Source organism: Phaenicophaeus curvirostris, chromosome 15 (genome assembly GCF_032191515.1).
Source record: "Phaenicophaeus curvirostris isolate KB17595 chromosome 15, BPBGC_Pcur_1.0, whole genome shotgun sequence".
Classification (NCBI taxonomy): Eukaryota; Metazoa; Chordata; class Aves; order Cuculiformes; family Cuculidae; genus Phaenicophaeus; species Phaenicophaeus curvirostris.
The window spans coordinates 5,985,424-6,044,612 of record NC_091406.1 but is presented as its reverse complement, the minus strand read 5'-3'; the positions used below and the strand labels follow the sequence as shown (position 1 = coordinate 6,044,612).

At 52.2% G+C, this 59,189-nt stretch overlaps 3 protein-coding genes across 9 annotated transcripts; 2 read left to right on the top strand and 1 right to left on the bottom strand.

The window, feature by feature from the left end:
* Positions 1 to 16,297: 16,297 nt before the first annotated feature.
* On the top strand, positions 16,298 to 20,434 carry RPS14 (ribosomal protein S14). Its single transcript, XM_069869251.1, has 5 exons — positions 16,298 to 16,434; positions 17,934 to 18,084; positions 18,394 to 18,555; positions 18,926 to 19,002; positions 20,322 to 20,434. The coding sequence occupies exons 2-5, from the start codon at positions 17,936 to 17,938 to the stop codon at positions 20,387 to 20,389; spliced, it is 456 nt and encodes a 151-aa protein (XP_069725352.1). The 5' UTR covers positions 16,298 to 16,434; positions 17,934 to 17,935; the 3' UTR covers positions 20,390 to 20,434.
* Positions 20,435 to 24,980: 4,546 nt separating this feature from the next.
* On the top strand, positions 24,981 to 29,274 carry CD74 (CD74 molecule). 3 transcript variants are annotated; one of them, XM_069869017.1, is made up of 9 exons: positions 24,981 to 25,120; positions 26,119 to 26,294; positions 26,406 to 26,494; positions 26,577 to 26,630; positions 26,816 to 26,911; positions 27,128 to 27,239; positions 27,878 to 28,066; positions 28,399 to 28,485; positions 28,653 to 29,274. In XM_069869017.1, exons 1-9 carry the CDS (start codon positions 25,050 to 25,052, stop codon positions 28,658 to 28,660), a joined length of 882 nt encoding a protein of 293 aa, XP_069725118.1. In that variant the 5' UTR covers positions 24,981 to 25,049; the 3' UTR covers positions 28,661 to 29,274. The 3 variants fall into 3 exon arrangements, with proteins under 3 accessions (XP_069725118.1, XP_069725117.1, XP_069725119.1); XM_069869016.1 differs by having other exon boundaries at positions 28,650 to 29,274; XM_069869018.1 differs by lacking the exon at positions 27,878 to 28,066 and having other exon boundaries at positions 28,650 to 29,274.
* Positions 29,275 to 29,833: 559 nt separating this feature from the next.
* Positions 29,834 to 49,247, bottom strand: TCOF1 (treacle ribosome biogenesis factor 1). 5 transcript variants are annotated; one of them, XM_069868996.1, is made up of 18 exons: positions 49,109 to 49,247; positions 48,440 to 48,495; positions 46,682 to 46,824; positions 45,906 to 46,012; positions 45,314 to 45,662; positions 44,468 to 44,565; positions 43,770 to 43,994; positions 42,879 to 43,148; positions 38,739 to 38,928; positions 38,431 to 38,573; positions 36,340 to 36,510; positions 35,606 to 35,852; positions 35,294 to 35,376; positions 34,384 to 34,612; positions 33,352 to 33,921; positions 31,625 to 31,722; positions 30,864 to 30,898; positions 29,834 to 30,411 (listed from the first exon to the last, which is right to left on the bottom strand). In XM_069868996.1, exons 1-17 carry the CDS (start codon positions 49,223 to 49,225, stop codon positions 30,866 to 30,868), a joined length of 3,129 nt encoding a protein of 1,042 aa, XP_069725097.1. In that variant the 5' UTR covers positions 49,226 to 49,247; the 3' UTR covers positions 29,834 to 30,411; positions 30,864 to 30,865. The 5 variants fall into 5 exon arrangements, with proteins under 5 accessions (XP_069725097.1, XP_069725100.1, XP_069725099.1 ...); XM_069868999.1 differs by having other exon boundaries at positions 30,864 to 30,895; XM_069868998.1 differs by having other exon boundaries at positions 35,294 to 35,373.
* Between the last annotated feature and the right edge of the window lie 9,942 nt (positions 49,248 to 59,189).

Here is a 59,189-nt window from a genome sequence, read left to right as displayed (position 1 = left end):
CGACTGAAGCCCTGAGCTGGAGGGGACAATGCCACAACCCAGCATAGAAGCTTAAACTGCTGGAAAACTGAGGATTTTCCTGGCACTCCCCACTTACTGACAGACCAGGCGAGCCTTTAGGATGGGCCCAAAGAGACACCGACGGAGGGATGAGCTTTATGGGCATCCAGTTGCTTCCTGCCAGGCTGCAAACCCAGGGTGTCTGCGCAGCGGAGAGAGACGCAGAGCAGATGGAGTGGGGAAAACATGCAGAAGGGCAGAAATGAGCAGAAACGAGCTTGTCCTGGCCGCCTGCTCTCAATGAGGCTGCCCGGACACCACCAGTGTGGTTTTATAATGCCAGATAAGGAGCGTCTTAGTGGTAGATTACAAGGGCTGCTTAAGCGCTTTACAAACAGTAGTTACAACACGCCGGGGAGAAAAACACCTTGCTACTGGCAGGTGGGCAGCCCCAGCACCACTTTCCTAAGGACACCAGTGTTTCCCTATTGCCCAAAAGGTGCAGAATTCAAGGAGCAGGCAGGAGCAGCCACCAGTCCTGCTCCCACTCCAAACCCACCCATCTTGGCTTCTCCTCACCATACACAGGGGCTGGATAGAAGCAAACATATTTGGAAAACATACCCCTGATTTATTTGGAAAACATACCCCTGATTTATTTGGAAAACATACCCCTGATTTATTCAGGGTTTGGAGCATTTGCAGCTCACGGGGGACTTCAGCAAGAAAATCATCAATTTTTCTCAGCACTTTGATTAAAATCTGATTTTAAAGCCTGGTCAGAAACGAGCAGTAGGAGCATCCACCTGAATTGCTGCTGCCCGACCAAGTTTACCCTCTGGAAATAAAATTCCAGCTCCAGCTGTCCACCACCTGTCTGCTCCTGAGGGAAAGAAACCAAGATGAGCAATTCACCCAGCAAAAGCAGTCAAACATTTTCACATAATAAAAGTTATTTTTGGCCAAAGGACCTAGCTCTTGAAGAGCTGTTTTTCACCCAGAAAGCCCTGTTAGTGCTTTAGTTTTACTGGGAAAGATAAAAGCAACACTTTCCCCAAGTTTTCTTCAAAAAAACAATTGTGAAAATGTTTCTTTCCCTGCAGAGGGATGAAAAGAGAAGGTTCAGCGTGAGGTGAATTGCTGTGAATATTTGCTGAATTTTTAGGGGAGGAAAAACCAAAACATATGAAAAAAATATCCAAGCCCCTAAACAACTGAGTGAGGTTTCTGGTGGCTGGAAGGTGGCACCGGTGGCTGCCACCCCCTTTGTCCCCAGCACTCTGATCTGGAAAAGCACCTCTCCATGCTCCTCTCCATCTCCCAACATCCACATGAAATCAGCCTCCTCCATAAACTAGGCCAGCAATTAACAGCAATCATTAGCTTTCCTACGCCCCAGGGATCCCGGGCTGGGCAGCTGACACCCCCCAGCACTAGATGTTCCTTGACACTATCCCAATCAACCCCCTCAAACACGCCATGGCCAGGTTATGGTTTGGTTCACATCACTCCTCTCTCTGAAAAAGCCCAAACCCTTCGAACATTGCTCCTCCTCATAGGTATTTTTTGCCCTTGAAGCCTTGGGAACAGCCCGAGGAAGCGGAGCTGGGGGAATTCTCCCAAACCTTAATTGAAAGAGGCGCTTAATGAGGAGAGTTTCTTTTGTCTGTTAATTGAAACAGGTTCTTACTGACAAAACTCTCCATGAATTTTAAGTGGGTTCGCAGAGGGGGAAAAAATCCACTCAATGAATTGGGTTTTCCTGCTTTGAAATGTGCCGTGGCAGTCCTGTGGCTCTCCAAGCGCCCAAGAGCCTTTCTGGATAAGCAGGGCTTGAATCCCAAGTGTTTTAAAAAGGAAAAAAGGACAAGGGGAAATAATCTTGTGCGAATTTTTATATTTCCCTGGAACGGCAGCCTGCATTCTCACCACGGGTTGCATGGGGCTCCAAGCAAAAAAACACCAACTGAACCACTTTCTGCTGCCTCCAACGCTTTGCTTGGCCAGATCTTCCCTGTGGAGACGCTGCTGCCATGAGTGCAAAGGTGATGCTTGATCACGGAGAGACGCGGGCAGCAGCGATTCCCCCCTCAGCCATGCAGCGCTGCGAGCCCCACAACACAGGGCAGCTGCTTAATTTTCTTAACAGCTTCCCATCACAGGGAATTTGAAGTTGGTAGGAAAGCAGCCCCATGCAACCACAGAACCACCGCCTGCTATGCCGGGGAGCACAGACTGCCCTGCCAAATGCTAACCCAGCCCCAAAATGACACTATGGCAAAGCAGCATCCATAAAACCACAGCGTGAACCAGCTCAGGGACAGCAACCAGCCCCTCAGCGCCTGTATTTGAGAGAAATCCCTGCAGGCATGGAGCTGCACCCTCCTCCCAGGGGCTCCCCAGGATGCTCCCGCTGGACCACATCCATCCTGCCTGATGCCCTGAAGCTTCACTGAGCTGCAGTGACCTCTGCTTTGCCCACAGTCGGCTGGGAGAGCCCCTTCCAGGAGCCCCAAGCACTTGTGGGGCTGGGTGGTCGCAGTCAATATTGAATTAGGAGGCAGGTAAGTGCCTGTTGCGAGTACAGGCGTGCTCCGGTGATGGCTCGCAGGCTGGCAGGTCCTCTGAGGGAAGCCAGGCAGCACACACCGACGCACGGCTGGGATGCTCCCAAGGCCAGTATGCTCCAAGGTTGCAGCCGGGCCAGGCAGAGGTCAGATCTTTTATTAGATCAGCAGACACAGCCGGAAAAAAACGATACGTTTTGGGTGTGCAGGCTTTCCTCAGGCCCAAGAGCACATCTGTTTTTTCCTAAAGGTATTAAGTTAGGCTAATAAAAGACATTATCTCCGCACACAAACTTTGCTACCCCTCTAAAAATACTGGAGGCTGCAATGCTCACCAGCCTGGGAGAAATGCAGAGAGTAGGAACCAGCATTTGCAAGATCTGTTTTGTTTTCACCCTATAAGACACCCTCAGTGAAGACCATGTTTGCCCTCTACAAGTGCAGCATCAGGGCTGCCTCTGGCCTCTCCTGTCTCCACATCCGTGTCTGAGGTTGTACAAACTGAGCGGCATTTCCCTGGGAAGCCTTATTGCTTTCATTTGCCTGCTCCCAGGCTACAGCATCAGCCCCATCCCCTCCTCCTCTGCAGAGGCTCAAGGCTCAAAGATCCAACCTCCGATGCCTCAGCTGCCTCTGATGGCGCCGCACTGCCTGTCCCACACACGCCAGCTCGTGGTTTCAGCTGGCAGGAGCTAATAAACCACCGGTAACATGTGCTGCTTCCCATCCAAGTGGCCAGCTGGGCCAGCGGACCAACTACCGCACGTCACCCCTGGCTTCTCTGCCTAGGGATATTCCCTGCTTGCATGGGCTCCCACGTCTCCCCCCAACCACCAAGCAGAGCATCCCCATCCCATGTGGGCACCATGCACAGCCTCCCTCCCACCCAGCCTCAAATCCCTTCTCCCACGTCAACCCCCAAGGCCATCGGTGCACCCGCACAGCCAAGGCATGAGCCGAGGCTGCTGGAGGAGGTATAAAATGGCCTGAGCCATAGGTTTAGCCTTCAGGCATCGATAGCATTTTGCAGCTGCATATCAGGACCGTGCCGTTAATGTTTTTTAAGGCATCCTTTTTTTTCTAAGCTGGTACCACCACTTCAGGCTCTAAGCCCTGGGGCTGCAAAGCTGAATAAGGCTGTGAAGAAGCAGACGGTGGTTGGGAAGGAAGAGGAATGCTCAGCAAGATGCTCACACATAGCCAGAAAAGTTTTACTGAGGCCAAGGCACAGGAGACAGAGCCAAGAGAGCAGCAGGCTGCCCCGAGGAGCGGGGACACCCTGGGAGCCCTTCCAGACCACACGCAGAGCTGTCGGGTGAGAGGGAACCCCTCGCTGTACACCCAACCCTCAACACAACCAAGCCAAGAGAGGCAGAAAACACTTGTTCCTTCTTCCCTGCTTTTCATCAGTGATGAGATTTCCAAGACATTTTGGATCCCCTGTCAATAAGAAGGCAAAGCCTCTAAGAGAGAGACTCATTCTCTCCAAGACAACCTGCATTTCCACAATCTTGGACCAGATCAGCAGCAGGACTGAACTCTGGGCATGCCCCTCGTACAAATACCAGGGCAGCTCCTTCCAGCACACCCCAAATCCAGGAATCTCTTGACCTTCCTAAACCCCTCCAGGAAGGCTCAGACCCCCCAAAGATAGCACTGAGGATCTCAGCCACTCCTCCAGGCTGCAGCAAGGTCCTCCTGCTTTTGGGGAGGACGGGGCAACTGAGGCTCTCCCAACTCCAGCCCCCTCACCGCCTGGCCAGCAGTCACATGTGGGATTTATAGCTTGATATTGATTTGTCTTCTGCAAGCTCTGCCATTACAGCCGGTGGCTTTTGCAGGAAAACAACATGAATCATAAGCTACAGGCCGCCCTCTCCCTGCATCCACGCTGTGTGACTCACCGAGCACTTCCAGGGGTCCCAGCACAAGGGCTGCCCTGCTCCTCCACACCTGGGGATGGGCGCAGAGATGAAGCGCAGGGGACACCACCTCCTGTAGGCACCTGGGGACCGCACTGCCACAGCCCCCAAGGCTTGTGAGGTGGTCTCCAAGAAAGCAGCATCACACTTTCACTCCACCCTAGTCCCCTCCCTGTCTCAGGCTCCAAAGCCACCAGCTCACACGTGATGATGGCACATTGTTAAAATGTACAAAGCAATGCCACCACATGGCCAAAAATACACAATAAAGCCCAGGGCTGGAAAAATCGGCAAGATGGGCTGGGAACGCCAGCCCTCCATGGCCATGAAGCAATCACAAGACAGAGGAGTCTTATATCTTGCTTCTCTCTCTACCGTAAATCCTAACTTCACTCTACAGGCACCACCTCAACAGCCAAAACCAAAAAACCCCAACTCTATAAGGTACATCCATGAGATAAAATTCCATAAAATTCCTTTTAACCAAAGCCCTCTGTGACCCTGCCCCGGAGCATGAACAGCCAAGAGAGCGGCTCCATCTCCAGTGCCCAGACAGAAGCCTTCAAGACAGGATGCTCAGTAGGACCACATCCTTCTGTCCCAATCCAAGCATCCAGAGATGCTCCCAAAATCAAACCTGGTGATAAAAGCCAGAGCCTGCAGGCAGAGAAGGGCAGGCGGTGCCAGTAACACTGCAGCAGGGACACGCTCAGCAGTATCATACTTCACCATGACATGCTACTGAAAAAAATATTAATCATTCCTCCTTCGCCCCAGCCTAGTTTTTGACTTGCGAGGCATCTTTTTCCTTCTGTTTAAGTTACCACCAACAGCAGCATGAAATATGTCCTGATCTAGAACCCTGACAGCACCGCACAGAAGGAAAGAAAGGGGGGGAAAAACTAAAACAACCTATAATAAAAAGTCTGTTTGGCTGGAATGGGCTTTCCATCCCCACCCAAACACAAACAGACCAGACCCGTGAGCTTCCCAAAGGCGCAGGAAGCAGGAAAGGCTTCATGTGTGTGAGTTTTCTATCAGCATCCACGCCAGTGGCTCCGGGCAGGAAGAGGAGGAATCTGGGGGCTGCGACTGTCGGGGTGGCATGGCACGCACCAGGGCCAAGTGAGGTGACCCTGCAAGGTGGCTTGGGGACTGGCAGGACGGCAGTGCAGGAGGTCCCGACCTCCCCACACCAATACACCAATGACCCAGACACAGAGGGGTGTGGGGAAACAGGAGCACTGCCACCTCCTTCATCACCCCTGTCCAACAGGAGTGCTGACACGGGCAAAGGGAAGATGCTTCACCATCCCACCAGAGGCCAGCGAGGTTGAGTTTATTTTTCCAACTGTATAAAGCCCCACACATTTTTTTCTATTGTTGAATTTCCTTCTTCTCCACCCACGGCAAGTTCACTCAGAAGCAAGGAACTTATTTCCTATTGAATTCATCCTGGTTGTTTTATTTGGAAAAGGATGACTTCCTCGGCCGCAGTCCCCGTGCACAACCGAGAGGAGCAGGCACGGGGCTGCTCACCTCCTCATCCGTGCCAGCCCAGCCCTAGTGAAAAACACTCTTGAGATTCAAGTAATAAAGATGCTGATTTGCTGCAAGAAAAGCTGCTCTTCCAAGACTGTTGGTGACAAAGCAGCATTGCAAAGCGAAGTCTTCTCAACCCTGCAAGCATCGCTAGCAGGAAGACCAGGCCCAGGTGTGCTGAGACCACGGAAAGGGAGAGCCTGAGCGTTGGGATGTGATGGCAATTCCCAGAGCAAGCACCAGCCTCCAAGCAAAGTAAAGCCTTCCAGGTGATGGTGAAAGGTCGCCAGGGATGCTGCACCAAGGCACCATCAGCAGGAGACAAAAACCAGCGTAGAGGCAAAAACCAACAGACTTGGGAGAAATATGAATACAGCCAGGTGTGAAAGGCCCAGGGGCCCACCGGCAGCTGGGTAAATCATAGAATGGTTTGGGTTGGAAGGGACCTTTAAACCCATCCAGTCCAACCCCTCCAAGGTCAGCAGGGACATCTTCAACTCGGATGCTCCGAGCCCCCTCCAACCCAACCTTGAATGTTCCCAGGGATGGGGCAGCCACCAGCTCTCTGGGCAACCTGGGACAGTGTTTCACCATCCTCAGCAGGAAAGATTTCTTCCTACTATCCAGTCTATACTTCTCTTTTAGTCTGAAACCATTCCCCCTTGTCCTATTGCTACAGGCCCTGCTGAAAAGTTTTTCCCCGTCTTTCTTACGAGCATCCTTTAAGCGTTGTTCCACGTCTACAGCAAACAGAATGTAAATTTGTAGTTTTACGTTAAGGTAATCCAGCAAGTGATTGCTTTCTGGTTCTGAGTGATGTAAAGAGGGCTCAGGGGAGTAAAGATGGGAAAAGTCAAAGACCTTTGGAAAAAAGACAGATTGGACCTGACCTTATAGTGCTTACACAGAATCATTAAGGTTGGAAAGGACCTCTAAGATCAAGCCTTATGAGGAGCGGCTGAAGGAACTGGGGTTGTTCAGCCTGCAGAAAAGAAGGCTAAGGGGAGACCTTATCACTGTCTAAAACTGCCTGAAAGGAGGTTGTAGCAAGGTGGGTGTTGGTCTGTCCTCCCAAGTGACGGGCGATAGGACGAGAGGGAATGGCCTCAGGTTGCACCAGGGCAGGTTTAGATTAGACATTGGGAAAAACTTCTTCACCAAAAGCATTCTCAGACACTGGAAACGGGTAGATGAGGTGCTCAGGGATATGGTTTAGAAGTGGACAGGTACAGTTGGCCTTGATGATCTTAGACTTAAAAGTCTTTTCCAACCTAGCAATTCTATGTTTAATTTCAACCATCATTACAATACCCCTTGTCCTATCGCTAGAGGCCCTGCTAGAAGTTTTCCCTGATCTTTCTTACAAGCCTCCTTTAAGTACTGAAAGGCCACAGTGCCAGGAGCCTTCCCAGCAGGGGTGACAAGGGGTCTATGGGGAGCCCAGCCAGGCTGGACATGCTGTGTTGGGTGGATGGTGAGCAGCACCAAACCTGCGGGACACATCACGCGGATGGTGAGCAGCACCAAAGTGGCCGAACACACTGTGCTGACGGCAAGCACCAAGTAGGCTGGACACGCTGGGGGATGGCGAGTAGCACCGAACCCACTGGACGTGCCGTGCAGATGGCCAGCAGCACCGAACTGGCCGGACACGCTGTGCTGTGCGGATAGCGAGCGGCACCGAAATGGCTGGACACACCAGGGGATGGCGAGCAGCATGGAACCCACTGGACATGTGGTGCTGTGCAGATAGCGAGCTGCACTGAAGTGGCTGCAAATGCCATGCTGATGCATGGAACCAGCCAGTGCACAGAACAGGCTGGGACAGTGAGTGGCACTGAGCCTGCTGGGACAGCGAGTGTCACTGAGCTCGCCAGGATGGTGAGTGGCACCGAGCCCACTGGACTCACCATGCTGATGGCGAGCAGCACCAAATCCCCTGCACACACCAGGAAATGGTGAGCAGCACTGAACCCACTGGACACACCAGGGGATGGTGAGCAGCACTGAACCCACTGGACACACCAGGGGATGGTGAGCAGCACTGAGCCCACTGGACACACCAGGGGATGGTGAGCAGCACTGAGCCCACTGGACACACCAGGGGATGGTGAGCAGCACTGAGCCCACTGGACACACCAGGGGATGGTGAGCAGCACTGAGCCCACTGGACACACCAGGGGATGGTGAGCAGCACTGAGCCCACTGGACACACCAGGGGATGGTGAGCAGCACTGAGCCCACTGGACACACCAGGGGATGGTGAGCAGCACTGAGCCCACTGGACACACCGTGCTGACGCCGAGTGGCACCAAACCTGCTGGACACACCGTGCCTATGGCAAGCAGCACCGAACCCACCGGACACACCATGCAGATGGTGAGCAGCACCAAACCCACCGGACACATCGTGCTGATGGCAAATGGCACTGAACCAACTAGACACAGTGTGCAGATGGTGAGTGGCACCAAACCTGCTGGACACATTATGCCAATGGCGAGCAGCACCGATCCCACTGGACACACCATGCTGGTGGCGAGCAGCACCGATCCCACTGGACACACTGTGCCGATGGTGAGCAGCACCGAACCCACTGGACACTTAGTGCTGATGGCAAGTGGCACCAAACCTGCTGGACACATTATGCCAATGGCGAGCAGCACCGAACCCACTGGACACAGTGTGCAGATGGTGAGCAGCACCAAACCCACTGGACACACTGTACTGATGACGAGCAGCACCAAACCCACTGGACACACCGTGCTGATGGCAAGTGGCACTGAACCAACTAGACACAGTGTGCTGATGGTGAGTGGCACCAAACCCACTGGACTCGCCGTGCTGATGGCGAGTGGCACCAAACCCACTGGACTCACCGTGCTGGTGGCAAGTGGCACCAAACCCACTGGACTCACCGTGCTGATGGCAAGTGGCACTGAACCAACTAGACACAGTGTGCTGATGGTGAGCAACACCAAACCCACTGGACACACCGTGCTGGTGACAAGTGGCACCAAACCTGCTGGACACACTGTGCTGGTGGCGAGCAGCACCGAACCCACTGGACACAGTGTGCAGATGGTGAGCAGCACCAAACCCCCTGGACTCACCGTGCAGATGGCGAGTGGCACCAAACCCACTGGACACACCGTGCTGGTGGCGAGCAGCACCGAGCCCACCGAGCCCGCTGGACACGCCGAGGGATGGCGAGCAGCCCCGAACCCACCGGACACACGGTGCCGGCGGCGAGCAGCCCCGCTCCGCCGCACACGCCGCCCCGGCCGCCGCCGCCGCTCGGTCCCGGGGTCTCGCTCCGCCTCGTCCCGCCCCGCGCAGGCAGCGGCGGCTCCGCGGGGACCGCGCCCGCCCTTTGTCCGCGCCTCCCGCCCCGCTCGGCCCCGTTCGGCCCCGCTCGGCCCCGTACCTGCCCGCCCGGCCCGACCCGCGCCGCTCCGGCCCCGCTCCGCACGGCTCCGCCCGGCCCCGCGCCGCCCCGCCCCGCCCGCAGCGCCGCCCCGGGGCCACGGGAGAGGGGGCGGGGTACGGGGAACGGGAGGGGAGGGGATGGGGATGGGATGGGATGGGATGGGATGGGGATGGGGATGGGGATGGGGATGGGGATGGGGATGGGGATGGGGATGGGGATGGGGATGGGGATGGGACGGTGTTGAAGATGGAACGAGGATGGGAATGAAGATGGGATGGGGAAGGGGATGAAGATGACTATGGGATGGGGAAGGGGATGGAGATGAAGATGGAATGGGGATGGAGATGAAGATGGAATGAGGATGGGAATGAAGATGGGATGGGGAAGGGGACGGAGATGATGATGGGATGGGGAAGGGGATGGAGATGACTATGGGATGGGGAAGGGGATGGAGATGAAGATGGAATGAGGATGGGAATGAAGATGGGATGGGGAAGGGGACAGAGATGATGATGGGATGGCGAAGGGGATGGAGATGAAGATGGGATGGGGAAGGGGATGGAGATGAAGATGAAGATGGGATGGCTATGCAGTGGGGATGAATCATAGAATCATAGAATCATAGAGTCATAGAGTCATAGAATAGTTTGGGTTGGAAGGGACCTTCAAAATTACCTAGTTCCAACCCCCTGCCATGGGTAGGGACATCCCACTAGATGTCCTTGAATGCCTCCAGGGATGGGGCAGCCACAGCTTCCCTGGGCAACCTGTGCCAGTGCCTGTTCTCATGAAGATGGGGATGAAGATGGCATTGAAGATGAAATGTCGATGAAGATGAGATGGGGATGGTGAGGGGCAGCACAGGGCTCAGGGATGGGGAGGGCAGTGCTGGGCAAGGGGATGGGGATGTGGAGGGCAGGGAACAGCGCAGGGCAACAGCGCCCTGCACCTGGCAGGGCTGGTCCCCCAGGGCAGCCCTTTCACTGCTCCGTTTGTCCCCACCTGGGACAGCCCTGGGATGAGAGGAGCCCCTGCGCCACCAGCCATGTGATATCTCCCAAGAGGAGCACTGCTTTCACCCACCAGCCTAGGGCATGTGGGATGCTCTTCTTAGTGGGGCTCCCACCGTGTCCTGGTTCTCGGCACTGTTCCCCATCACCAGCAGGACAGGTTACCCTGAATTGAACAGCCCAGGCAGCACCTTTGGTGTAACTGGAGTGACAGGCTGATGTCTCCTACAGAGCCCTTTTACCTTTCTCTCACTGTGTGTGTGCCCTGCATGTCAGATTTCTGAAGCCGGTTAAGCCTGAGGTCATCCCCATCCTCCTCAGGCGTGATTTCTGAGCACCATTTCATCATTTCAGCTTGAGTCCAAGACCAGAACAAGGTACGCATCCAAGTCAAGGGCTGGATTCCCTCTGACCTGCAAGTGCACACACAGAATTCCCTTCATTCCTCAGAGAGGGGAAAAATGAACTTAACATGGCTCAGCCACTCTGCTCCTGTCCCTGCCCTCAGCACAGAGGCTGCCGGGGTTTCTGCTGGCACACGGAGACATGCTCCAGTCCAGAGGAAGGGAAACTGCGTTAATCACCAGCCAAGAGCTGCTCGGGTCCATCTCACCGCCTGCATGAGAAGGGATGTAGTGCATGACAATGACCCCACCAGGTTTCATGTCCAGCCCATGGGGACAAGATGCGTCAGGAGGTCGTCTGAGTTTGGCTTTGGCAGCAAGCGCTGGGAGCTTCTGATGTAACAAGAGGCGAGGAAGAAATTTCAATCAAATGAAACAGGCAGATAAACAAACAAAAATAAAAGAAGAAAGGAAATCATAGGGAAGGAGTCACAAAGAATTGAAGACAATTATGGCTGCAGATTTTCTAACATGCTCTGAAGCTTTCATTGAAGTCAAAGACTTCTTAGCCTTAAACATCTCACTTCCCTCACAAGCCTTTTCTCTGAAGATCTCTGAATGTCTTGCTGAAGCCAAAGTTACTTGAAAGCTCAGAAAACAAAAAGGGACAAATGGGAAGTTTTTCAGCTGCTATAAAGTGTATTAAAGGGATTTTTTTTTTTTCAGCCTCAAATGATTTGCAAACTGAGCCTGACGGCGTATCTGCACTGGGAATGGCTTCCTGAGGCCACACTAACCTCTGTCAAGGGTTTTAACAGGGAGATTCATGCACAAATCATGGAGCAAAAAGCCAGCAATGAGTAATCAAAGGCACACACCAAACTCCGAGGACAATCTGCAGAATTTGCAGTCTCCAGCAGTAAAGTTTTCCACAGAATAATTACTTCTGAGAAAAAGGAATTTGTTGAATGCTCGGTCTGGCATTTGCTAATACATGTATTTTTTTTCAAAAGAATGACCTACTCCCTGGAAACAGAGCCTGCTCAGAAAAGCACTGGTGTTTATTAATACCAGCTCTACTATTTTACAGGCTGGTGGGGGTCCAGAGAAGGGCCACTAAGATGATCAGGGCACTAGAAAACCTGCCATATGAAGTAAGGCTGAGAGAACTGGGTTTGTTCAGCCTTGAGAGGAGAAGGCTGAGGGGAGACCTTATTAACATGTAAGAATACATAAAGGGTGTCAAGCAAGAGAACCGAGACTCCCTTCCTACAAGGAGTCGCATGGAAAAGACAAAGGGTAATGAGCATAAGTTGCTCCTGTGATTCCAGAATCCAGATTGGATTCCAGAAGAAAATTTTTCACCATGAGAACAGTTAAACATCGGAAAAATCTCCCCAGGGAAGTGGTAGATTCCTCTACACAGGGTTCTGGGCCACCTCACTTAAACCGTATATCACCTAAAAAGGTTGGACCAGATGATCCGTGAAGTCCCTTCCAGCATGGCATTCTATGATTCTATGATTTTACATGAGTATCAGGTAGCTTTGTGTTTTGGCCTCTCTTCTGTTTGCAAACACAAAGGGAACCAGTCCCTCTCCTGCATGCTTTAACTTATAGGCTCTTCTTCAGCACATCTGTCAGAAAGAAGTTCTGTGGCTTTCCTCCACATTGTCTCCAATTTATTAATCAACACTTCCAGCTCCCTACCGAGTTACATCAAATTATGGTCTCCTTGAAGTCCATAGCAGCACTTCCACCAATTTCATTAGGACCAGAAACCAGCTCTTGAAGTCCCTGCCAGTTTCTTAAGTGCCTTAACATTAGCATTGGGGATTTCTTCTTTAATCTTCTTATGCCCGTTTCTGACACACCATTTAACATGTGTGCATGCACAAACTGCCTTTCTGAAATGGAGACGGTCTTAAAAGCAAATGGAAAAGCCTGCTTTTTTTTACCTGCAAATGGCTGCATTCTCTCAATTTCTCTTTGCCAGGGTTATTAGAGGAAAGATCCTATTTTGAGGAGCCAAGAGCTGCTGCCCACCAGCCCCATGAGAGCCCCAGCCACAGCCCCTGCTCTGTACCAAGCAGACAGCTAGAGTTCAGCCTCTGGAGAAAGCTTTGGCCTCTTCCAGCTCCAGCCTCTGTTTCAAGGCCACCAGTAAGGCCACCAGACTGGTGGCTCGTGGGAATGAGACACAGACACGGAAACAATGACATCCGAGCACCAAAAATTCCCTCTTGGAAGCCAGAACCTTCACAGGTCAGGCCAGTCGCTTTCCGCTGACCCCTCTCAGCCAGGACCGGTTTACAGCAAGGCCAAAGCTCGGACAAGAGAAAAGGTCAAGAGCAGTGTTTCCATTTGCCTTGGCGCTCGGGCTCTCTTTTTGTTTAGTCACCAGCTGAGTTATGAAATCCGCCTGCAGCGTCACCGTGTCTGTGGGTTTCCCATGGGCTGGAGAGGCTATTACCAAGGAGCAGCTGGAATGTTAATCACCCATAAAGGAACTAAATCTGGGGGATTTCTCAAAGCAAATATACATCTTCTCTGGCACTGACCCCATCCCAGCCTGAGTATCCTCCCCAGCCAGGCTGAAGGATGCAATCCTTGCAGCCCCTGTCGAGTGCCTCCCTTCTCGCTCATCCCAGCCTGGGAAGGTCCTTAGCACTGTCCTCGGCATCTAGGACAGCCTGGCTAGGGCTGGCATTTGAGCCCCAGGAACATTTTGCAGGACAGGCAGTTCCCCTGCAGACACACCAGGACTAATGCAAGGCAAAGAGAAAGGAAAAAATTCGTGACAGAGAGTGGAGAATGCCTAATCCCAGAGAGAGCCCAGAGGGACTGGGAGCAACCTGCCTCTCAGCTGCTCTGGGGCTGAGGGCAGTGCTGGAGTTTGAACCACTAGTTGGTTTTTTTAGAAGCTCATCTGGTTATTTCAGCCTGTGAGGCTGAAAAAATTCCAGAAGTGGAGGCTTGCCCATTTCCTTGCCTCTGGCTTGCATCTGTTCCAAGGGAACATCTGTAGGCTGGTGCAAGCCTTGCAGAGGATCATTGCAGCCTGCCCTGTTCTCAGGGTGAGGAGAAACCCACCCTGCCTGGCTCAGGCTGCACCGCGCACCCTTCACTGTGCCCACGGCCACTTCTTGGACAGGTCACCTGCTGCCACCACAGCACACGTGGCTGACACAGGCTGACCTCTGCAGCGCTCCCCTGCTGCTACCATCTTCCTTCAAATCAGGCCACGGCCAGTGTCACTGGAGTCCCCGGCTGGAATTACAGCAGTGTTGCCAATGTATATTTTAAAGCTTCTCCTTCAATATTTAAACAGGAAGATCCTTGATACAGCCAGAAGCTGCTGACAAAGAGAAGAGAGGGCGAGGGTGGCCCATGGGACCAAGGTAGACATTATGGTGGCATCCGTGAGCACTTAAAGACCAAACCTCTTCTCCCTGGTGGCAGCTGACAGGTTTGCACACTGGAGGGACCTGGGATGCTTCTACAACAAAAGGGAAAGAGAACCTGATATACCCTTTCTGGGCGCATGGATGCTGCCCTCAACATAGTATCATAGAATCATAGAATCACCAGGTTGGAAAAGACCCACCGGATCATCGAGTCCAACCATTCCTATCAAACACTAAACCATGTCCCTCAGCGCCTCGTCCACCCATCCCTTAAACACCTCCAGGGAAGGTGAACCAACCACCTCCCTGGGCAGCCCGTTCCAGTGCCCAACATGCAGCACCTCAGGGCTGAGGGGTGAGAAGGGGGTCTGAAGTTTCCCACAGGTCAGCAGCAAAGGCTGTCAGTGGAGTAGAAGTGCTGCACACTCCCTGAGGATGTGTCTTCAAGCCTTTGGACTGTGCAATCCCACTAGTGGAGCCATTCTAAGGAGCCTCCCCTGCCCATCTGCTGCTGTCTGCTTCTCCTCCGTCTGGATCAGCTCAGAATGCAGTTCCCATGTGCAGATCTGAACACTCTGCCCCAGCTAGGCACCCACGGGTGGGCTCCCGTCCTGCCACTCATGACCCAGCCCAGTATGGGATCTAAACAGGTTGGATCGATGAGCTGAGGCTAATGCGATGAGGCTTAACAAGGCCAAGTGCAGAGCCCTGCACTTCGGACACAAAAACCCCAGGCAGTGCTACAGGCTTGGGGAAGAGTGTCTGGAAAGCTGCCTGGCAGAAAAAGACCTGGGAGTCTCGGTCAACATCCAACTGAACATGAGCCAGCAGTGTGCTCAGGTGGCCAAGAAGGCCAACAGCCTTTTGGCTAAAAGGAGGTTGTAGAGAGGAGGGTGTTGGTCTCTTCACCCAAGTGACAGGTGATAAGGACAAGAGGGAATGGCCTCAAGCTGTCCTAGAGGAAGTTTAGATTGGACATTAGGAAAAATTTCTTCACAGAAAGGGTTATCAAGCACTGGAACAGGTTGCCCAGGGAGGTGGTTGAGTTGCCATCCCTGGAGGTGCTTAAAAGGCAGATAGATGAGGTGCTAAGGGACATGATTTAGTAGTAGACAGGTACTGTTGGAGTCGATCTCTAAGGTTTTTTCCAACCTAATCAATCTATAGCTCTGCGTTTTCTGCTTCCCAAAGGGCTCCGCGCTGGAGGCAGCCCCACACTGGATGTGCCAGGGTGGAGGCACCTGGAAGCAGGGCAGGATCAGGCCCAGGATGTATATTGTAGCGATAGCTGGACTTGATGACCTTAGAGGTCTTTTCCAACCTTGATGATTCTGTGTAAGCACTATAAAGTCAGGTCCAATCTGCCTTTTTTCCAAAGGCCTTTAAAGTTTTCCGTCTTTACCCCTCTGAACCTTCTTTACATCACTCAGAACCAGAAAGCAGTCACTTGCTGGATTACCTTAACACAAAACTTTGCAAATTCACATTCTGTTTGGTGTAGAGGTTGAAAAACACTTAGAGGATGCTCATAAGAAAGACGGGGGGAAAAAAATTTAGCAGGGCCTGTAGCAATAGGAAAAGGGAGAACGGTTTCAAACTAAAAGAGGAGAAGTTTAGACTGGATAGTAGGAAGAAATCTTTCCTGCTGAGGATGGTGAAACATTGTCCCGGGTTGCCCAGAGGGCTGGTGGCTGCCCCTGGTCCATCCCCTTATGGGCGGGTTCCCATCCGCCTCCTCACAGCCAGGTCTCCTGCCCCTCGCCGTGCTCAGCCGCGCAGCAGAGGAGCTGCCATGACCCTGTTTTTCCTCCAGTTGTTTCCAAAGCGCTCCTGCCCCGGCTCTGGGGGGACCAGGGATGCCCAATTAACCACACGCTCCAGCCGCCATCTTGAGGAGGGATCTCAGGGAGCAGGACGCCGCCATCTTGGGAGGGACTTGGGGGGGGTAGGAGGGCGCCACCATCTTGGCGAGGTCAGCCCGGTTTGCCCTCGGCAGCGCCGTTCGCTGTCACGGCGGCGACCGGCGCTGCGCGATCGGGATCTGGATCAGGATCGGCATCGAAGCAGAGCCCTGGGTCTGCGACAGGCGAAGCGCCGCTTCCCCCGCGCGCTCGGCCTCCGCCTCCCGCCATCACTTCCGGGTGAGCGGCGGCCACTTCCGCCCGCGACCCCCGGCACTTCCTTTCCCGCGGCGGCCGCCGGAGCAGACGCGCAGGTGAGGGCGGCGCCGTTTGTATCCGCCGCCATCCGCCTCCCCCGCGCCTCCCCGCCGCCTCCCCGCCCGCCGACCGCCTCCGGGGGCCCGCGGCTTCCCCGGGCAGCGCGGGCGGCAGAGCGGGGCGCTGGGCCGGGGGGGCTGGTGGGGCGGAGAGGCCAGGCCGCGGCCCGGCCCCGCCGTGAGAGCCTCGGAGCGGCTGCGGCCGCCACGTACAAGGTTCTGTACCGGGGACGGGGCAACCCGCGGCCTCAGTCCAGGCTGGGGGGTGAAGGGTTTGAGGGCAGCCCTGAGGAGAAGGGCCTGGGGTGCTGGTGGGTGAGGAGCTTGCAGCCCAGAAACCAACCATGTCCTGGGCTGCAGCCAAAGCAGCGCGGGCATTAGGGCGAGGGAGGGGATTCTGCCCCTCTGCTCCGCTCTGGTGAGACCTCACCTGGAGTACTGTGTCCGGTTCTGGAATCCCCAACATAAAAAAGCAGATGGAACTGTTAGGATGTGAGGCAACAAAGATGATCAGAGAGAGAGCTGGAGCACCTCTGCTATGCGGGCAAGCTGAGGGGGTTGGTGTTGTTCAGCCTGGAGTGAAGTGAAGGCTTTGGGAGACCTTCTAGTGGCCTTCCAATATCTGAAGGGGCTGCAGGAAAGCTGGGGAGGGACTTTCTGTAAGGGTAGTGATAGAATGAGGGGAATGGCTTTAAATTGAAAGGGGGTGATTTAGATTAGACACTGGGAAGAAATTTGACACAATGAGGGTGCAAGGCTCTGGCCCAGGTTGCCCGGAGAAGTGGTGGCTGCCCCATTCCTGGAGGTGTTCAAGGCTAAGTTGGATGGGCCTTGAGCAGCTTGGTCCAGTGGGAGGTGTTCCTGCCATGGCAGGAGGTGGAACTGGATGGGCTTTAAGGGCCCTTGCAACCCAAACCATTCTGTGGAGACTGGCATTACAGCACCTGTGGCCTGGCTGTTGCTCTATTGGAGCCAGGACTGGGTATTGCAGTTGATGCTCAGTGTTTGGTTCAAGGGTAGGAGCCTTGCCTGGGCCGGTCCCGGGGAGGAGACTATTAAAAGTTGGAGAACCCCAGTTTGAAAAGCTCTGGAGAGAGAGTTTTTGACAGTACCCAGATCTTTGATAGGTTTGGAGAGGTGTTCTGTAACATAAGGTCACATAAACAAGCAGGGGGAAGTTCTCAGTGTTCCTGGTTATCAAGGAGAGGGACTCCACGTGTGCTCTGCTGCAGTGGTGCCTGGGGGCGTCCACTGAGATCAAGCACAGCTGGAGACCCTGCTAAACGGTTGTGGGTGGTGGCCTGTCTGCCAGCATCCAGCAAGGCTGGCAGTGTTGGGGATTCTTAACAGGTCCAGTTGAACCCCAGGATTACTCCTTGTGTTTTACTGTTGGTAACTCATTTATGTTGCTTAGTAAAAGGTTGCAGTAGCAGGAAGGTTCATAAAATCCTGTATGAGAATGTTGAGAAGCCCACCATCACTCTTTGTTTTCTCAGAAATGGCACCTCGTAAGGGCAAGGAGAAGAAGGAAGAACAGGTCATCAGCTTGGGACCTCAGGTCGCTGAAGGAGAAAATGTGTTCGGTGTCTGCCATATCTTTGCTTCCTTCAATGACACTTTTGTCCATGTGACTGATCTCTCTGGCAAGTGAGTACCGAACACTGGTCACCTCCCTGCAGTACCTGGATTCTTTGGTTTGGAAAACGGGAATTAGATTTGGAAGGAGGCTCCATCACAATCCCTGAGCTTCTGCTGAGCTGTAAGATAAGATGCTGTGTGTGTGTGAATGTAGACTCAGTGGCGTGGTGTGCCTCCCTGAGTATAGTGCTCAGGGTACTGGATGGCAGTTTATTCATTCAATACCATTCAAAGTAACAGATTCTGTCTCAGAAGCTGCTTTGTGGGAAGGAGAGGGGGGAAGAGCTTTCTTCTGAACATCATTTTTCCCTTTTGTAGGGAAACCATCTGCCGTGTGACTGGTGGCATGAAGGTGAAGGCAGACAGAGACGAGTCTTCTCCCTACGCAGCTATGCTGGCAGCCCAGGATGTCGCCCAGCGGTGCAAGGAGCTGGGCATCACTGCCCTGCACATCAAGCTGCGTGCCACCGGTGGCAATAGGTACATTGGAGGGGTTGGGTCCTGCTGTTCCCGGAGGATGTGTCCAGTCTTAGAGCTGCCAGATTGCTCTATGTCCCTTCTTTGTGCTGTCTCAACTGCTAAGGCAGTTGTATCCTAGGAATTAGTTGACTTTAAACTTGACCCGCATGGTGTCTGTCACAAGGTATGGTGTCTGGAGTCTGTTCTGAACAGGCAGGAGCTGGGGCATGCAGTTATTTTTCTGAAGGTGATATCAAACTTGGATGTGTTACGAGTTCTGATACCTGTTTTGGGGCAGGGAAACTGTGATTTTAACATTGTCAGTAGCTTGAGAACTATGTTCAATTTCTGAATTGTTTAAGGAATTAAGGGTTCTGGTTATCTCCTCCAGGACCAAGACTCCTGGACCTGGTGCCCAGTCAGCCCTGAGAGCTCTCGCCCGATCTGGAATGAAGATTGGCCGCATTGGTGAGTCGCGGAGACTGTATGCGTGTGTTACTGTGTCAGTGCAGAGCCTCACTGCCTAGAAAGTTGGATTTATGGGGTTATCCATTAAAAGGTGCTCTGCAGGCATACGTGCCCCTGAGTGTGATGCTTTGGGATGCTGCACTTGGCCTGTCAGCCAGCCCTGTACGAGGTCCAACACAAAAAACCCCTGATACTGTGCCTGTAATTCTTTATTTAACAAACTAAGAAAATCAGCTATGATCACCCTCAAAATGGTTTCCATCTGAGCTGACACCTGGCTGTGTACGATACTTCCAGTGTTCAGAGCAATTCTGCCGGTCATTTCCTGAAGAGCCATTGAGGATCTCAGTTTTGCTTTCATATCTTCTGCTGACAAATAGTGGGTTCCTTTGAGCACTAATTGGATCTTGTGGAAGAGGAAGCCAGGTCTGGCGAGCAGGGTGGCTGCTCAAGCACAGTGATATTGTTCTGAGCTAAAAACTGCTTCACAGACAAAGTGTTCTGGGCTGGTGTGGTGTCTTGGTCTGAACTTTTGCACACTGGCACTTTCTAACCAAGGGTAAGAAAATATCTCTGTTTGAAACATGCATCTACTCATACTGAGGTGAAGCAATGGAGCTGGGCCCTGTCTCGCTGTGGCAGGTCAGAACATGTTCTATAACCATCTCTTTGTCTCTCCCCTTGCACTCTTGGTTCCTGAGCTGTTAGGGGTTTTTGTGTTGGACTTCACAGGTATGATTTAATTTAAAAGAGATTCTTAAATGGAAGGTTCACCAGGAGGTGGCGTGAGCTGACTGCAGAAACCAAGTTTCTGTCTGCATGATAAGTCCCAGCTGCGCAGCAGGACACTGATGCCTCTTGACATCACTGCATTTGTGCCAGAGCCGCTCAGCCACCTAGAAATGCTGTGCTGGTCTCAGCTTCAGGCTGTGACTGAGTAATATCGGTATTTTCTCCAACTGTTTGAGGGAAACCCCTAAACTTCATAGGGGAGACAAAAGGAGCAGTGGTGCTGGCTGCTCTGAAAGTTGCATCACGCACCCTCGATTTCTTTGCAAGCACTGTGGCTGCTTTGTTTAAGTGGGGTGGAAAATGGGGATTTTTTTCTTCCAAAACACTAAGAGCCCTGGGTGCCCAGTGCTTGGCGAGTTCACAGATGCTTTAAACTCCTGTGAAGCGTTGGTTCTGCCTGTGTGTGGATCCTGCAGTGGCTGCTGCCGAGGTGCAACTGTGGGATGTCGAGGTGACTGTTGGGGTTGGGTTGGTTTCCTGGGGTCCCTCTGGAAGGTAACAGTGTTTGGGTTTTCTTCTCCCTGCAGAGGATGTCACTCCCATCCCCTCTGACAGTACACGCAGAAAGGGTGGTCGCCGTGGACGTCGTCTGTAAACCATCTTGCACCTTTCGTTATTAAAGCTCTCTTTTAAACCTCTCCTCAGCTGTGTGTTTTCTTACTGAGGTGCACTCAGAAGCTGAGCGGCTTCAGTTTAGTTACATCTGCAAATGGCGTATCCCCTAAGCTGGGCATTGGGTTGGGGTTGTTAGTGCTGCTGCAGCTGAGGTGCTTCTGAATTTACACAGGAAAAGCTTCTAAAAGCACCGGAACTAGAGCTGCTTCAGCCACTCTGTTTATATATTTAAACTTCCAGAGGTGTTTAAGAAAAATGATGGGTTCTGAATGCTTCTGACTGTTCAAGGGAGGTGAAATGGGAAATGCCTGCTGTGCGATGGTGATGTCAGCTTTTGTACTGTGTAGTGCCTGCCCTGTCCTGCGATCTCCGCAGTGTGCGGTCAGTTTATTGGGGAAAGAGCAACAACTTGTTGTGGTTTTCCTCCCGTCGCTGTTGTGTCCTGTTTGGTGGAAACTCAGCAGTGAGCAAGTGAGCTCATCTGGAGCTGGTAAGATGCTTGTCCAGGAATACTTGTAGTCAGATGTAAGGGATGGCTGTTTATCAGAACTAGTTGAAAAACTTAGGTTCTGAGCACAGTTACATGGAAAACATAATATATGATGTGTGACCTATAAAATAAAGCTGGAATGCGGTGAACTGATGTCCTGGGTTTTGGACAAGGTCTGCCCTCCTGAGCTTGAGAACGTCACTGGTTTTATGTGGGCTCTTCCCTACACCTCTGCATCTTAAAATGTTTTATGGGGGATTCCTTTGCCTTCCTCCCGCTCCTGAGCCTTCTTCCTCTCACAGGAAAGGGTGCTTTGGCTGATGGTGGTGTTGGAGGTGCTTCCTTCTCAAAGCAGGCTCTGTTCTGGTAAAGTCACTCAACCTGGATTGGATCCAGGGCCTGTGGCTCCTCTCAAGCTTGGTCTCCAGTCGTCGAGCTCCAACTCTTTCACAGCAAAAGGGGATGAGTTTCACAGCAGAGGAAACCAGGCGTTCTGATCTGAAGCCATGGTGCGTCTTAGTCTTTATAGTGAAAACTACTTGGATGCTTGTGGTTTCAAAGTGAGTCATGATCTCTTGGAGGTGGCCCTGCTGTGGAAAAGAAAGCTGGGCTTGTGAGCAAGTGAGCTGTTGCTGGGGTTTGTGCAAACTGTTGCTTAATACATGACTTCCCCTTTCTGTGGAAAAAATCTCTGCCTGGACAGATGTTCCAAAGCCAGCACTTCCCTTGGCTCAGCAGTAGTGTTTTATTTGTAATTTTATATGTGGCCATGGAAAACTTTATAGAAATAAACTCCCCTTACTGTCCTGAAAGTGCACTATTTGCACTTCAAATCACTGTTTTCCTGTGCTTGAAGTGTTCTCTGAGCTCTGTGGAGAAGGTGTTGAAAACATGAAACCAGCAGTGGCTCAGCCAGCGTGGAGCTGATGGAGGGGGAAGAGGGCAGAGGCGTGCAGGGGAGGGGGATGTTGTTTGCAGGAGGTGCAGGGGTGCTGTGTTACTAATGACTCGTGTCAATCTTTTTTTTTTTATATATATATATACTCTTACCTGCCTGTTCTGGTAGGTGTTACTTTGCCCCTGAAGAGAAGGGCTTGGGGTGCTGATGGATGAGAAGCTCCACATGAGTTGGCAAAGCAGGCCAGAAAGACGACTGCATCCAAAGCAATGGGACCAGCAGGGTGAGGGAGGTGAATCTCCCCTTTCCTCAGCTCTCATGGGACCCCAGCTGGAGCCCTGCATCAGTTCTGGAGTCAACACAGAAAGGACATGGATCTGTTGGAGTGAGTCCAGAAGAGGCCATGAAGATGAGAACTTACATTAGATATTAGGAAAAAAAGTTTTTGTGTAAGGGTGGTGAGGCACCGGCACATGATGCCCAGATAATTTGGGGCTGCCCCATCCCAGGAGGTGTTCAAGTGGCACGGGAGGAGCCTGGTGCCACAGAGTCCCTGGTACTCCATGGTCAGCAGGATCTTCCTGTTAGTGTCCACAGCTGTTCCACTGATAGACTTCTGACAGGCTTCCAGGACAGCATCTCCTCAAGGTAGGAGCAACACAGACCTACTGCCCTGCTTGGTTTGTCCTCCTCTGGGGAGGTTTTCTGGAGCTTGCTGAAAGGTGGGTTTGCTTTATTAGCCCTCAGTCTTTGGAAGTGGGAGCTCTGTTGGGTGCGCAGGGCTGTCCAGGCTGAGCTGCAGCCCATGCCGTGTGTTGCCTTTGCCACGCTGTGCTGTGGGCAGTGCATTCCCTGGCTTTCCTCGTGGCAAACATTGCTTTCCTTTCTTATCCTATCTGATGCCTTCGAAACAACTTTCCATATCAGCGTGAAACCCCTCAGGAGAGAAACAGTGAACGAGGAAGAGAAACCGGAGAGCAAGGCAGGTTCCTGCGCAGTGTGGGCTGCGTGGTGCGCATCCCAGGGCTGTCTGGAGGGAAAGACTCTCCTGGGTGAGCAGTGTGGATGGATTTCATGGCTGTTTGTGCCCCTACTCAGCTGTTTTATCTTGTGGGATCTGGTGAGGAACTGCATCACCTGCAAGACCTCCCCAAGCTGGGTGATGGCTCCCTGCCTACGTGGGTGGGGGACACGAGTGGCTGCCAAGCATGTCTCCCATGCAGGGATGCTCAGGGGCTGCAGCGCATCCCCAGCTCACAAAGTTGCTGGGAACAGGTCTGAATTTGCTGGTGACCAGGTGTTATTTTGCAGGCAGTGAGAAATGTGGGGTTGTTTCCCAAATGTCAGCTCGAAATAACTGCTCTGCACGCTTGGGTTGAGGGATGCGGGGCATGGCAGGACTGAGCTGAGGCCTGAGACTATTCCCTGCTCCAGATGGTCTCTTTTCGCTCAAAAAGACAACTAGTTCCTCTTGCTCCTGTAAAGGTGTGTGTCAAAGTTTTCATGGGCAGCGCAAATAGGAATCCTCGGGGGTGGCGGAGGTGAGGAGCCTGTGCTGGCTCCAGGCGCCAGGCAGAAAGAAGAGGAAAGATAAGAAAGAGAGGTGACCAGGCAGATCAGAGCTGTAAAGGAGTAAAAGGTCTGCATCTTCCTGGAAAAATCAATTTACAGAGCACTTTAGAAGCCACGGCCCTGTGCAGAAAGGTGTGATGGGAGGGGAAAAGTTGTATGAAGGAGCTAAAGGAAATGTCTGTGTGTGGAGCGAGGCACTGGGCTTGGGGCTGGGGTCTCTCTCCAACTCCCAGTTTGTCACCTGCCTTTGTGCCTTGGTGGGGGTTTCTCTTGCTGAGTTCCTGTTCAGACTTCCCTTTGTTCCCCTGAGGGCTGAGGCTGGTCACAGAATCTACGCAGAACATGGACCAGGGTGGGGGACTTGTGGCCCCAGCGAGGATGCAAAAATACCCTACATCCCTCCAACACCCCCAGTGCTGCCATGGGCTGAACGTGAGGGGCCAGACTAAAAAATGATGTGCTTTTTCTTCACTTTTTCCCCTTTTCTAGAAAAAAAACCCACCACCTCAGATGGTTTCTAAATGCAGCATCACCTATAAAGCATCTGAGAAGTTTTATGTCTTTGAAATAGCCCCCAGGGAGGAGTGCAGGTGGGGGCAGGAGCTGGGGTCTCTGGGGGTGTGGGGTGAGGCTGATGGGCACCCTTGGGCAGGGGGTCTGTGCACCCCAGCACCCCTGGGTGCTCCAGGGCTCTCCCAGCTGGGTGAGGACCAGGCTTGGAGCACCAAAGCTCCCCTCTCTGCGCAGGGGTTGTGATTTTCCACTGAGAAGCTGGAATTTTCTGGCACTTGCCACGTTCTGGCCCTTGGGCCGCCTGTGAGGAAGTTTGCCTGGTAACTGATGATGCTTTTAATTTCACAGCAGGAATGTTCTTATATAAAATCACCTAAAATCAGCATTATGGGGCTGGGTGGCTGCTCTCACCCACATAGCGTGACCAGGGCTGTGGGGAGGGCTGGGGACCAGCTCTGCCCCTTGCCCACTGGTGTCTTGGGGGTCACCCACATCGTGGGGCTGCTTCTCTCTCCGGTTTGGGGCTTCAGCCCCCTGAGGCTGCTGCGGGCAGGGGGGGTGCTGCAGGAGGGCTGGGTTTGAAAACACTTGGTGGTGCTTTGATCCTTACCCTCTCATCCCGAGAGGTGCTGGTCAATGCCCCCAGTCGGGTCCAAAGTGACTCTTGAGGGGGGAGCTGGGGCTGAAATGCAGCCATGGTGCTCGTGGATGGATCCAGCGTAATTTCTGGATGCAGCCATGGTGCTCGTGGATGGATCCAGGATAATTTCTAGATGCAGCCATGGTGCTTGTGGACGGATCCAGTATAATTTCTGGATGCAACCATGGTGCTCATGGATGGATCCAGCATCATTTCTGGATGCAGCCATGGTGCTCATGGATGGATCCAGTATAATTTCTGGATGCAACCATGGTGCTCATAGATGGATCCAGCATAATTTCTGGATGCAGCCATGGTACTTGTGGATGGATCCAGTGTAATTTCTGGATCGGAGACCTTCTGAGCAGAGCTCTACCTGGCAACAAGTGATGCTGGAGCCAGCAGCCAATGGGGCTTTTTTTTTCTGGTCCCCCCCCCCCGGAGGTGGCAGGGTGGGGACCCCAGGGGTATTTCCAGTGGCAGCACTTGGGGTGCTCATTGCTTATCGGGGTGCGGACAGTGGAGCCATGGCCGAGGAGCAGCGGGACCTCATTTCAGACCGCGGCAGCAGCGTGCTCAGTGTCAGGGACACCCAGAGGTGCCACTGGGGGGGTCACGGGGCTGTGGGGTCAAGGGGGCACAGGGAGGCTCGGTGGGGACATGGGGCAGGGGGGGCTTTGTGTGGCTGTGGGGTGGGAGGGGACACAGTTGGGTTAAGGGCGCACAGAATAACTATGGAGCAGAAAGTGTGGGTCACACTGACTGTGGGGCACTGGAGAGCCAAGGGGGCTGTGGGGTGGCTATGGGGTGGATGGGGTTGTGGGACAGGCAGGGGTAGGGGGTGGCTGTGGGGCTGAGAGGTGGTCATTGTACCTCTGGGGGTGGGGTACAGCACGTTTATGGGGCAGATGGGCTCAAGGTGTGGTTGTGGGGTGGCTGGGAGCCCAGCATGGCAATGGGGTAGGTGGGCAGATGACGTGGCGATGGGGCAGGCAGGAACACAGCGTGGTCTCAGAGCCCGGCCAGCTCCCTGGGGCCACCTTCTAGGTCCCAACCAGCACCCCCCTTGGCCCCATCCCAAACATATCCAGCCAACCAGGAGCCTGAGTGCTCCGGCATCATCAGTCACTGGGCAGCGCTGCAATAACCCCTTCCCTGCGTGCTGCTGATTCACTGGGGTGCCCCACAACATTGGGTTTTGTACAAATTTTTTAAATTTAAATGCAATCCAGCATCCCACGGGCTGTGTCCCATGCTCCTCAGGACCAGGGAGGCTGCGGCCACCTTCATCATCCCGCAAAAGGCAATGCCTAGGGTGACCCCATGCTCCTTGGGTCCCTCTTGCGCACCTCCCTCGTGGTGGGTTTCGGTTCCCCAGTGTGGAGGAGTGACCTTCATGCTGAGATTTCACTTCTGCTCACCAGAAATGGGGGGGATTTGCATTTGTCTGGCTGCAAACCTGGCGGGGGGGGGTGCTGTTTGGGGTGGCTCAGGGGGTGATGTGTGCTGCAGGAGGGGTTTTGGGGGGCAATGGTGGGGTAGGAGGTCGTTCCTCCAGCTGGTGGCTGGGGCTGAGTTCCTTCTCGGCATCCTCAGGTCTGCGTGGGGCCGCAAAGCCGCCCTCTCCACGCTCTCCATCCTGGTGGCCCTGCTGATTGTCGGCCAGGCTGTCACCATCTACTTCGTCTACCAGCAGAGCGGGCAGATCGACAAGCTGACCAAGACCTCCCAGACCCTGCAGCTGGAGGCTCTGCAGAGGAAGCTGCCCGCCAGTCAGTAGCCCCACAGGCACCAGCCTGGTGGTGGTGGGGGTGGTGGGGAGGGGATGGGGCCCCCCTGGACCTCCCAGCCCAGCATCCCTCATGCTGCTCCTTCCTTGGCAGGTGCCAAGCCGGTGAACAAGAAGATGACCATGGTGAACAGTCCCCTGGCTATTAGGGTCCTGCCTTTTGTCCCCTCTGCAGACATCATGGTAAGAGCTGCCGGCTGCTGCTGCCCTCGGGGCTCGCTGCCGGCCTTCGTGCTCACACTGCCCCTTTATATTTTCTCTTGAGGACATGGCTCCAGCCAGCAACAAAACTGAAGACCAAGTGAAGCACCTGTTGCTGGTAAGGTCCTGTAACACCCACAGGTCCCATGGCTGCAGGAGGTGATGGGACCTCGTGCTTCCAGCTTCAAGCTGGGTCTGGGGTTTCTTGGGGTACTCGGAGCTGGAGTGAGCTCCTGGCCTCCTGCCTTCACCCTCCCACCCTGTTTCTCTTTGCCCTGTCTCACTGTGGTGGCTGCTCTGCAGCAAACCTACCCCAGGAAGACTTTCCCGGAGCTGAAGGACAACTTGATGGGCAACCTGAAAAGGCTGAAGAGCACTCTGACTGACGCGGACTGGAAGGTCAGCGCTCGTTGCCATCCTACCCCTTCCAGGAGCACTGCTGCCTTGGGAAGGGACTGGGACGTTCCCACCTGGAAAAACAAAGTCCTGCTTGAACCAGGCTTGGGTTACTCCCACTCCAAGGAGATGGTGGTGCTCAGGACCTTCCCTGGCCCAGGCTGGAGCTTACAGTGCAGCTCCCCAGTGTTGGTTAATGTGTTGGTTCTCCTGTTGCAGGCTTTTGAATCCTGGATGCACAAGTGGCTGCTGTTTGAAATGGCCAAGAAGCCCAAGCCAGAGGAGGATGAGGCTGTCCTGGGGAAGCGCAAGGTGATCCCAGCAGAGAAAGGTATGAGGGATGGGGGCTGCTGAGCTGGGGAGTGTCAGGACTGGTCCTTCCAGAGCTACAACCTACCAGGAGGTGCCAGCACAGGGCCTCCCAAAGCAACTGACCCCTTCATCCTGTGGAGTGGTGGCCTTTAGGACATCACAGAGCCACCCCTTCCACTGCCTGTATGGTATTTGGGATGAGGAAATGTCTGAGAAGCTGGAGCAGCACACCAAATCCTCAGTTCTTATCTAGTCCTAGAGCTTTAGAAATGTCACCGGAGTGGGGCTCGGCAGCCTTTTATGTTTAACTGCTTCTGGATCAAAAGGATGAGGGGGAATAGCTTCACATCGGAGACGGAAAGATTTTAGACTAGACATTAGGAAGAATGTCTTCACTATGAGGGTGATGAGGCACAGGCTGCCCAGGGAAGCTGTCTGCCCCATCCCTGGAGGTGTTCAAGGCCAGGTTGGAAGGAGCTTTGAGCAGCCTGGTCCAGCAGGAGGTGTCCCTGCCCAGGGTAGAACTGGATGGGCTTTAAGGTCCCTTCCAACCCAAACCATTCTAGGATTCTATAAAAAACCTCCCGCCGAGGCTTTTGGGTGGCAGAAGGGCCCGGGGGTGCTCACGGTGTCTATCCTCTGTTTTTATTGCCCTAGTGCAAACTAAGTGCCAGGCGGAGGCTGGTTTTGGGGGTGTCCACCCAGGTCGCTTCCGCCCGCAGTGTGATGAGAACGGAGACTACCTGCCCAAGCAGTGCCACGCGGCCACCGGCTACTGCTGGTGCTCCTACAAAAACGGCACCAGGATTGAGGGCACTGCCACTCGGGAAAAGCTGGACTGCCCCGGTAGGTCACCAGGGAGGGGATGGCAGAGGAACAAGCAGCGTGCATGGACGCTGGCCCCTGCTTTGCGTGCAGTTAGGGAGGAGGAGAGGTGCCAGGGAGATGAGGATGCCCAGGCTGTAGAGAGCATCCCACACTGAGCTTTGGTGCCAGCACACAAAGGCTGGAGGGGACCCTAAATCCTACAGCCCTCCTTGGCTCGCTACAGTGATAGCTGAGGTGTGCAGTTGAGGTTTTCCACAAGCCCCCTTTGCCTCCAAATCCCTGGCTCAGTGGGTGGGGACAATAGGGCAGACCCAGGGGTCCCACACCCATGTCCTACTCTCCCTCTGCAGATCCTGCCCCTGCTGTAGGAGCCACCGCGGAGCCAGAGGACATGATCTTCTCTGGGGTGGATGTGCCCAAGCTGAGCCTGGAGAAAGGTGAGGGGCAAGTATAGGGTGTTTGGGGAAATCCCTTGGGGACGGGGGGAGGCACAGGTCCAGCCCCAAGAGCCAGGGCAGCACTAAAGCACTGCCAGGGCCGCAGAGGTTCTGAGATACTGTAAAAGCAGCCTTACTGACTCCCTCCTCTGTTCTCCCCACAGCAGTTGCATAGAAGATGCCGGCAGATGCCCATCCTTTCTTCAGCAACCCAGCTCCCATAGTTTTTTGGGTTTTTTTTTCTCTATTTCACTTCTGCTTTTACATTGCTTTCCCAAGACAATTAACAGCAGGCACCCCCTGTTCACTCCTGCCTCTTGAGGCATCACCTGTGAACCTCCCCCTGCTGCAGGGTGGGTAAAGCATGCTGGAAAAATGATTTCGACCACATCAGACCCACAGTCCTGCTCCCTTTTGCTCACCAGCATCCCACAGCAGGCGCAGAGCTCACCCCTGCTTAAGTACTAGCCACTAATGGTTTCTTACACTGAACAAACATTAAAAGCAGCAAAACGACCTCCACCTGCTTCTTAACTAACCCCTGCAGGCTGAAGCTGTTAGATTGCTGGAGTGGAGGTTGTGTTTCTCATGGAGTGCTGGGTCTTGTAGAGATAGATGCTCACCTTCCCCTTTTGCCTTCAGGCTGGAGAACAGCGGTAGCAGCAGGTAACAGCAGGCAGAGAAGCTGACCCTGGAATTAGTGGGGCTTTTAATACTGAATTTATCCCATTGTGCCTTTATAAATAACCTCACAAGCTAATGATTTCTAATAAACTTTTGAATAAGAAAGTCTTGTGAGCAACTCTAGCAGGGCGGTGCTTGTAGTTTGTAGCTTAAGAAACTTCTTAAGAAGAGAAAAAAAACTTCTCTGCAGACACATGGACATCTGTGCCCTTACCTGAGATTGAACATATTCCCTTTTTCCCTCACTTGCTAAACCCCAGGCTCAGAGTGAAGCCAGGAAACCAGGCACAAGCCCAGTGCAGGGTGCAGGGTAGCAGACGGCAGTGAGGGGGGAGGTTGGGTCTGCACAGGGCAATGCAAAAACCTGCTCTCAGCATCTTAGCACTGAAAAAAACCCCAAACACTAGAACATGCAGTTCAAACGTGAGGAGCAAAGTCTGCTTTTCCTCAGGGAGCAGGCAGAAAGCAAGTAATGTTTCCCCAAGGGTTGAAGCAGTACCTGTGAACCTGGGCTCTGGAGGATGTTGCAGGTAGAAGCGCAGAGACAACTGAGCCTGATCCCTGGTTCAGTCCCAGCACCTGCCCAGCTTCCCTGGCCTGGGTTTGCTCCCTGAACAAAAGGTGGCTTCTTCTCTCCCTCCCCTGCAAGCAGTTGAAGCAAATCTCAACGGTGTTGGTTTTTTTATTTTGTATTCCATAAAAAAAACCCACAAAAAATTCCGCCGCCTTGGCTGAGAGCAGCTGCCGGACACAGCCGTTCAGTGCAACTCCAGGGACACAACAATCACTGCCCTCAGTGTCAGAATAAAAAGTAAACCGAAGAGATCTCTTCCATAGTAGCAAAAGGACTGACACCACAAATCACAGGAATGGGAAGGGAAAAAAAAAAGGTAAAAGTTTCTCTTAAAAATATAGCTCTGTGATGAGAGAGAAAGGGATGGCTGGGTGTCAGCTAGGAGGAAAGCAGTTTGTGCAAGCTGGGTCTCCTCTGGTCAAACTGTCCCCTTCAGTTCAGTTCTCGTGCCACCAGGTGAGCCAGCGGGAGGGGAAATGAACAGGTCTCTGGGCCCCAGCAGGGCAGGAGGCAGGAAGTTACTCTGCTCTGCTTTAAAAGTCACAGTTAAAAGAAGTTATAAATTATTATTTAAAAAAAAAAAAAGTCGGAATTGTCCTGATGAGCTTCCTTTTCCTCTCTTCAGTTTGATCTTCACCCATAAATCCTTAATCACAGGGATGCGGTACCTTTGGGGAGAGGAGTTAAAAGAGTTAGGGATGGGGAGGAGGGCAACAGCCTTACAGCTGAACAGAGCAAGGGCAGAGTCATCTGGTCCAATTCCAGGTGGCTACAATATCACCATCTAATCCACATCACTTTTCCAAGCTGCCTGTGGTCAGCAGGGACAGACAGACACTGCCAGAGGCTGCTTATCTCTGCTGATGACAGAGGACAGCAACATCCAGGTTGGACATCGAGTTCTCAGCAGCTAAAGAGTTGAGGTCAGACACATCCAGAGAAGCCAGCGCACTGCTGTATGACTTTCCTCACAGTGCTCCGCTCCCTGGCCCTCTAGCCTATGGCCAGGCTGACTCAAGGAGCGTTTAGAGGGCACATTGTCTTCCCAAGACTGGCCCCGGAGTACTGAATTTGGCCAAGGTTCAGAGGTACCAACTGGTAGTCCCCACAGGCCGTGTACCTTCACAATCCTTCAGGCTCAGCTGTTTTCTTCTTCTAAAAAGAAAAGGGTGAAAAATACATCAGTATCATCTGTGCCACAAACACGAAGGACCCAGCAAAGCCACAGGCAGCTCGTTGGCTACCACCTCTACTCTACAGGGAGATAAGGCATTGGAACAGGCTGCCCAGGGAGGTGGTTGAGTCACTTTCCCTGGAGGTGTTTAAGGCACGGGTGGACGAGGTGCTAAGGAGCATGGTTTAGTGTTTGATAGGAATGGTTGGACTTGATGATCCGGTGGGTCTCTTCCAACCTGGTTATTCTATGATTCTACGATAACCACTACAGGAAACATCCTACAGTGCCCCCCTGCCCCCCCTCCTAGCAGCTGGGACCAGATGCAGTAGCCAGCCAAGCCCTCAGAGCTCCAGTTTCTGCTGAGAACAGCTAGATGGACAGACAGCAGAAGAGCAGCACTTACTCCTTGAGCAGGTTCTCGGCCACCAAAAGGGGCCTCTGGGTTTGACCCTGCCAGGGAAAGGGATCTCTCAGGGGGCATCAATACAGGAACAAGGCCTTCTGTGAGCCACTCCAACCCCATCCAGCCAAAGGTCAGGGTGTCTCAAGACTAGTCACAGCTAACAGCAGCCTTCTCTGGACTGCCAGCAAGGCCAGGACACAGCTCTGTTCCTCTCCAGGCTGGCACACTGCAAGGATGAGCATCACAGCCACAGTTCAGAACAGCTCTGCCATGCTACCCCATCCCAGGGTCTTGCACATACCTTCTTCTTCTTCTTGTGAGCCTCAGCAGAGTCATCTGCTACAGGCTCTTCTGAGGCCACCTTTTTTCTCTTCTTTTTTTCTTTTCCAGTCTTTTTTTCTGGGACAGGGAAAGAAAAGTCAACTAAGAGAGAGACTCTGGTATTGCTACCCTCCAAGATGGAGCACGTAGTGGCCATTAATCTTTTAATCATGTATGAACCCGAGCAAGCTTTCCAGAGCAGTAACTAGGAGAGGGCAGAGCCCTGCTACAAGGCAGCTGTGTTCATGGCTGTTTCTCCAATACCTCTGAGCCAGAGTGGTTTGATCCCACCATCAGAATTACATAGGAACCCTTCTTTCCACCTCCTGCTGCCCACCCAGTCCAAGGAACTGCTTCAGTGCTGGAGTAGCTGGGCACAGGCCAGAAATCAGAAAAAGGGAGCTACTAACACAGGATGGACACAAGGTTCGGCTCAGCACAAACAGCGCCAAGAGGCTCCAAGCTCACCCCTGTGCCCACAGGAGGGCTGACTGACAAATCTCTCTCCTCCAAAACAAAGAGCTGTGTCTCTGTGGAATGGAAGCCCCAACCCATTCCACCTCCCTTTTGTTTTTTAAAAAGAAAAAAGCCTACAAGATGCAGCACAGAACCAGCTCTGATTTGCATAGCAGTCTGCACAGCACAGAGAAAAATTTGCCTTTGCATTAGGGCAGCAAACAGAGCATTGCAGGAAGGTGCACAGACAGGGGCAGGAAATTCTCTTAACTGGGAGTGACAAGCAGGGGGCTGGTACCACCCTGCTCTTTCTCCAGGGGTTTGAAAGCAGCAGGAACAACCCCAAGTCAAATCTCAAGCGAGCTGCTCACCATTCTGCAGCACAGACACTGACCAGGCAGCATCAGGAAGGGGCACTGCCACCCCACAGGGAACAGCACAGGCTGACACAGCAGACACAGCGCAGATGTCAAGCCTGATCTCTTTTACAGAGGCTGCCAGACCGTGTTCAGGAAGCTCTGACTATCAAAGCCCTGCACGTGTAAACGCGGAGCTTCCTCTGCTGTCAGGGACCTTCTACCTGCCATCCACAGCCACATCTCACCTCGGCTCTGTGCTACTGTGTTCTGTTTGCCACAGGGGAGCCAGGGCAGCCAGTGGGGTTAGCAGAGCTGTGCTGCACCACAGAGTACAGCAACACGCAGAGCGCCACGGGCACAACACAGTCCTCGTGGACTCTCTCAAACCCAGCACAGGCAGGCCGGCCACATGACGTGGGCAAAGAGGCCTTAGGAGGTTCAAAGCAGACTCACCTCAACCCTTTGCCAGCCCTCAGCCAGACACAGTTGCTTCCAGCCAGGCTAAAGGCCAGGAAAGGAGAAAGCCCTGGAGGGACAGGTCATGCCCTAGAAGATGTATGGGGACATCAGTTTGCTCTGCAAGCAGTAAGGACCAGCACAAGCACTAAACCGCTTCCCACTGGGCCAGACACAGGGCAGAGGGGCAGGAGAGACCAGCTTGCTGTCTGCAACACGAGCTGCTGCTGAGACTGAGGAAAAACACTGAACTGGGAGGGGGGGTGTGTGTGTAAAAATCTGGTACTAACTTTGGGGGGATGGGGCAAGAGGGAAGTAGCCAAGCATGAAGCTAATAGGAAAGCAGGTACTACTTACAAGGCCCTGCACCAGAGCCTGACTGTGCATCAGCTGCAAGAACTGATTGCAAATGCAGCTCCAAGTAAGAGATGCTTACTTTTAGATGATTTTTTCTTTTCCTTGCTGCCTGACAACTTCTCCAGGTCACCAGCTGCTTTCTTCTTTTTCTTTTTGGGTATTTCTTCGTTAGCTTGCCCTTTCCGCTTCTTCTCCTTAGGCTGCTCAACAGCCCCATCCTCATCTGGCAGTTTCCGCTTCTGAGATGTTTTCCGCTTCTTACTCTCTTTGTCTTTGCTCTTAGGAGTTTTCACAGCCTTGTCTGCTGTGGAAGATGATTTCTTCTTTTCCTTCTTTTCCTTCTTTTCTTTTTTCTCCTTTTTCTTCTTATTCTTCTCTTCCACCTCTTCCAGTGTTTGCGCTGCAGGAGCTGTGGCAGCAGTGGTGACCTCTGTTTCACTCCTTGACTCCTCTGGTTGTGGGACGGAGGACAGTGTGTGAGACGCAGTGATAGCTTGTGCCCCTTTTGCCCCAACGTCATTCTCTTTCAGAACCAGAGCTTTTTTGACTGCGGATGGTTTGACATTGGCATGATTTGGCTCTGATTTTCCTGCCACCTTCTCTTTGTTGGAGGCTCCTGTGGCTTCCTGCCCTGGAGGGGCATTGTTTTCTGCAGAAAGAGTGACAAGAAAGAAGACAATTCAGGGAACATTCATTACATAGACCACAGAGTTACTGGTGGTGGGAAATATGTGCTTGAAGAGCATCCAGTTCTCCCCCAAAAGTAAAACCTGCTGGCCATGCCAAGAACAGCAGAGCCAGAGAAAGAGATTCACACCACCAAGTTTAAACACCAATGGCCTATTCCCCAACACCGGGGCCTTCTTCAACCTATATACAGTTCTGACCTCCTCAAGAGCCCTTGGCACAACTTAAACATGTGCCCAAGAGGAGGGGCGTCGTGAAGAGGGCTGTGTCGTGGCCAGGAGAAGCCAGCAGACGGCAGCAGCACCCCACAGTACTAGGCTCTGTGGTGGAAGCACACAGGGCCCATCCCAGTGTCACTCTCTGGTGCTAGCACAGCTTTGCTCCTAGACCAAGCAGATTCCTGACCTTGCCAAAGGAGACCCACCTGCTTTGTGGTTTACAGCCACCTCGTTGACATCTGTGTCAGAGTCACTGCTGTCGCTGCTGGAACTGTCAGCTGGGGCTGCCTTCACGGAAGCCTTGGCGAGGGAGTTCGTAGCAGTTACATCTCCTTTTCCTTGCCCCACTTTGCCTACAGGTTGTGAGGAAACCGTCTTTGGTACCTGAGGAGCTGCTGGGGTTGTGGAGAGGCCTGGATAACCTGTGAGGAGAGACTGAAACAGCACAGACACACTGAGGAGTCACAGAAGAGTAGCCTCCCACCCCACAGACCTCTCTGCTGCTATTGCTTCTGTCCTCCAAGCCCACCTTTGCCCCCCATGGCGTGATCCTGTACCACTCAGCCAGGACGGCCAGGAGACGGACCAGCACTGACAGACATGGGCTGAGCTGATGGTTCTCCTCTTTGTTCTTGCCCAGCAAAGCAGGCTTGTGGGAGGCTCCTGGCCATTAGCAAGCACCCACGCACAGCTAATGCACTGCAGATGTGCTGCACGCCCTGCACGTTTCTTACAAAGGGAATGTAATGGCTTGGACATGGGTTAAGTTACAAATAAAAGCAGGGAAAAAAAAATCCTGCTGGCACTGTGCACCAGTTCTCCTCATTTAACCCTTGCAAGGCACCAACTCCTCCCATCCCTTCCCCCAGGGAAGGCATCATGAGCCCTGGACCCAAGGCCTGGCTGCCTGGGGAAGCACTCCAGGTTGCCAAAAGACCTTCTTTGCTCCCACCAAAAGGCCCTGCTCACAGCTCTGCACTGGGTAGCCCTCACTTCTGTGCTGCCAAACCCACTCAGTATCCCTTTTGCTATGGCTCAGAATTCAATCCTCTGTCTGTCCTAACTATGAGTTAGTTGCAAGACCCAAGAGGAACCCAACCTGCTCAGGTACCATACCTGCGACGCTGCCTCCTCCTCACTGGACTCCGAGGAGGAGCTGTGGGCTGGCTGGGTCCCTCCTGGTTTCTGCAGCGAGCCTGCTGGAGGAGCAGAGTTCATTCCATTAAATCCACCACTGTCGCCTGCAGCTCAGCTCACCTACCTGGCACAGTTGCTGCCACCGAAAGGCCTTCTGCCTGTCAAGCAGGAGAGGAGGAATTCCTCTCCAAGCATTATGTGAAGGTGACACACCTCTCCCGGGATAACAGAACACTGTCCCCACCCTGGCCTGGCCAGCAGCACTGATGGCATCTTCTTGGGAGAACTGACCAGGTTTGGGGGGCTGCTTGGGCATCTCCTCCTCATCACTGTCTGACGAACTGCTACTGTCCGAGGTCTCCTCTGCCTGGGTGGGCGCTGCAGCCTGGCTCAGCTGGGCATCCTGTGCCAGCTGCACGCTTGGCTTCCTCGACATGGTGGTACTTCCCGGGAGCAAAGCAGCCTGTGGGGTGACAGTGTTGGCCGGAGGAGCTTTTCCCACAGGAGCTGTTTGCTTTACGCAAGGAGGAGGTGGGGCCTAGGGAGAAGCAAATAAAATGCATCTGGAAAGAGGAATAAGTGATCATACCCATGAAGTATAAAAGGAGCCCAGAGCAGATGGGCTTGGACCACCTCAGCCCTTCTTCAGCCGTACCGCTCCAGTTTGTGTCAAGGTTGGGCCAAGAACTTTTCATGCAGGCCACTATCTCCCACCATCCACAGATGAAGCAGGCGGCTGCAGCCAAGCAGAAAGCTCCTGACTGCACAGCACACTGCTGTCACAAACGGAGGAAGAAACCTGCCATCCAGCTGGGAGGCAGGAACAGCAAAGGTACCAGGGCTCTCCTTTGCTCATCTGCCTCACCTTACAATGTCTTAACAGTGGTTTAAATAGAGCAGCCCCCCTCTCCCCACCTCCACACACACGTTTCTTTGGCTGGGAACGCACCAGCCTCAGATTCCAGCACACCCATCTACCCACTCTGCCCAGGGAAGCTGCCCACTTTAGTCTCCTCCATCATTACCTTTCCTTCCAGCACGTCTTCGTCCGAGGAATCACTACTTGAGCTCTCAGACACTCTAAGTGAAGGGACAGCAGACACTTTTATCCCTTTCCCTGATGGCAACGTGGCATTAACCTTGGTAGCCACTGTGCTTGAAACCTTGGTTGCACTGACATTCTGCTGGGACAGACTCTAAAAGAGATGAGAAAGAATATCAGGACAGAGCACAGCTTGAAGGGAAAAAGCAACAGAATCATATGCCAATCCACCACTAACTCCCAAGCCCTATCATTATTTTCAGCATAGCACCAAGGCTCACTTTTTGTTTTTTTCCCCCTTTACAGGCTAACTCTGTGTCCTATAAGCCCCTGAGCAGGGCCTCTGGCACAGCCAAGAGCAGAGAAGTGAGGGCCAGCACGCCAGGGAGTGCCTATAAAGCACTGGCTCAGTGCCCCAGAGGCACCCATCCTGAGGCAGGCAGGCAAATGTGATGTGCTTGCAGGCTGTGAGATCCCCAGTCACTGCAGCACCGGCAAGACTGCAGTTACAAACCCTACTTTGCAAAGCTAACTTGGAGTCTAGGACGTCTCCTACACTAAAAAAAAATAAATAAAAATCATACATCAAGAGTTAACTGGCAACAGAGATAAAGCAAAGGCACCAAACATGGGGCAAATCTGCCTTCTGGTCCACAAGCAAGACAGATTACAGAGCAAGTTAACAAGAAAATTTCGTTGCCTCGCATTTGAAGCCTCCCATCAAACTAAATGTAAGAGGGGTTAAAAATAGAAGAGCCGGCGGCATGGAAATCAGACACTGACATCAGGTCCAAGACGCAAATTCCAACAGAGGAGCGAGCAGCAGTAAGGAAGGAATGCTCAGCCTCCTGGTTTGTTACAAACAGGGCTACGTGAGCAGCCCTCTCTCTCCAGATCTCTGACAAGCTGGGCCTTTGTGGGCTGAGTTTTCCCTCACACAACATCTGGCCTTCAGAAAGGAATGCAGCGCTCCACCATGCCGAGAGCCGCCAATCCGACGTGAGCTCTCAGCCATCTTGAACAAGGCTCAAGTTACAGCAACTGTGCGATTTTATACAATCTCAGGACTACAAACATGCTTTAACCAAGGACTGTTCAGGCTGGCTGCCTGCCCACCAGCTGCGGGGAGACGGCCTTTCCACTGGCCACAGCACCAGGCCAACAGGGGAAGGGTTTCCTTGCGTGCACATACATAATCCCCCTCTCCCAGCAAGGGTGCGGGCAAGACGGGGAGATGCACACGTGCAGGACAAGAAGCACACTTGGCCGCTAAGCCCTGGGCTCAGAGCACGAGCCAAGCCACCACCACACAGGAACGGCAGGCACGTTCCTCAGTCAAGGCTTCTTCATGTGGTTTCTTTGTCGGGCTCCAACTGCAGCAGACATGCAGAGACACCCAAGCCAGCTTCACACTGAGGCAGCTCAGGCCCTAGGGAGCTCAGCCACGGCCCCGTGGGACTGGCACGGAGACATGAAGAGATGTGGCATGAGGGGACTTGGAAGAGAGCTGGGATCAGCTCCACAATGCTCAGCAGTGCCTCTACACAGACATGGAGGTCCCCAACCTTCTCCAAGGCAGGGGTCTGGCTCCTCCAACTGAAAGGCAGCAGGACCACTGTGCAGATCCTTCAGTTCAGAATCTTCTGGCCTCCCAAGGCCTGCAGAGAGGGGAGTCCAGAGACCTCCAGCCACAACCCACACCCAGGGCTTTGGGAGGAAACAGGGCAGGTTGCCTTGGAGCTACCCAGCTCATGGAAAGACTGCCTGCAAGGACTTGGCTGCTTTTCCAGTCCAACTCACTGGAGTAGGGCAAAGGAGACAGAGTCCCAGGGGTCTGGGCTCGTGCATCTACTCATGTTCCTGCCAAAACATTCACGCCCTCCACTGCTCTCACACACTGCAAGGCTGCTGCCACTGAGACATGTACCCAGAGTCAGAGAGACCCTGGGATGTCACCAAGAAAATCTGAGACAGACAACACGAGGGCTCCTCTCTGCAGCGCTCATCACCAACCACCATCTCACAAGTCTTGACACCAACAGTGTCCACATTCAGCACATCAGTGGCTCCTTACCTGTGAAGGGGGCACTATTTCTTCCTCTGAATCAGACTCCTCACTGGAATCATCGCTGCTGTCCACAGGTGGAGGGGCTGGCTTTACTGCTGGAGCTGGTGCCTTCTTCACATTTGGTGGCTGGGGTGTAGCACTGGTTTTCACTGCAGGAAAATCAAAAAGAGACTGCCACCATGAGAAAGAGATGTTCTCTGTGGCTTTCTATGGTAGGAGCGATCATAACAGGCTGGGCCATTCCATGTGTAGGGGAGAAAAGGAAACCCGTGAGGACGTAGGTGAGGGATACTGGCCACTACCCGAACACTTACCAGCTTGTGGAGGCTGAGTCTGTGCTGCAGGGGCTTCCTCTTCACTATCAGAAGAGTCACTGCTCTCACTTTCTGAGGCCTGGCTTTTCAAGGTGCTTGCTGCTGCTTTTTCAGACAACCCAGCTTTAGCAGCCTGAAGGTTTAGCAGCTTTAGCACGTTGGGAACAGTCCCAGGCTGTTCTGTTAACCTCTTGACAGAAAAGAAACACAGGCCCACAAATGTGGTATTAGTACAGGTGATGTTTAGGAGTTTAAGTGCAGTTTCAGCTCAAGCTGGGTTTTGTTTTACCCTAACACAGCTGTTACTAACACTTGTTCTATCCTTGGCATGTCAAAATTGGAATTGCCTTCAGTTACTGCCTGGCCTGAGCTGCCAAAGACACAGAGCACTGCATTTAGCAATATGCTCTTGACAGGAAGCCCGAGTGTGTTTTACTGCACAAACATGAGGGGCTAACAGAGCTCATAACAGTTCCTTGTTGAAGTTGAGATACTGGCTGGACAGAAGCCTGAGGGCAAAAAACCCACTACAGCCTACAGCCCCCCATTCCAAGGAAGCCTCTCATTTAAGCACAGCCTCCCCACAGCTTGGGGAATGAGTAGGAGCTGGGAAGCCTTTGTGCCAAAACATCTGCAAGATTCAGAGACGGTATCAAGAGCAGCTCCATCTTTGAGCTGCTGGAGAGCTCAGCATAGACATACTTGCTGAAACAAGTGTTTGGGAACACAGAGGGCAGGCAGAGACAGACTGGGACCCAAGACAGTATTGAGCGCCTTGGAAACGGATCCATCAACAGGTCTAAGAACGTAGAAGTCTCCAGACAATCAAAACTCCGGCAACTCACTTGGGCTGTGCCTTTCTATAGTACCAGTCAACACACTGATGTCTCAGGAGAGGCCACTACCCAAGCAACCAGCCTGTCACAGCACTAGGCAGCCACCGTTATCGCAGCACCAACACACAACTGCCAGGTGAGATGATCTCTTCCTGGCCCCTCTCCCAGCTTGGGCTGAGGGCTGCAGACACTCCTGCATGCTGCTGAAGGCTAGTGGCAGCAGAGGGAGCGCTTGCAGAGATCTGGCAACTTCACCACTCACAGATATTCTCCAGGCTCGCAGTGCTCTGCACTCACTCAGTTTACTCCACTCATCTCCGGGCTGCTCTGCCAGAGCTCATCATGCTTGCCAGGGCAGGCAGACCCCATCCAACCCACAAGTGATGGCAGCACCCCTTCAGTGCCCTGTGTCCAGGCCTCCCTCAAGAACATCAGGAAGACTCCTGCCCATCTGCACAGCCCCTGCCACCTGTCTTTTCCTACCAGCCTGCAGCAGGGGACCAGGAGGACTTCAGCAGCGCTGGCTCACTTCGGGGCTGCTCCTGGCCAGCAACCGAGGGCACCAGCCTAGCAGCCTCCCAGAAGGATGGATCTTACTGTGCTTCCTGGCACAATAGGGCTGCCACTGGGGCAGTGTTTATCATCTTGAAGCCAAACGCTAAAGAGACAACAGCATCTGCACGTTTATCCCGTTACAGAACAGCTCTCAGAACAAGCCAAGCACATTCTGACTCTGCTTGGCGAAACAAACCTCCACGAGTGTTTGGGGAGGAAAGGATTGCAAACCTCGCTTGTCTGTTGTGTTGTGATACCAGTGAGTCACTCTCTCCAGGAGAGAGGCCAGATTCACAGTGCTGAAGAGAGAGAACTCCTTGAAGTAGACACAAGAATTCACATGCTCTACTTGAATGTGCTAGATCCTCTCCTTCTCATCCCAAGCACCACTGTGCAACGGAAAAGCCTACCGAGACCAGACCTCATTCGCTCACTTTTAAGACCTTCACAGCAACGGGACTGGCTTCTGCCCCTGCTCTGTTGCATGGCATGTGTACCACTTAATTTTCAAATTTAGCAAGAGACAGGGAAAGAGCTGCTGTACAGAGACGCCCTGACACAGAAAGAACGTAACAGTATTCCTAGGGAAAACATCATAAGCTTTGCACAGCCTCTGGACTCCTCGGGTCTTCCTGGGAATAGGGAAAAGTCCCTCCTGCAGGCACATCCTACAGTGTGGCCTCCAACGGGATCAGGCTAGCAGTGTGGCTGAGTTGCACCCAGGGTAACACAGCAGAGAGCTTCTGACAACTTAAGAGTCACAGGTAGTGAAGTAACTCGGAGAGTAGGAAGATAATTCAAGAGGAAATTATTTTTTCCTGCTCCCTCTCCAGCCTCCAAACCAAGCTCAGTATGAGTGTGATGACTCAGCTTGCGCAGAACCCATCTGCCACTCGCTGTGTCCATTTGCATCACGCAGCGCTGCATGACAGGAGAGGGAAACAACGCCGAGCCATGTGCGCCGAGCACGTTGTAACAATCACACTCCATTGCTGCCTGTGCACTGTGGAAGCCCCATCAGTGTATCAGGACAGGGATCAATATCGCAGCTGTGTCTCAACTCAGTGAAGGTAGGACTGCCACCTGCAAGGGAGCCAGGACAGGGCAGAGACACTCCATCTCTTGGGAGATTTGGCCACTCCCTGTCCCCAGGATCTGCAGTCCAAGATAGAAAACTTGCAGACACAGCTTCTACTAGTGCAGCCTGCATGGGTTTTCCTGGGATGCTCAAGGAAGACACAGGTTCCCAACACATGCATGCAGTTCTGGTGAGCAGAAGCCTGTCCATAGAGGGCTCAATTACCATCTTTGTCCCAAAATACCAAGGGAAGGGAAGAGAATTAGCAGTTCCAAAACAAAAGCAGCTCACAGCATCTTTAAGGTCAATGCAGACTGACCCCGACCACCATCCTTCCCTCCAAAATTATGCTAACACCTCACCAACTTCTTTGACTAACTATTCCTGAGTCTTCAGGGGTAAACATACCAATTAAGCAGTTCAATTTAAGCATGATGTTCATTTTAATTGTGCTAATCCACCCCCACAGGGAAAGATGAAGCAGCTTCCAACGCTCTGTATCTGTTTGGATCTTGCACAGAAGCCAGAGGAAGTTGCAGGATGCAGTAAGTCAGTGGTTAGCATATGCCCAAGTAGCAGATGGTGAGGATGAGCTAAGAAGAGTTTGACTGAGAAGACAGGACTGTGGACACAGCTAAGCTTAATGGTTTACCTTCAGGCTTCACCCGTGGTCTCTGCCTGCAGGCTGCTAACATGAGAAGAAACAGCCTGTTTAGCAAAAATAGAGCTCCCTTGATGACAAGCTCTTCCTTGCTGACTGTGGCTGTTGCAAGAGGGAAGATGCTGAAGCCGTTCAAGAGCCGTTGGCAGAACAGCAACCTGCTGCTGCCAGCTTAGAATCAACACTGGGGTGAAACAACCCTACCCCAACACATCTTTCACTTATAACCTCGCTTGAACGGATACTTCCTAATAGTTTTGCAGCAAAACCCCATGGCACAGGTATCGGAATAGCTGCTCCTGCCACCCAGAGCTGAAGCTTCACATATAACCACGCAGGAGGAGAGCAGCACAGAGCCAACTGTTAGAGATGCGTCCCCCTCCACCCACCTTAGCAGACCAAGGCTATAAAGACAAAAATGCAGAGCCTCACTGGCTCCTGCCTGTCAATAGCAAAAGGATGTGTTGACAAAGAGCCTCCTTGCAAGGACACGTGAGGCTCTGCCCCCGGCTTCCTTTCCTCCCTGGCAGATAATAGCTGCCATCTCCAAAATGCTGTTTTCAGGGCACTTTGAAAAGATCCTTGCAGCTCACAGTGAACCCAGAAGGTCTCTATACAAAGGGCCTAAGGACACTGTCAGGAAAGGATATGCCTCTTCATGAGTTCAGCCACCCAGGCCTGAGTTCAGTCTGAGTTCATGGTCCTTCTCACAAGAGAAGCCTAAACAAACCCTCACAGGAGAAGACCAAGCTACCTATGACCCCACCACAAGGCCACTCCAGAGGGATAAAGCATGAGTCAATCAGTTGGTACCAAACAGGTTATAGTCCTCAAGCTTCTCTGTTATGGCTGGGTGAGAAGAGTTACATTTATACCTGGTTTCAGGTAGGAAGAAGAATATTCCCCTCTGAGGGACCAAGGTACAACATCCTACACGCTACTGGTGTTTCCAGAACAACTGTCCTGCACATCCTAACCCCTGGCACCAAGCTGAATGCGGTATCACCTACCTTCTGGCTGATGGGCACAGGGAGATCCTCCTTTTCACTGTCTGAGGAGTCAGAACTCTCCACCGGCTTTGTGCTTTCAGCAGGCTTCATGGGGGCAGCAGTCCTTCCCAGGGTGGTTTTGGCCTGCTTTGGCACTGCTGGTTTTGGTGCTGGCTTTCCTTGAGACGATGGAAGTGCTTTCGCCGGAGCCGATTTGCTAGACGGTGATGGTGCTGGAGTAGGTTTCATCACGGATAGCGTGGCCTGGGAGGATGTTGGAGGTGGCTTCGTCTGGACAAGACAACAACAGCTTGAAACAAGGCAAATCCCACAGCAGCGCAATTCATTTGCTCTGAATGTAACCACGGAATTGATTTCAGAGACCCCTTGGGAAAGGCAAACGCTGAAGGAAGATCAGCAACTGGCAGGAAACACAAAGCATCCTTTCACCTAGCAGCGTGGGGACAGTCTCCCAGGATGCGAAAGCAAAACCAGGAATTCTTCCCCAGGCTCCTTCTATTGCCAGTGCCCTCCAGCAAGGCACATCGCAGCACTTCTCACTCTCCAGAGAAGGGAAGCTAAGCTGCACTACAGTTCAACAAATCAGACACTTTTTTTTGCAATTTATAGCTAAGAGGCAAATTCAAATGTGAAAAGTTGCCTCTTCAGGTGGGAAAATAATCAGTTTTGTTTTTTTCCTTTAAAAGTACTGATGGATTTTTTGTTTTTTAAGAAAGGCACAATGGCTTGATTAAAGCTGAAAGCAAAGACACTGAGCTTGTTTTGTGCCTCTTTCCTCCTGCCCCCACCATGACTTTGCTATACACTACAGGTATTTGCTAAGCTTTCTTTTCACTGTAATTCCTAGTCCTGGTAAGGCACACAAGGAGAAACAGGGTCTCAGACACGCACTTGGGTCATGGATGGAGGTTTCTCATCTTCACTGTCTGATGAGTCGCTGCTCTCTGATGTGTCACTGGGCTTTGCAGCCCCAGAAACCGTTGCAGATGCAGGTTTGGCCTGGTTTGGTGCTAGTGCCGTTTGCCTCACTGCATTCTTCTTGAGGGACACTGGAGCAGCAGGTGCACTTTTCACAGGTGTTGCATTAACCTGCACTGTTTTCACAGCTGGTTTTGTCTGTGAACAGCAGGGAGGGAAAATAAGGAACAAGAAAATCAGGTAACATCTCAGGAGAAACTGGTTGAAGCTGTAACTGCATATAATCTGTTTTAAAGAAGGCTACCTTGCTAATTTGGATCAGGATAGGCTTATTCAGACCCCTGACTGGAATATCTGAAGCAAGCTATTTTCTCCTTGGACTGCCTGACTACATCCATGGAGCTGCACACCTATCATCTCCAGCAGATCAAAGGATCTCCCTTAACTTCAGGCACTGGGAAGAACTGGGATAGAATGGTTGATGCCGGCAGGGGTAAGCAGAACTCACAGCCACACAACATGTTTCTCTGGCCTTTGATTTGGGGAACTCACACATACCCAATGAAGTTGGATTTTTTTTTGTCAGAATAGAGTATTACAGCATTTCCTCTTTCTTCCAAAGCAAGGTAAGTTATTTCTCAGAGACAAGGAACCTGGGTTTCAGAGGTTACCTGGACTGCTGGAGTTGCAAGCTCCTCCTCCTCAGATGATGATTCATCACTTGATTCCTCACTGCTGCTCTCAGCAGCCCCAGCTGCCTGCTTTGGCTCTGAAACATAAGCAAGGAGATGTCACAGCTGCTGCCTGCTCTAAGCTCCCAGAGCGCAATGCTGATGTTGCTTTTGAAGTCAGGAAAACAAAACAAGCTACAGAGGGAACTAAAGGGATTTGCGGCAAAGTGGGCCTAGCTCTGCTGAAAGCATCAGTGGTCTTCTGGGAATAGCTTCTCCTAACACTGGCCCACAAACACCTCTCCCTCCAAAGCAGGCAGAAGTGGGAAATCCTTCCTGGCCACCCTCTGACCCTAAACGGAGCAGCCAAGAGAAGGACCATTGGCAGAGCTTCTACAATCTATTCCTCACCCCCTACAAGACACATACACTTCAAAGCAGTAACAGAGGTTTCCCTAAAGACTTTAAACCCCAAAACCAATCACTTTGCAATCGGGAACAAAGGGAAGATGCCGCAGTGCCTCTACAAAAAGCTGAAGCAATCTAGAGTACTAGTACTGCGTCTCCTTCAGATGCGTTACACTGTCAAGTCCAACCCTATAGTGCTGGGCACAGCCAGCCAGACATCTCAGCACAGAACCTGCTGCTTGAAATGGGAGCAAGCATGCTGGATTCATCCCACAGGGCTCTGAAACTGCTTGCTTTGCAGTATTCTCATAGCTTCCCCAAGAAACAAACATTACTGAGCTTTCCAGCAGAAAGGAACATGCTGAAGGCACGGCTCAGACCTGATCCACAGCAAAGCTGGAACACATGCACATTCACTCCACCCCACAGGCTCCTTACCCACTCTGGGTGCTGGGGCCTTTACCGCCGGCATCTCTTTTTCCTCCTCACTCTCCGATGAGGAGCTGCTGCTGCTGGAGTCTTCCGGTGCTTTGGTCGTTACTGGTGCTTTGCTTTGACCTACTTTGGCTACGGCTGCTGTGGCATGTCCAGGCTTCCCAGGACCGGGCAGTTTCTGCCCAGCCTTTGCTGGAGCTGTCGATGCTGCTGGCACGTTGGGCTGCTGCTTACTTGAGACCACAGTTCTGTTTGCAGCAGACAGCGCTGCCGCTTTGCCTGCTGGGGCAGCTGATTTGGTAGGAGAGTGCAGGGAATTGGCAGCTTTGCCACTCACCGCAGCTGGTGTCACCTACAGGAAACAAAAGAAATTAGAAACCTATAGACAGTTGAGGGGCTCAACTGGACACCATATAACTCAAACAGCAATCTGGCAGCTGGGACCAGTATCTAAGAGAGGCTTATGTCAGCACAGGAGGGTCATTTAAATATGAATTACACTCCAGCCCATAATTCTACACTGCACCATCAGTCTGGGACAGTCCTGGCCTCAGAGTACTGTCAGCCTTCAAAGCCAACAGAAGAACTGCCTTACCGGAACTGCACCTTTTCCATCCGGTGTCTCCTCTTCTGATGAGGAGTCATCATCGTCACTGCTTTCTACATTCACTCCTGAGTTTGTGGGCACTGCAAGGCTGGCTGCTGTGCAGGACAGAGTTGCAAAGAAATCGTGTGAGCACATCTCTCACATCAAAATGGCCTCTGGTTTGCAGGCATGGCACGGTCCCATCTCCACCACCGCTGTCCTTGTGACAGGCAAATGCTTTGCCTCTCCAGCCCTTACTTCTCCCCACCAAGAGAAGGAACCTGCCAAGATCTATCTGCATGTTTCCAAGAGCTGGTCTACAGCAGAAGAGACTGAGCCAAAATGCATCAGACACATGGGTTTCTGTTCCCAACACCTCCCACATCAGCTGCACCAGGGATTTATCCCAACGTCAGACCTCTGGCTTTCCAAACCAACTAACAAGTCCTCCCTCTGTCCATGGAACTTGCCTAACGCACAACAGGGACCGACTAGAGGGTGCTCCACAGGGGGCAGTGTTAGGTTCCCAGGGCTTCATTCAAGAGACAACACCTACCCCTTCCCAATGAATCATAACAGGTTTTTTTCTAGCTTCAGCAGACATCTGTGGTCTTCAGAAAACTCCACATGAGAAGGGAGTGCTAAATTAGTTGTCCTATTTTTCTGAGAGAGCAAGGGAATAGCCATCACTCTTCAAGCATTTTCTCTAGCCAAGCAAGTCACACTGCTCCTGCACAAGCTTCCAGTTCTACTCTGTCAACACCAGGGAGATGAAAGTCTCCTACCATTTGTAGCTTTCGCCTTTTCTTTCTCATCCTCTTCTTTCTCTGAGCTCTCAGAGCTGCTCACAGGATCAGGAACTCTGATCTTTTCTGGGATGGGTGTTTCCTCATCGCTTAGCTTTCTTCTCCTGGAATTTGAGGGAGTTCTGAGGGAAGAGAAGAAATTGCATGAAAATGAGGGGAAAAAAAAATACCTTGAACAAATTGGAATACAATTATCCACCAGGCTCCAGCCTAAGGACACGCAGCGTCATTCCTCTACATCTCATAAGGGTGTGAGAGAAACAATGCTCTAACCTGCAAGGGACATCTCCAGTCCTCAGGCAACTCCTAAGAACAACAGATGCTTGCAATACTTGGAGAAGATATTGAACTTTGACTTTTTTTTTCGGTGCCCTAGGCAAAGTCTTTCTTCCTTTAGCAGAGAAATAAAAACATATTTGGTCAGGCCAGTGCCCACCACAGAGTAAGGCATCCTACAGAACATATTCTGTCTCCAGGAGGCAGCTACAGCCAGACAATCAGTAAACGCAGTCCCAGGGTTAGGGCAGATCATTGATACAAGAGCACTCCAGTGGGGTAGAACACTTTCTGAATAAATGAAACTACCGGTCAACACTTCCCTCACTGTGTCTCCAAACCAGGCAGAACTCAGGAGAACCAGGAATAAGAGACAAACTTCAGGGAGGGGGTGACACTAAAGACAAAGGAATCAAACGTGATGCAAGTGCATCTCCCCCAGGCTTTAAAAAAGTGACAGCATCTGGAAGGGTTTGTTGCAGTAGCCAGGATAACCAGCACAGAGAAAAGACACCATCAATACCAAAGAAAGCAATAAATTGTTAGAAAGGGGAACTACAAGTATGTTACTGCATTGTTACATTCTCATCTAGATGCAGCTTTTCTCCTGCTCAAGTAAGAAAATCATGGAGACACAAGAGTAAGAACCAAAGTCACACAGAGGTGCGAGGTGTTCCAGCAGAAGATACCTTTGAGGCAAACACCTGCTCCCTGAGGCTGCTGGCACAGCCATGCTGAGGAGCATCTTCACTCCAGTGGTACAGAAGCCCAGCTCCACTGACTCCCTGATAACCCGGCTCGGTGGCTGTCACCTTGCCTCTCTGCAGCACTGCACGTGGGCATCTAACCAGAGCGAGTGGTGCACAGGGTGGGTACAAATGTCGCTGCAACCCACAAATGGGAAGCCTCCACGCTGCAGACCTTCCCGTGAGGCACCCAGTAGAATAACTATGCAGGAAGGAGTTGGGCTGAACATGTCTAGGCTTGAAAGGACAGGCTGAAACTAAGAGACTTCACTTGAACCAGAAGATACAAGATCTACACTAATGTTTAAGACCTTACAAGGGCCTTGGCACTCCAGCACCTGCTCAAGTTCTCTCTTCTTGAGTCAACACGTGGCTTTAAGGAGGAAGCAAAAGAGAACTGAGGAGATTTTTGCCAGTAAAGCATGACTCTGAACCCCACAATACTGTAGTAATAACCCCAGCCAGCAAGAACAGCATCAGCTACTCAAAACCAGAGTAACAAATTAAATCCAAGATCGGGAAATTTTAAACCTTTAATACCTAAAATGAATCAGTCTGAAAACAAAGGTGAGGAGGAAAGTCTGTTGAGCACAGTTGTCACTGTAAATATTCTGACAACAGGAAAATGCAGCAAATAAAGATCCCGTGTATCACACAGCCTGGTTGTTAACACAATCTGGAATCTATCCGATAATCATTTCTTCCTTCAACTTACTTTTCCCAGTGGGTAAAGATGTCCTCGAGAGAGGTCAAGAGAGAAGGGAGCAATTTCTGTGAAAGCAGAGGGAACACACGTTAGGCATCGGTGCCGTTTAAGGATGTGACCACCAGACAGAGGCAAGGAGCACAAAGCTCCCTCCAGGAACCTCCAAGGAACTGGGATCGCATCCTCCCTGCACACCCACCCCGGCAAGGCCCCCTTGCCCCATCCCTCTGCACCCAGGGCCGCTCTCCCACCGCTGCTCGGGGAGCAGCTGTGCCGGGACAGGACGGTTTTATCCCGCGGGCTGCCGGGCTGGGCCTTGAGAATCACAGAACAGTTTGGGGTGGAAGGAACCTTAAAACCCAACCACTTCGAACCCCGTGCCGCGGGCAGGGCCACCTCCCGCTGGACCAGGCTGCTCCAAGCCCCACCCAACCTGGCCTTGAACCCCTCCAGGGATGGGGCAGCCACGACTTCCTTGAAAAGCGTTAAGAATTTCTTTCTAATGTCCAATCTAAATCTTCTCCCTCCTGTTTTAATTGGCGGCTCGGGGCCCGCCTGGGCTGGGGGCTCACCCGGGGCCGGCCCAGCACGTGGATGCAGCGTGAGGCCTCGGCGCGCCCCCCCCCCGCCCCGCAGCCCGGTGGGAGGCGATAACGGGAACCCCTCCCCGCCCGTTACCTGCCCGATCTGCGCCTGCAGCTCGCGGGCCGCCCGCGCGTAACCGGCGCGGAGCAGGTGCTGGTGGATGAGGGCGAGCAGCTCCCGCCCGCCGCCGCCGCGCCCCCCGGCCGCCATGGCCCAGCCCGCTCCGCGCAGCCCCGGGGCACCGCCTGCGGGCGTCACTTCCGCTTCCGGCGCGCGGCACGACGGGAAATGTAGTACCCGGGGGAGGGCGGCCACGTGGCGGGGACTGGGAGTCCCTGCACCCCGGGGGGCGGGGAGGAGGGGCTGCTGGGGTCTGTTATTCTGTTATTCTGTTAATTCTATTATCCTATGTCTTGTTGTAATCATAAAATATTATGTTATATTATTACATTACATTATATTACATTACTTTATATTACATTACTTTATATTACATTACATTGTATTACATTACATTATATTACATTATATTATATTACATTATATTATCATAGAATCATAGAATCATAGAATAACCAGGTTGGAAGAGACCCACCGGATCATCGAGTCCAATCATTCCTATCAAACACTAAACCATGTCCCTCAGCACCTTGTCCACCCATCCCTTAAACACCTCCAGGGAAGGTGACTCAACCCCCTCTCTGGTCAGCCTCTGCCAGTGCCCAATGACCCTTTCTGTGAAGAATTTTTTCCTAATGTCCAGCCTAAATCTCCCCTGGTGGAGCTTGAGGCCATTTCCTCTTGTCCTGTCCCCTGTCACTTGGGAGAAGAGGCCAGCACCCTCCTCTCTATATTACATTATATTACATTACATTATACTACAAACACTCATTCACTGGTGAAATATTTAAAAGGACAAACTCTTTGAAGCAAAGGCAATAACATTTTTTACGATTCAGCGCTGAATTGGATGCCGTTCTAAAAAAGTCATAACATCTTACAAAAGCAGTGGGTATATATACTAGTTTTAGACAAAGAATCAAATAAATCTTCAAAGAATCCTCATTATTTTTTTGGATTATCCAACCATGTCTGGAGACTTCCTTCAGTTTATCTCTTGACCTAAGACAACTACATCTTGCTAGACAACTAAGAATATCAATAAATTCTTGCAACTCTAAGAGAGTGTTTATTCTTTCAGGTTATTTATCCATGTCTGGAGATTGTCTGCATGTTATCTCTTGATACGAGTTCCTTCAACAAGAGTTGAAGATGTCCCTGCTCACTGCAGGGGGGTTCGACGGAATGACCTTCATGGTCCCTTCCAACCCAAACCGTCCTATGATTCTATGGTTGATTTCAGAAACATGCACTCAGTTTTCCAGCTGTGGAGGAGCCCTCGCTTCTAGGCACTCCGGAGAGGAGTCTGCAGGGCTGGTTCAGCATTGGGTGGACATTAAAGCTGCTCTGAGGTACTGTTCAGGCATTTTGAGGACTAAACCAAGCAAACAGCGAGAGGGCAGAAGTTGCTCCTGACATCGAGTGGCTGTTGGAGAGAGGTGGGTGGCAGAGGAGCTGCCCTGTTCCCACCCCGGGCAGCGTTGAGCCTTTCCAGGAAAAATCTGGCTCCCGTTGCTTCGGTAAAGGTTTATTTTTGGAAGGTTTAATAATGTCCATGGTGCGCCTGTTGCTCACTCCAAATACAGACCCTCTGTTTGTATTCATAGGCGAGATTAAATATGAAACTGGCTCGGCTCCAGCTGGCTGTTGCACCAAACGTCTTTGACACCAGCATCATCCAAAGCCATAAAGCCACTGGCCAGGTTTTACAGCACCCGTAAATTAACTGCAGAGCCGGCTGGTCCTTTCTGGGGCTGACCTCCCCCTGCACAAATGGTCATTGATGCTCGGCGCGAATGCGGCTGCGGCACACGCTGCGACGGGGGAGCTGGCCCGGGACGTGTCCCAGCGCGACAGCCGCTGCTCTGAGGTGACCCGAGGTGTGAGGTCTGATCAGCCCGTGGCCTAGTTTGGAGACCTGATTCTCCGAACTGGAAAGGCAGAGGCAGGGAAAGCATCCTGGGACAGAGAGCAGTGAAGCTGAGCAGACAGAGGCAGCCTGCAGCAGAAGCCTGGGGACTTCATGGGCTTCTGAAAATGAGGTTGGGTGGAGATTCAGCTCCTGTGGTCCACAAAGGGCACTGCCTGCTGCAGGTATATTGATGAACAGATTCAGACCTACTTTGGCATGGTCCAGAATGGTTTTATACCTGCAGGAACTATTCTGTTTGCTTTGTTTATAAAAAAAACCCCAATAAACAGATCTGAACACCAAACTTATGCATCCCTATCTGGCTTCGTGCTGTGCAGGAGCCTGGTGGATTACAGGAGGTACTGCCCAGGCTTTATGCAGAAAGAAGCAGAGTCCTTCAGGGGCAGTGAAGCTCTCCAAAGAAACAGTGCAACATTAAAGGGGCCCTGAGCGGTGCAGGGAATTGCAATAGCAGTGTTGATACCGGTCTGAATGGAGGGTGGATGGTCTGGAGCTCTCCCTTCTCTCTGTGCCAAGGGACGATGCTCTACAGGGTGCCTGGGGAAACCAGATGCATTAGTTTTCCCTAGCATCAGCATGCCAGGAGTCCAACAAGACCCTGTGCTGTTTTTTAAGGCCTCTCTCCTCTCCCATGTCTCGTGACTTGCCTGTGCTAGAAAGCATAAAGCGTTTAACTTTGACCAATTTCAGCAAAACATGGAAGGGAAGAAGCTAGATGGGAGGAAACACATTCAGAAGGGACTGTTCTCAAGAAGGGCAGAGTATGCTAAAGCCCTGAGTGACACATGGCTAGGAAAATTGACTACATTTCCCCCCATCGTGTGTCTCTTTGCAGGTCCACTGCAGTTCGGGGTCACTTGAGTCCAGAGCATCATACCCTGAAACCATGAATACCCATAGCAAACCGCAACGCGGAGCCTGGGAGTCACACAACCCACTTGAATGAAGGAATCTGAAAAAAAATAATGTGTATCCTGCACCACAATTACAGGTAGAGAAGGTATTTGAAGCGGTTAGTAAACATGCCAAATAATAAATAGAGCTATTCAGTCAGCAAACAGCTGCATGAGTATAAATAGGAAAATCTACCCCAGCCAAAACCAGCTGAGACCCAACAACATACACTTTTTAAGGAGTAATTTTTTCTGTGTGAGCATTTCTTGGAGGAAGGCTGAAAATATTTTGCCCACTCTTTATTTTATGAAGGTGAAACGTCCCCGGTGGATTTCAAAAGCTAACCTCTTGGGCATGCGATCTCCGTGCCAAGACACTGAGTCACGAAGAGATTGGAGGAAGCTGTTTCAAATCCAGACAGGGGATAAAACAGCTGTAATTGAGTAGCCAGCTCAGCTCAGTCTGCTAATAACCACACGGCCCCGTCCCTGCCCTCAGCTGTACAAGCTGAGAGCTTTGCTCGCTGCCTTTTTCACATGCTCTCTGGTTATTGCTTGGGGTCAAACTTGTCCACACCTATTCCATTCTGAATGACTGCTTGTGTTCTGGCCAAACGCAGGTTCAGAGAGCGTGCTTGCAGGCTGGAGAGCTCTGTCCTTCCCCGCAACGGGATCTGACAGCCTCTAAGCACGTCTGCTGGACCCTTGGGCTTGCAGGGACACTTTGCCGCTCTGCAAGCTTCAATTTCATATATTTGTCCACCCCTAAGTTTCTGGCATACAGTGAGATGTTGCAGGAAATGCATCTCCCATCGTGTTCAGACCTTTTTGTTTGGTGCATATGGGTTGCTTGTATTTGTTGTGGGGTTGCAGAGTGACTTTATGATCTGTAGGTATGCCAGGGTGGCACCCAGCACTCGTGGGGTTTAGATACTGGGGGATCTCAGGCTCTTTGCCCAAGGAAACTTCTGCCTTCAGCTGCTGGTGGAGCAGGGACAACAGAAACAACACTCTGCCTGTTTCTCAGGTTGTGCAGCAACTCGTTTGACCCATTTCATGGTTGCTGATACCAGACAGAGTGTGAGCTGCAGACCCATTGCTCCTTCTGCCTCAGCTCCAGAGCAGGATCCCCCAGCCCAGGAGTGGGACGGTGGCCACAGACAGGACCCTCATCACCCCCAGCAGGTAACGCTGATGTTTCTCATGAGGCAGACTGCTGGCAGAGAATAATCTTCACAGCCCAGTGCAGAAGCTGAGCTGAATTTCCCTGCTCCAAGTCCCCTGCCAAGAGGGCTTTGAGCTCTTTCCTTCCTGGGAAGTGCCTGGGGGTGCCACCTGGTCTGAGTGGAGGGGAGAGTATCAAGAAGTTTGGGATGTATCGGGGCAGGGTCATAGGTGGAGGTGAAAGGAGAAGGATGACTGAACATTAAAGAGAGGAGTTGGGACCACAGGCAGAGAGAGGAGACAGCAGTGTGGCGAAGGTATAAGTAGAGATGCAGGAAGGGGTTCTCATTTCCAAGGGAAGATGAAGCAAGGAAGATGATGGGACAGTGGAAAACCTGAAGAGGGATGGGGAAGAGGAGGAAATGAGCAGGGAAGAACAAAGCCACAACCTTGGTTAGCTGGGGGAATTTGTTCACTGGTGCCCCTGCTTTGGCAGTGCTTAGCTCTGGGTGTGCGGAGGCAGGTGCTGCGCTGCAGGGCTTTGAGTCACTGCTGACAATGGCATCTCCCACCTGGGCAGCGCATCCCGGGCTGCATCCAGGCTCTGGGCAGCTCTGGAAGCAAAACTGTCCAGAACCAGTTTCACTGCCCACTGCCCCGCAGGGTGGGCTTGGGCTTTGGGAACCATCTGGCTCAGGAATCCCTTTTTTTCCTCCCTCCTTTGTTTTGCCATTCTCTCCCCCTTCCTCCTTTTTCTTTGTCTGCTAATGCACAGCAGATGGGAGGAAATGCCATTTTAAATGCCACAGCATCCTGATGAGTTATGTGATGGGTTATGGCAATCTCAGATGAATCATGGCATTGTTTTGTGTACAGGGCCCTGCTGCTGCGGCTCAGCCCAGCTCTCTGCCTACAATTTTGCAAGTACGGTTAGGGTCCTTGGGGCATCCACACCAGCTCAGTGGCAGGTGTCCTCCAGGACCTGGGCATTCAAGTCACATTAATTAATTAACCAGCTGCCTTTGTGAAGGCAAAACTGAGCCCAGAGTGCTTTACCGGCGGTGAAAACAGCAGCTAGCTTTGAAACATCTGGTCTGCACTGCCCTGAGGGATGTGAGGGTTGTAAATTACACACAATTCCCATGTTACATTTATAGGATTTCCACATAGGGTGCAAGAACTGAATCGAGAGAACCCGACCTGGTCCTGTCACCTCCAACTTAGCCCTTGGCACTGCTGGAAAGTCAAGCTGTGTCTCTGCTGCTTCCTTGACCCCACGGCCACAGCAGATCCGTGGAGCTAAAGCTGAGTGGGATTTCTGAGATGAGGCCACTTGCTGCCGGGGCTTTGCTTGAGGTGATCAGATCATTTCATGTAAGCTTTGAGGCAAGCATCAAAAAATACTGACTCAGTCGCTGGCAGCCTGCTGCCAGATGAGAAGGAGCAGCTCAGAAGTGAAAAAATAATAAAGCATATATAAATACCCACACAGATCCCAACAGCTCCATTACTGAAACTCGTAGCTACCCAGCCCTGTTAGTTTCAAACTAATTAATTGTGGGGAAAAAAGTCACCTCTAAGCGTGCAGCATATAAAGCAGTCTTTTAATTTTGGTAGCTAAAAGAACATATTTGAGAACTCCAACGAGCAGAAGACGTGACATTAAAATTTGGTTGCAATATGCTTTATTTTAACAATCTAGCTTGGAAATGTTTCTCTGGCTACGTCTAACTTACTGTGTGTCGACTGGCAAGGCACCTATTCAGTGCTGGCACTGAGGAGCGAGTAGCATTAAGACATTTAATTTCTCATGGTTTTTTTGGTAGTAGATCTAATGCACATCGATGCAGTGAGCAGCAGGGTTGTTATTATTAATCAACCTCCAGCCCAGCCCTGCTTTCCCCCAGGCTCTTGCTTTCATTTGTAAGCATATCCCCGTTAAAAGGCCTGGCAGTCTCGCGGTGCAGCGCATCCAACGCCAACAGCCACAACAGCTCTGCTGTGTTTATCCAGATTTCAGCAGCTCTACCTGGGAGGAGAGGGAAAGGGGCCTGTGTTTGAATTCCTGAAGCCAGAGGTCCAGGGTATTATTTTTCTCCCATCGTGTGTCCTTTGCTGCTTTAACTTAAGTCAAAAGCTGTGCAGCAGGAAAAAGAAGGGAAGGAGGGGGCAGGAAAAGGCAAGGAGGGCTCAGACCAGGGCCGTGCCGTGGACCTGGACTGTGAACCTTTCCAGCGTCCTGAGGTTTCTCAGCAAAATTCTGATCAGAGCACAACTCTGGCTCCTGGGGAAATGGTCCAATGTGAGCTTGAAAGAGGAGGAACAAACCTTACTTTCCAGCAGTGAGCTGCCCTGCTAGGGTGGCTCTATCCTATAACTTTGCCCTAGGACAGTCAGCTGCTGCTCAAACCCCCACGTAAATCAGGAGCATTTGCCCTCCAGCCCAGAGGTCCCAGCCCCATAGTCCCTGAAATCCTCCCACCCGTTGTGTCTGGAAGGCTGGGAAGGAGCGGAAGCCTTGGCTGAGGTGGGGTGGCTGGGCACCGTGGGTCACCCACAGGAGGGTCCGCTGCGAGGGGCATCACTGTGCAATAGTGTGTCCCACTGCCCTCCATGGTCAGCAACATCCTGCTGTGGGCACAGCTATGTGCTGGCAGTGGAGATGCAGCAATCTGAAAACAGAGGAAAAAAGGGAGGAAAAAAAGCAAGAATTCAGCCCTATCCTCCCAAGGGTTTCTGCTTTGTACGTTAGTGTCCTTTCCTGGTCCCCTTTGCGCCTGGCTGTGGCTGCTGGACACGAGGAGAGCACCATTAGTGGGCTCTTGATGTGTGTTTGTTTCGTTTAAGGCATCCTGAGTGCTGTGGTGAGAGCTTTAGAAATGTTCATTATGGTGATTGCTCTTCTTGCCTGTGAAGATGGAAAAAACCACACTGGGAGTGGACAGATGCATTAGTGCTCTGGGCAGTCGCGGAGGGTCCATTTGTTAGGTGCTTTGCTTCAGAAAGAGGAGGATCATGAAGAGCACAACATCCCCATCCCCTGCACCCCTTGACCAAACGGCTGTGGCTTCCGGACCCCAAATATTGCATTCAGTTTTGGGCCCTTCAGTACAAGAAGGACATTGAGGTGCTGGAGTGTGTCCAGAGAAGGGCAACGAAGATGGTGAAGGGTCTAGAGAAGAAGAATTAGGAGGAGCAACTGAGGGAACTGGGACAATTTAGTCTGGAGAAGAGGAGGCTGAAGGGAGATCTTGTCACTCTCTCCAACTGCCTGAAAGGAGATTGTAGCGAGGTGGGTGTTGGTCTCTTCTCCCAAGTAATAAATGAGAGGAAACGGCCTCAAGTTGCACCAGGACAGGTTCAGATTGGATAACAGGAGAAACTTCTTTAGGTTGTGAAGTGCTCTTTCTCTGCACAGGTGGGATGCAGCCCCACGCTGGCCACAGGTACATTCTCCAGTCTGATGTGACCTTCATGTACCCGAAAGCTCAAGTTTAATGCAGGAACAACACATACAAATGTGCTTGCATAAAAGTAACGTGGGAGAGGATCAAGGTGGGACCTGCACCGATGTGAACAACAGAGATGGGCTCGTCCAGCAGGGTCCTGTCCTCTCTGTCCTGCCGAGGGGAGATGCCTGTTTATCTGTGTGTGATAACACCACAAAGGAATTGCAAACAGATTCTTGCTTTATCTTGCTTGAGGGTAATTGCAGTAAAGGGATTTATTTATTTTGGCTTTTCTGCTAAACAATGTACACAGAGATTCCACCAAAGCACATATATATGTTTCTCTTGGAAGCAGAAAAAAACCTGGTATCCAAAAAAGCCCTGCACTGTTAATCTCTGGGGTTTTATCCAGCTTTCATTAGGAATCTGGACATACTTGAAATGGCTTTCAGATAAAGCTGAATGAATCTCTCTCTGTCTTAGAGGCTGGTGTGGCCTCATTTCCTAGCTGAGATTTGGGTTGGGAGTTGGGTAGGAGATTTCCAGCCACCTAAACTGGGAGGGAGGGAGTGCCTTAAAGCAACCCAATCTGAATGACTTGCAGGCACTTTCCGTGGCTTGCTGGGAGCGTGGGGCAACCAGGGGCGTCCCAACCAAGGGAAGATCTTCTTTGGCCAGTACTGAACCAGGTGGGCAAAAAATTGCTCCCAAGACTCATGACTCATAGGGTGGGAGAGAAGGGAGAACTGATTCTCTGGGGGTGAGCAGCTCCCCTGCAGCTCCTGGAAGCAAAAGGTAGGGATGCTGGGACAAGGAACATGCAGAAGGCACTGCCCCCCTGGAGCAGGGGTCTTAGATGTGGCCACCTCAAAGCCATAGCAAGCCTGCCAGCCCTTGTAAACCACAAGAGGGTGACAGAGTCCCATCCTGTGCTGTGGTGGCCCTGGCCAAATCCAGAGATGTCCCTGGCTAGCAGAGGACAGCAGTCCCTGCTGGAGACTAAGGTGGGCTGGGCAACCAGAGGCTTTTGTAAAGCTGTTGCTGGGAGAGAGCACGGGCTGGAAAAGGGATCCTGCCACTGGGTAGCTGGGGAGGTTTTTTCCCCCTGCCTTTAGTTAGCATCCATCGGTGCTGGATCAGCAAACAATTCCCATTGCCAAAGGAGGGAGAGAACTCCCCCAAATCATTCAGCAGGCAGTGAAAGAAACCTTGCCCTTGCTCCTCGTTGGTGGCCAAATGTGAAATCTGTATTTCACAGTAATTTTTGAAGAATGGAGAGCTGCACCGTAACTGTCCTTTGTGCTCACTGGAGGAGCTGTGCAGCCAGCGAGCCCTGCACCTCCTGGTGCTCCAAAGACACCAGGCTTTGGGGACACAGGTTGGAGTAGGAGCCCCTCAAAGACAGACAAAGCTGGGATGGAGGCAGGTTGATGCCACTGCCAAGGATGCTTCACAATCACCCACACCACCTGGGATGCAGGGAAGATGCTCCTGCTCCAGCCATGCCTCGGCTGCCTGAGGTGCTAAGGGGAATGGTTTAGTGTTTGATAGGAATGGTTGGACTCGATGATCCAGTGGGTCTCTTCCAACCTGGTTATTCTATGATTCTATGATTCTATGATTCAGTGCTGGCAGGTGGTGACCCTGAGCATGTCAGAGCCTCCTCCATATCCGCTGATACCTTTTGGCCTCACAGTGAATCTGTTGCAGATCTCAACCCCTGTGGTCTTCCCTGCAGGAAAGCAGAGGTCCCTGCTGCCTCTTCCCTCTCCCTCCTGCCTCCTCCCTGCTGCAGTCACAGCATCACCCTGTGGTGCTGTGTAGCCAGGGAGCACAGGGGTTCTCGCAAGACAATCCTTGCAGTTCTGCTTCTAGAAGGACAACACGAGTTTCTGAACAGCCGCCCAAGGCACTGCCAGGGACAGAATAAAGTGCTCTGGGAGGTTTCCAAGCCGGAGTCTCATCCTCCCTCTGTCCCAGGAGGCCAGGGCGGTGGGTGTGAGCATGACGGCATCTCTGTCCGTGAGCTCCAGCCAGCTCTCTTGTAACTTCATCTGTTGCTGGGATGGGAAGAGCCTGCAGTGCACCAGACAGGAGGGTGGCTCTGCCAACCTCTGATCTTATCTGCTGGTGCGAGTGGGCTGGCCGTGCATCTCTGGGAAGGATGGACTGCCTGGCTGGAGAAGCAGGCGCTGTTTTCCCATGGAGCGTGGCTTCATTTCCCCCATTCATTCTGTTGCAGGAGCGTGTGTGCGCACCAGTGTGTGTGTGGATGTGGCACATTGGGATGTATAAGTCCCCTTGGTTCCATCTGTTTCTTATACTGTTATTCATAGAAGAACCAGGAGAGAAAGGGGTGATTGCACCCCAGGAGCTTCCGGGGGTGCCTGTGGGGAAGGGAGATGGAGTGCTGGGGTGCGGCTGTGCGGCATGATGTGTCCGGGTAACACAGGCTCTCTTCTTGCAGCTGCATCTTCTCCACTGAGTTTATATTCCAAGGAGATTCTTGTGTTTTCTACTTAAATCCTAGAAGTAATTAGATGCTGCTTATGAGTAATTGCTTGGACTAAACAGTCTGGATTCATTTAAGCGGTCAGTATGAAATGCATCATGAT

Bases quoted from the DNA above. Each gene is read 5' to 3' on its own strand.
- RPS14 (XM_069869251.1), top strand. From the start codon at position 17,936: ATGGCACCTCGTAAGGGCAAGGAGAAGAAGGAAGAACAGGTCATCAGC. The intron at 18,085-18,393 runs GTGAGTACCGAA...TCCCTTTTGTAG, and splicing joins GTGACTGATCTCTCTGGCAA to GGAAACCATCTGCCGTGTGA. The intron at 18,556-18,925 runs GTACATTGGAGG...TATCTCCTCCAG, and splicing joins CGTGCCACCGGTGGCAATAG to GACCAAGACTCCTGGACCTG.
- CD74 (XM_069869016.1), top strand. From the start codon at position 25,050: ATGGCCGAGGAGCAGCGGGACCTCATTTCAGACCGCGGCAGCAGCGTG. The intron at 26,295-26,405 runs GTCAGTAGCCCC...CTTCCTTGGCAG, and splicing joins GCAGAGGAAGCTGCCCGCCA to GTGCCAAGCCGGTGAACAAG. The intron at 26,631-26,815 runs GTAAGGTCCTGT...GCTGCTCTGCAG, and splicing joins AAGTGAAGCACCTGTTGCTG to CAAACCTACCCCAGGAAGAC.
- TCOF1 (XM_069868996.1), bottom strand. From the start codon at position 49,225: ATGGCGGCCGGGGGGCGCGGCGGCGGCGGGCGGGAGCTGCTCGCCCTC. The intron at 48,496-49,108 runs GTAACGGGCGGG...CTGCTTTCACAG, and splicing joins TGCAGGCGCAGATCGGGCAG to AAATTGCTCCCTTCTCTCTT. The intron at 43,149-43,769 runs GTGCGTGTCTGA...TGTCTTGTCCAG, and splicing joins AACCTCCATCCATGACCCAA to ACGAAGCCACCTCCAACATC.